The sequence below is a fragment of the Oenanthe melanoleuca genome, chromosome 19, assembly GCF_029582105.1.
Source record: "Oenanthe melanoleuca isolate GR-GAL-2019-014 chromosome 19, OMel1.0, whole genome shotgun sequence".
Classification (NCBI taxonomy): domain Eukaryota; kingdom Metazoa; phylum Chordata; class Aves; order Passeriformes; family Muscicapidae; genus Oenanthe; species Oenanthe melanoleuca.
In genome coordinates, this window is record NC_079352.1 from 5,551,511 (window position 1) to 5,612,458 (window position 60,948).

Below are 60,948 nucleotides of genomic sequence, written 5' to 3' on the forward strand. Positions count from 1 at the left end.
TGTGCACTTGGGGAGTGATTTTGGTTGTTGTCACTGGAGCTGCTCTGCTCTTCTTGCTGGGGATTACTGTGGCACTCATCAGCAAGGCCACAGCCTCTGCTTGTCCCGTTGTCACTGTCACCTCCCTGCTCTGATCCTGCAGCTCTGCCTGGAGTCAGTAACCCCAGAGGAACAGGAGAGCCAGACAGGCAGAACTGGCCTAAAGAGGAGAGCAGCTTCCTCTCAAAAATCCAGCTCAGGTATGACTAATGTGCCAGAAAGCTCATGGCTCTAGTAATCCCCTGCTAAAGACTTTATCAATAATGCACAATTGGATTGTGGAATACAAAACCCCTGGAACTTAATAAAAGCACTGGCTTAAGCACTGAGCTAACATCATTGGGATTGATGAGTGAGGACAGTTTCAAACAAATTACACCTTGCAGCCAGATAAGACCTATCTTCAGGAGACTGGATGAAAGGCAAGCAGCTCAGCATAGCAGCTCACCTGTCCAAAGTGAAGAGGTTCTGAGTGGAAAACAATGGCTTTAGGAATTAAACACATTTCCCAACCAGACTCTTCAGGGATGAATGCTCATAAATTGAAGGGGAGGTTTCTCTAATGCTGTTTTAAGCATTTCAGTACTTGGAAAAATTTTATTCAAACATGGGAGTTGGGGGCAACAAATGTGACTTATACCCAACCCAGTTTTCCCTGACATGTGAGGATGCCTGTGCTAAAGCCTTTGTGCCCAAATGCCTCAGAACTGTCCCAGCACAAGCATGTGCTCAGTGTTGTCCTGAAGCAGCAGTAGGGTCAGCCCCAGCCCCAGCCCAACACTCTGACCCCAAACAGATGTAGCTTGGCCCTGGAACAGGAGAAATCTCTACAGGAAAACAGACACAGAAGGGAAATCTCAGAGGCAGCAAACTCAGGGGCTGAGAGAACAGGGAACATACACTGGGAATGGGACAAAGTGGAGCCAGGGCTTTTGGAGAGAATGTATCAAACTGCAGATGGTGCAGAAAGAAGGGAAGAAAAGTTGGAGTCAAACTATGAGAAGGGGAGGTTCTTCAATGAACATCCACAATTAATTTGTGACCTGCAGAGGTAAAGCATGCACTCTCCACGACCTGCCAACCAAAATCCCAGCTTCTCAGGTTTCTAGGTGCAGCCTGATCCATCCATATCCCAGATCCTGATCTATCCATATCCCAGACCCTGATTGGATTAATGCTGTTCTGAATCCACTGTCATATCTGTGAGACATCTTCAGTGAACACCAGTGAACATCTGGCTGAAGACCAGGGCTGGGGTTTGGGTTGCATGTCCCTGTTAGGACCCACCTTTTCCACTCACAGAGGCTCTTTGGGGGTTGTACAAACTGTCTGTGGTGTCCTCAGAAGACAAGCAGGCTCAGCACTTCCCGTGACATCAGCCCCATCCCCCTGCACTCAGCACCCAGAGCCCAAAGCAGCACATCCAGCAGAGCCCCACAGGAGCCTGTCAGCAGGGATTAGTCCCACATGCCTCCCTCAGCATTAGCACAAACCAACAGGACAGCATGGAAAGCCCAGCAATTCCCAGGAATGCTTCATTTATTGCAATCCAGGGTAAGAACAGCTCATCTGGAGCCAGGCTCCAGCCCAACTTTGATTGCCAACAGTGGGGAGACAGCTGAAATTACAGTAATGCAATTTCAATATCCTCACAGAGGTAAATGCGCTCAGTTGCCTCAAGGCCTCTGTAAACATTAATTATTAACTTAATGTCTGCCTTCCCTGAGGTATCCATTATCCTGTGTATTAATGGCCCTTCCAATGAGGCAGGGAGCAAACAGCTTGCAGATTACCTGATAGTGTAAGTGAAAGTTTGCAAATTGATTTGGTTGGATTGAAAAGTGCTTGGCAGTTAACCGATCACAGAATTTGGAGAAAGAGCAGAGCACAGTAAAAGATGTTTTCTTTCCTCACAGCTTTATCTGCTCAGAAAAGGAGCCAACCATGGCAGTTCTTTTGGATGCTTCTTTCCTGTCTCCCATCCAAAGTGTAATGAAGGAAAGCCTCAGGCAGAGAAGTCAGTTGTAGCAAGAGGTAACATTAGTGCTGTTCTAAATGCCTCTCCACAAAAGTTAAGTCAATCTTATTCCTAACACTCAGCTCTTCCATATTTTGCTGTCAGGGGCTTTTCACATCCATATGGGATAGGCCTGAGGGGTCAGATTGACAAAAGGATTTCAGTGAAGAACCTCCAGGCCAGTCCAACCCTGGGATCCTCAGAGCTGCTTAATCCTTTAAATGCCCCCAGATCCACACACACGTGCAGACATGTGCCATTTGCACTTCCTTCTTGCATAAACCACTGCTCAGCTCATTTTCTCCTCCCAGAAAGCTGCTTTTACAACCCTCTGAAACACCTCATTTAACTGGAGAAGTATTTGTTCATTAGCACTCCTTGCAGCAGGAAGCACATGTCAGCGTGGGAGTTCAATCCCCCAGGATATGACAGAATTCATTCCCAGCACAGGGGCTCTGGAGACACTCCTGTTCTGAGGCTGCAGCTCAGCTCTCATCCCTGTTCCACCCTGCTCAAAGCATCCCAGGCAACCCACAGGCAGGGCAACCACATCTGCTCCAGATAAGACCAACCAATATTAAAAGCCAGCATCTTCCCCTTGGAAAGATAAGGCAAAGCTGGCAGATTCTCATCTCCATTCTTCATCCAGAATGCCTCATTCCTTGAACAGCCACACGCAAAACAAGCAGCAGTCACGTTTCCAATCTGCTGTGTGCTCTGCTGGGCCCCTGGTGCTTGGAGAGAAATCTGTATTCTCTGATTCTATCTGGATGTCAGGGAGTGATTTAAAGGGAGACCAAGTAATAGTTCTTGATAGATTTTTTTGCTGTGTAGTCAGGTAACTTCTGTTCTTCAAGCAGAGAAACACGATATTGCTCTTTCATGTAAATTTATGGAAGAAGTTATGATTTTATCCTATATCCTAATAAGGATTCAGACTTAGCTTTTAAAAGGAGAACCTTGTTTGTGCTAGAGTTTTGTGCCTGTTATTTATCATAATTTAAAATCAAACTATTCAGACACTAAATTATTTCCTGCTGAGAAATGTGCAAAAGCTCCCTTTATTCCTATATCCTCTTTACCGCTGGCATCTTGTATTTATAGAGTGTAGATGGAGAACTTAACATCCATGTTTTCTCCTTTTAAAGTCTCTCCTTTGATCTAGTTATCCATCCAGGAGATTGCTTTGATCCTTGAAGTTTTGCTAATTCCAAATACTCAATTATGCTTATCTAGTCCTGGAGGATCTGAGTGTTTCAAGCTGTCCCTCATCCACTGCTGGTTTACCAACACAGCCTAGCTTTAATCAAAAGGAACTTGTTCTTGCCCAGAGCACTGCAGGCTACACAACTCATCAAAAACTCAGGAGAGCCTGTTTTTCCTTCCTGGCCACATCCCAGAGAAGCAGGAGAGAGAACAGGCTGTGAGAGAAGGGAATCTCATGTGCTGAACAGTGAGGCTGGGGAGCAGTGGAAGAGTCCAGGAAGGAGTGGTCACCCAGAGGAACAGAGCTCAGGGCTCTCACACAGCTCCTTGGGCAGTTCACTCAGTCAGGCTGCTCCTCTCTCTCTTCCTCCTTATTTCTGTCACTCAGAAGCCAGGAACCAAGGGGATGGGAGAAACTGGACATCACAGGCCTTGAGGGAGCTGAACTGAGTAGGGAAAGCAGCAATGGGGAGTAGTTCTCCAAAACCAGAACAATTTCCCCACCCATCAACCACAAGGAGAGTGAGCTGAGCTGATCCCAGGCCTGCCTGCTGCTTGTTTTAAAAATCTTCTCCCTTACAATATCAATATGCCACGTGAATGAAGGTTATCTAAATCCTGCATGATCTCTCCCCCAGGGAGCAGGGAGGGAGGCAGAAGAGGAGAATGCCATTATTTCATGATGGGATCTGTACTAGGGGATTTCCTTTCAGCTTCCAGAGGATTGAAACAAATTGAGATGCATCATCCTAATGCTTCACTGCTCGGTATTTTGACACCACATTACTGGTGAGCACCTGAAACTTGTCTGTGACCACAGCCCTGCTTTCCCCTCTGCTACCAACTCCTTCTGTGCCATTCCTCATTCTCAGACTAAGAAAGAAATTAAAATCTTCTCTAACACGTTAAAGAGCGATAGGGAAGAATACAAAAGGAAGAAGATAAAATCTGAAGAGGCAGCAAGCAGCCACAACTGAAGTACAGCACTGAAATAATTATCTTGTTATAAGAGCACAGGCAAGCCTGCTGGAGGGGCAAATTTCTCTCATCAGAAGGTGAGTGCAGGTTCCCTTCCCTCCTCATAAAAGGTTTTTATATACCTTATATAAAAGTATTTCTATTCTTGCAAATTGAAGGCTCAAGTGGCAGTTTCTTGCAAAAGCTTCTCCTGCCACCAGCACAAGGAAGAAATAATGAGAATAATGGTTTAGCACCACTCTGGCACTTCCAGCAGCTTTCCAAGGGGCAGGTTACACATGGAAGGCAGGAGATGAGCTGCTACATTGCCCTTTTCTATCCTGCAGCCCTGTCAGTAGCAAGGCAAAGAACAATTTTTCACGTTTTGCTTCAAACAAGATTGACAAGATCAGAAGAGCACGATGCCTGTAAGTCAGCTGAGAGATGAGAGAGAACTTTATTTTGCCAGTGTGCCCTAAGGAGAACTTTGCAGGAGCTCTCAGTAGTTCAGACAGGTGGATGACTGAGGTTCAGTGTCTGCCCTGGCAGGGTGAGCCAGGATGCCAAAATGGGGTGCAAAAAAGAGCCCTGTTAGTGCTGCTGTGTGCACAACCCTGTTACACTGCTCCCCTGGAAACCCTGCCAGCAAGGTTGTAGCAGTGGAAAAGAAGAGTAGGTGGCAGGTGGAAGAGCTTTTCTGAAGTTGGCTTTCCTTGCCACACTGCAAAGCTCTCGTGCAGGCAGAGTTTGCCCCCTGCAGAACTTCAGTGGCCACCAGCAGCTGGAGTTTCAGGCAGGGTCACTGACACACAGACTCACTGCTTCAAAGCTGCAGCCTCTGAACCAGCTTTTCCAAGCTGAATTACTCACCTGACATTTGCTAAATCTCAGTGAACTCCTTTTTGTTGTAAAGGGGAACCTGTAAAATTCATTCTTCTCTATTTTACAGAAATTCCCACTGAGCCCTCCTCTGGAAAACCTGAGCACTGTGTTTGTGCTGCAAGAGGGCACAAACAGGGCACCTCCTGCCCTGACAGATTTTAGACCATCGGTTCTAAATCTGAGATCTACCTGTTGTTTCTCAACTTTGTCTGAAAGAGATTAATCAAAAAAAATGTTTGTAAACTGAGCTTAAGCTCCTGAAATCATTAAGCACTTAGAAAAAGGGTTTTTATAACATTTTAAGTAACAGGCCTGATAACCAAGTTACACTTTTTGTGACTGACTCGCAGTGAACAACTCCCACTATTGTCTCAGCATCTGTTTCCCAAAATCTCTGTGTTACTGTAACACCAGATACAGAGCCAGACACATTCCAGATTGTTCACTAAAAGTTCATCTTACTCTGAAGAAAGACGTCTCAGTAAGTGATTCTCCAGACATTGCACCGAATTCTATTTAAAATTGTGAATTACAGTACCTCACTTTTCTATCCTTGAAACATTTGTCTGCACAGGTGGTGCACCTTTGGTGGAATGGAGTGAAAATAGAGGAAAATGGAAATGTATAGAGGCATGCATTTTGGAAAAAAAAGACAGAGGAAAAGAAGGAATTGGGAGAAGGTACCATGGAAATACAAATGGCTCAAATCTCATTTTTTTGCATAGAATATAAGCATCAGGCAGGTAACACGTGGTCTGAACCAAATGCAAACACCCAACACGCTCCATCTGCACAAGCAAACAATCCAAGCACATTTGGGATGATAGATGCAGGACTGGCAGGTATTTATCACAGAACTGTCTGGAGATTTGACTAGCAGCTAAACAGGAACACTGCTAAAAAGCACCTGCCTCACAGCACTGAAATTGAGAAGCTCATACTCGGGAAGTTGCCCAGATTCAAAAGCTGCTGCATTCGATTTTCATGCCTGTTTTACCATTACTTAAAAGACAGCCAGTTCCAAGCCACTTGACATTTGCTCTGAGAAGCCTGAGCAAACAGCCAAGGCTGGATCAGGGCGTCTCTGTGCTGGGAGCTAACAAAGAAATGGACAAACATGTCAAGCCAAAAGCCAGAAGCTCTGGGAAATGTGCTGGCCGAGGCTGCAGCTCTTAATAGATCCAGGGAGAGAGGCTGTAAGAGTTTCACGTGGAGCAGAGGGCTCCTTATCCTGGCAAACAGCTCTGGCTGTTGTTTGAGGCACCTCCCCTGCAGTGCACCTCCCTTTTCTGCAGGAAAAGGACATGGCAACAGGGAAAATTGGAAATTTGGCTGTCCAAAGCATCCCCCACTCCTATGAAGATGTGATGTGCACATTACCCTGCTCCCAAAGCAGCAGCTTCCCAGCTGGGTTAGAGATGCAGAGCATGGGGTTTATATTACAGAGCAGAAACTCCTCACAGCTCTCTTAGAAATTCAGCCTGACCTCCGTTCTGAAGCACTTCAGGGAATCTTTGTCCCAGAGCTTGAGGAAAAGGTAAAGCTATAAATTAAAATTGCATTAGTAGTTTCTTTGGTGGTGTGCAAAGCAGGCAGGAGAGGAGCTGGGAAATTTTCTTTGCATTTATAAGGAGTTGTATCCCCAAATTATATGCAATGTTTTAGCATGGAAACACAAATCCACTAAAAAATTAAAAATAATGTTTAAACACTGTATTGCTCAACAGAGAGGAAATGGCATTACTGAAAGACCTGGTGCATTAATTGCTGTTTCTAGCACTCTTGAAATCCTCTGTGTCTTTGATATCTACATAAAAGCATAAACCCCCCCCATTCTTTCTGAAATAATTCTTTCAATGCAGTTTCAGACACACGAAATGTACAAAATTTGGGCACTTCTTGTAGCTGCACTATTTCCAGGTGATTTCTTGTTGGTGCTTAGAGAGCTTTGATCTACTTTTAGCTTAAAATCAAGTTATATTCCACACATTGGTTTTATACTGAGAGGGTAATCAGAAATTAATCCATAGACACACTATTTTACTGCTTGTGCACTGTATTTCCAGTTTTAATGCTAGATTGTTTTGATGGAAGGTAGCAATCATTTAAACATTAGGAACAGTCATACTGGGGACACAGTTGTCAGATTTAAGGATCAGAAATTATATAGGCAGCTGTAAAAGGATTGGAAGTGAATAGATCAATATTACAAGGTCTAGTAATTCTTTGAAGTATTAAAGTGAAATGGGGGAACAGTTTGCAAGAACAACTCGATGATTTAAGTTATGCAGCAGCTCCAGTAAGAAGCAGGTTGCAACCTCTGTAGGGTCCTGAAGGGGTTAAGGACACCTTGATCAAACAGGTTTTTGCCCTGAAGCAAGGACAGGCTGGGGAGGACTTGCAGGAGGATCCCATTTGGGCTGGGAAACAGAACAGCCCTGGCAGCCACCCCACCTGCAGCAGAGTCACTGGGGAAGGTTGTAGGGAAGGATCCACAGCAGCACCCTCCACGTCTCCATTTACATGCAGGGAGTGAGCAACCCATCAGTGAATTAATCCTCCATTTCCATGCTGCAGTTCAGCGTGTTTATGAACAAAGCCCTGAGCACACAGTGACATCCTGCTTGATACCAGTCCTGAGAGAACCTGGCAGTGTTTGGAAGCATTTGGTCAATGGCTTTTCGGGGCTGGTTCTGCATGCAGAGGAGGAAGGAGCATCCCAACACAGTAACTACAGCACAGGCTCCCCATAAAGATGTGGATATCTGCAAACAAGCCCAGGATGCCATAACCCCACCAGGCTGGAGATCTACTGGGAATTCAAATGAATTCAGAAGAAAGACAGCTCACAGAGAAATGCAGAGAGTCAGAGCAGACCAAAGCTCAGCTAAAAAAGTTTCCTTTTTTCCTTTTCCAAAGTTTTCTATTCCACTTTGAATTCCAAGCAGAGACATAAGTGTCATTTGTTGTGTGGGAAGAGTGATCCAATCATTTCATTATTCATCCCAGCCAACTCTAAGCTTGCAGTACAGGTGAGTTCAATTCTTAATCTAAGCTGACTTTATGCATTTCACTGAGATTTCAAAATCCAACCTGTAGACCTCAGCATTCCAAATGAGTCCAAAAAGAAGTTATTTGGTTTAGTGATTTTTCTAGGACACAGACATTTAAGTTTGCAGCATAAAAGTTTAGAACCTTTAATCATTTTTGGTTCTTTGAACACAACAAAGCAGCTCCCCCTCACTGTGCAAGTCCAAACCAACAATCCAGATTTCTCTCCCAGTACTATTGAGGATAAACTTGGCTAGACACACTTTTTATCTTCTTAGAGAAATCCTTTTCCTATCACAAAAAAGAAAAAAAAAAAAAAATCTAGTAAGATTATTTAATTAATTTATAGATTCAAACTGTGTTTGATTTTCTTGGTTCTATTATCTCCCAACCAAGTCTTTGTTGACAGCCCATAGCAGGGTCTGCTGAGACCCTGGATCCTGGTGTGAATCCAAATAAAGTTTCAGCTCAGAGCACTCCTAAAGGAGGTGGGAATGTCCCAGCCTGGTTCAATTATTCCAGGTAATGGAGTACACTGGGAGGTGGAGATCACTTTAGGAACACACTCCTAGGGAAACAGCCATGCTGGCAGGATCGCTCACCCCACGTGTTTAGGCGCTGCCTTCTGGTGCTCCAGAGCCTTGGGCACATCTAAAATTCAAATGGGAAGCCTCTGATCTGAAAGGTTTGTCAAAGCCTTAGTCTGGTTCTCAGCAGTGCCTTAGTCCCGACCAGATTTAAGGTAGCATTTGCAGTTCAAAGCATAGCAAGGAAACGACATAATCCTTACAGGGAGTGGAAACCTTCCTTTCCTACATCTCCTAGCAGAAAATGGTATCCTAAATTAGCAAAACCAAGACAAAGTGTGGCAGGTCCCCGTGGGAGAGAGGTCACCCCACTTGTTTCAGATTTCAGCTGAGAGGTTCCAACACCAGCTAACCTCAGCTCTTGTAGTTTCAGTGGAGTGAACACAGCAGCTCCACCTGAGCTGCTTCCAGCAATAACTCTCCTCACTTTGCATAATGAGGTCCCATCTATTGCCCCAGAAGTTGTTTAACCCCCAACAGTGACTTATTCCAGGCTACCAGCCAAGTGAATGCTTAAGTGGAATATATGTACAATGATCATCACAGGCTGGCATTCATCTTGTCTCAGAAATTGTTTAGGGCAGAGAGGTTAAGAAGAATAGAGCGCAGGCTTAAAAAAGATTTGTTTCTCAGAGACATTTCACTAGATTCATCCAATTTAGTGAAGAAACTAAGGTTAGGGGAGTGCCTTTTAGGCACCATTGTCTCACAGTAATTTAACACATAGGATTTTAAAAGAGGACAGCAGTTAAGCAAAGTTGCAGTTCAGTCAGATAAGAAACTCTCTCATTAGTGTGGAATAGATCTAAGCACCTCAGAGTAGCTGTCAGCCCCTTCCCAAGGCAGATCCCATCCCCCTTCCCTTTAGACTTGCCAAGCCAAGAGCTTTTCAGGGGTCCTGGCATAGCACTGACTTACCAACTAGTCTAAAAATACCCCTGGAAGTGAGGAGGGAAAGACCCTGATCTAGGTAAGGCAATTAGAGCTGGCTTAGAGAAAATTCACTGATGAGACAGGCGTGGCTCTACAACAGCACTACTCAGCATTCCTATCCCAAGGGGTAAACTTCGGGAACAGAACTCCCAGCTCTGACCCTGAGCACAGCCACCCCCTCTCTGCCCAGGCAAAGATCCAGCAGAGCTGCTTGCGGTGCTCAGAACAGCATGAAGCCCTTAATTGGGTTAATTGGGTTAATTCACCTGCAGCAGGTGGGTGTTTTGAGCACCTGCTCAGACAGGAAACGTGACTCTGTGTGTGATGGGGATGGTGCACACCCAGTGGCTTTCCCCAAAACACCACCAGCCGATGCCGACCAAGGCACAAAAGCTCTTTTACATGTATTTGTTTCAAAGTGCTGCTGCTTTCACTCATGTGCATTTCAATGAGATTCCAGATTTGGGGAAGGGAAGGGAAGGGAAGGGAAGGGAAGGGAAGGGAAGGGAAGGGAAGGGAAGGGAAGGGAAGGGAAGGGAAGGGAAGGGAAGGGAAGGGAAGGGAAGGGGAAAGGAAAAGGGAAAGGGAAAGCCTGGGATTTGCTGAGGAGCCTCAATTCTCTGGAGAAAGGGATCAGCAGGAACCTCCTGAGTTCAGCAAAGTCCCTTCACTTGTAACAGCTGCACCCATGGACAGGGACAGGCTGGGCCCTGACTTCTCCCCCTGCAGGGAAGGACCTGGTGGTCCTGACAGCAACAGAGTGAATGTGGAGTGATTTGGCTGGGGACTCACAGAAGCCGAGTGGCAGCTCCTCAGTTCATCCTCAAAACCCTTCAGAATGAAAAAGGAGCTCCATTTCACTGAAAGGACAGGGATAAGATATCCCAGGCAGCAATAAATCGGCCTCCCCACAACGTGCTCTGAGGAATTACAGAAACAAATAGCCCCAGAAGAAACATTTGCAGATAGGTCAGAGGTTCTGCATTGCTTTGGCTTGGTTTAGATCCCATTTCCCATGCCCCGGGGCGACACGAGTGAGACAGAGGCATTGTGACAACCCCTGCACCCTCCAGAGAGGGAAAGGCAGCACTTTGCCATCATTAGGACTCTCTCCTGCAGGAAGCCAAGCCCCTGGTTCCAGCACTGGTGTGGGGTTTTTGGGCAGAATAAACAGCAAATAGCCCATCCCAGGGGAGCTATTCCCTGCATAAATAGCTGCATAAACAGCTCTGCAGTGGCACTCTCAGTCTGGCTCTGGAGACTTTTATGTCCCCAGTTTCTAATGAGGACTGGTTTAATTTTTTTTTAACATCCCATCTCCCCAATAACAGTCATCTCCAATGTGGAATTGGCTCGGAGAATTGCAGTTCCTTGATCATAAGTGCTTTCAAGTGATGTGGCAGGGTGATGAACGTGAAGGTTGGATTAAGGTTTAGACTGCAGCTTTTGGGAGTCATACAAGTCACTAATTACACTTCCAGCCCTCAGCGCAGCAATGGGGAACATCACAGAACTACTTCAGGGAAGATTCAAAGAGAAATAACACAGTTTAGCACTAAAGTAAGAAAGGTCTTGTGACATTAAAAAGCAGAATTTCCCTCCAAGCAGAGGTTTGTCTGTGCCTCCTGAGCTCTGTTAAAACCCAGAGATGACAACTCCTCAATGTGCTGAAGAGCCCAGGCCAAGAGCTGGGGTCTGCAGAAGTCACCTTGGAACTGAATTTCCATTTGCCTTCCAAAACATGGCCTTGGGCTGTGGAAAGCCCACGAAGTGCTAATATTTCATTTAGCTAAAGAGATCCCTCAGCTTCCCTGGGCAGGACCAAATGGAGCAGTGTCATTATTGCTCCTCAGGTATCAGGGTGAGATTAGATCTGCAATCAGGCACAGCTCAGCCCCACACCGCAGGCAGCAGGGCACAACCGATATTGGATTTGTTCAGGAGTTTCTTTCATTTCACTTTGGATGTGTGACACCAGGCCAGAGCAGCTGTGGAGTGCAGATATGACAGATGTGGCTTGAAAGAACCCGGGGAAAGTGCACAGCAACCTGGGAGTGCTTTGTACCGAAGAACAGAGATTCTCTGGGACACAAAAAGAAGTTAAAGCTGCTCGGCCCTGTCTGCTCTGCAGCCATACCCAGCTGCCACTTAGAACAAGGAACAGAGAATTTGAAGCCTGCAGGATTCCTGGTTATTAAGAGAATAAACAGTGATTTGCACCCCACAAGCAAGCCCAGATCCGAGGGGACAATGCAAGGTAGGCACCGGTTAATTGCACCATTATCTTCCTGGTCACAAGTGTTCCTTTGCAGGACTGAAAGTGTTTTATTAAAATGCTGTTTGCATTCAAAAATAGCCTTTTAATCAGTAGCCTTGAAGACTTTCCAAAATAAAAAAACATTTTATAGTCTATCTTGAAAACATTGATGATTTTGTGAAATTACTCTGGATGTCTCAAAGAATGGTATCATAATGATCTCTGGTTTTAGCAATACTGATTGCCTGACAAGGTCAATTTAAAAAATCAACTGTGGTTTCAATTTCATTCTAAAGTATTCACAGCTAAATCTTTCAATTAAAATTTTGAAAAAATTTCTCCCAGCAAGCAGAAATGACAAATTAATTTGGGAAATGCCCTGAAACAAACTCCCCCCCCCAAAAAAAAAAAAATCTGCCAAGCTTTTATTTTAGATTTCCTCTGTTTTCCAAAATTAGGTGTCATCTTTCAATCAGCACCACCCCAGAGGATGAGATTTGTGTTCACTACCCTGGCATGTGTAATGATGCCAGGATAATTCGCAGCAGATGTACATTTGGGGAGAAATTATTTTCCTCAGAATCTATTTGTGTGGGAGGATGAAGTATGGTTATAATGAAGGTGCTGTGGGAGCTGAATGACTTTGCATCTCAAGTACAGGTGCACTTGGGTGTAACTTAAACATAGTTTGCAATCTCTCTAAATGGAGCATTTATAGCCAATTACACTTGTCATTCACCTTGCAAATACCTCTATCTAATTTAACAGCATATGCAGCAAGCAGGAAAATAAAGGATATTTTATTAGGTGCCAGCAGAATAGCAGTGGAGGTACCAGCTCTGTGTCTAACACACGTTTGGCAGATTTCTGAACTGAAATAGAATGTGTTCAGAGCATGGCCTCCAATGCCCTTCTTCTCCCTGCATCAGAAGCCTCCTGTCAAATGCAATTTCCTCCAGGAAGACACGTATCTAGCTGAGATTTTCCAAAACCTGTCCAAGTGATTTGGATACTCACTTCTCATTAGTATTAATAGCAAATGAGCATGAGCATCTCCTCAGTGCCTTTGGAAATCTCTGACACATTTTTATTTTGGTGGCTGTTAAATGACTCTTTGGGCAATCTGCACTAGAAATGACAAATTTCCCATTTGTTTTCCTGCACTCAGATATCTCGACTGTCCATGTACCAAATGTCAAAATTTTCCCTCAAAAAGACAGCTGAGATGTGAGAGGGAGGACAGAGACAGACTTTTGCTGTGTTTGGATTAAAGGACAAAGTTCACATTCCAAAACTGTCTCCTCCACAGAGTGCTGCTTAGACCAATTTTAGGATAATACCACATTCATTGTCATCTTTTTGTCACTGCCCTAGGCAGGGATGTCACTGCAATGGGAGCAGGGATGCAGAGGAGTTCCATGGCCCTGTGTCACAGGCACTGAATCACAGGCAGAGCCCTGGAGAAGGGAACAGGAGGGAAGGAAAAACCTCTTTGGGAACACCTGGTTCATGCCCTGCAGCAGGGAACAGCTGCTCCTCTGAGATTTCCTCCAATTTTCAGTGTCACACCTTAGATCACATCCAGTCCCTCTTGCAGTTCCAGGAAATGCTAAGAAGAAAATGGGAACTGAAGAACAGCAAATTATTTTTTAAATTGACAATAGATTATATTCTCCCCTCTCCCCACCAAACTGAGGGAGCAGAAAGAGGCTTGTAAGAGATTTCATTCCTGTTACAGCCAGCTTCCACTTTTCACCCCCACAGAAGGCAGAAGAAATCCCTACAAGCCCCTTCTCCCACCAAAACACTGCAAACCCCTTCAGACTGGACCATGCAGCTTTTCCTTTCCAAGCCCTCCCTAAAGTCAGACTTCCCAACGAATAAATGCAAATAAGTGACTAACACTGAGCTCCACAAATCCATTTTACATGACTTCTTGATCTGTTATTTAACTGACATGCCTCCCCTTTTTGCCAAATGTATTTCATGTATATATGTCTGTTTCCTATAATCTTTTCCATTTCTCTTATCGCTTGTATTTTAATAAACCACATGTACAGATTCAGTATCTTCTTTAGCAGCCACAGAGGGAGATATAGTTGTTCATTGGGGTTATTAAAATTCTAAATATCTCCCTCCTTTTATTTGATTTTAGTGAGATTCCAGACATTTTCTCAATATCAAGAAGATTGGATTCATTGGAATATAACTCTGACAGAAGTCTTGCAAGGAAACTTTAATTTTAGTTCAAACTCCATTAATTTAAGATATCCCTAGAAGATGTGGACAAGGTGAATCTTTTTATATTAACAAGTTTCAACCCTAGTTTAAGATGAAGGTAAAATAGGTTTTTTTGCTTCTAACACTGAGAAAAAAAACACTTAAAGCAAAACTTGAGACCATATTTTGCTTTTATATATATTTTAACTCCTGACAGAACTCCTGATGGCCACTTGGATGAAGCAAGGACAGACTTAAACATTCAAATCTGACTTTTTGAGCATTATCTTCCTGGTATTAGTGGAATAAACTACTTAAAACAGAGTTCTGCTTTTCTGGGGACCTCTCTACTGCTCTATCACTGCTGTCTTTTACATAGAGAGCATATTATGTTAAGAGGTTCTGCTCAGAAATTCCAGTATTTGCTACCAAGAGAGACTCCAGCAGTGATTTCTCCCTGATCCTATGCAAATCTCCTGGTTTTCCCTCAGTGAACTCAGTTCCTGTGGTTTTGTGGATATATTCACTGGATATATTGTTTGAAGGTACATGCAGCCAAAGGGAGAGTTGGAGGAGTTTATTCTAATAAGACTCTAAAACCCAAAGTAATTTGAATTCTTCCCCTTGCACACAAACCTTCCCAATCACAATACAAACAGTGGATGCACATTGCAATCTCAGAGGAAGAAAGTCCTTGCAGGGAGCATTTAGGAGCAGTGAGCAAAATCAGGGCCTGATGGGCCACTTGATATTTTCTTATCACTTCTTAATGCCATCTCAGAGCTGTTAGCCACAAAAAAAGACAAGATCAAACTGAAAGAGGGTAGATTTACATTTGATATTGGGAAGAAATTGTTCCCTGTGAGGTGGGGAGGCTCTGGCATAGGTTGTCCAGAAAAGCTGTGGCTGCCCCTGGATCCCTGGGGGCATTCCAGGCTGGGTTGGACAGGGCTTGGAGCAACCTGGGACAGTGGAAGATGTCCCTGCCCATGGCAGGGGGTGGAACTGGATGAGCTTTAAGGTCCTTTCCAACCAAAACCATTCTGTGATTCTATGAAGAAGCTCCTTTGGAGCCACAGTAGAAAATCAGCAAAATTAATGCTCCAGGCTGCAGAGTCTCCATCTACTGCTGAACAGGAGGAGAGCTGGCGTTAGGAGTGCACCAGCTTTGCTTTGTAGTTCCCAGGCCTCTCCAGAACAACCAAACAGCAGTTGTGTGTGTTTCTCAGAGAGGAAATTTATCTCAAACTCCCAGTTTCTCGTGGCAGCCTTCTGCCACCTGCCTGTGCTCGCTGCATCTCTCACTGCTGGGTCATCAATCTCCAGCCCCTGCAGCACTCTGCAGAGGGGCAGCTCCTACTCCCCTCACCTGTCCCTGCTGCCATCCAAACCCCCTCCAGGCTGAAAAGATCCAGGAGCAATTAATCTCACCCTCACTGAGGCCTCTGAAACATTTCTCTACCCTTCAGACAGAGTTAGGGAAGCAGACCCCAGCACTGCCAGCTTGCTCAGCTGCCTTATTTAAACCTGATAATGATGTGCAGCCCTTGCCTTTCCTCACAGGCTCATAGTGAATGAGAGCTCTCACCACGGGGCCATGAACTCTTGCTCCCAGCAAGCTCTCTCTGAACTCTGCACATCCTCACATCACATCTGAACACCTCATCCTTACCTGGGTTTCATTGTTTTCTTCCCCTCTAAAATCCCAGTGTTGCAGCCAGTCACTGCTGGTTCTGTAAACCATTTCTCAAAACAATCTGAACTACTAAAAATCAAATCACATTATACTCACATATTAAAAATTTAATCCAAGTCTGCCAATTGCATGGTCTTGGAGCTGAATGCACTCAGCCAAAACTCTGGAGCATGGTGGTGGTCTGGGTGCCTTCCACATAAAGTCCATAGCAAGAAGACCTCTCTGAATCCTTCTGCAATTCCTCTTCTGTGACTCAAAGCTCCCAATTGGATTTGGTTGGAGGAGCTGGTTTCTCTCTCTGGTTTTGGGGTTTCCTCCACTTCTGGGCCATGAGGGACAGGAAGGTGCATTTCCATCTTGAGATCATGGATTGAATGCATTGTCTGAGAGCAATGTAAAATATTGCAGATGAATGCAGACTGTCTAGTCACAGCCAGATCCCAGTGATCAGAAATGCCTGTAACAGACTTCAACCCACTTTTGTGACCAGGCATAGTTGTTACCTTCACTCCCAGCTCCAAACAGTGTGGTTTGTTTAAGAAGAGGAAGAATGTCTGTAGTTTGCTTTGCAACCAGCTGGAGGCCAGCAAAAAGATAGATATGTGGCTGGGGAAGCAAATTCTGTACCTTATGTCTCACACTCTGCCTTTGAGGTACAGCAAAGCAGGTCAAAGACTTGGCCATGTCAACCCACACAGCATCCTTTCCATGGAAGAAGGCAGGAATCCAGTGGAGCTGTGTGCTGTGTCTGTTCCAGCTCCTCAGCAGCCTCCTGGCACAGCACAACAGCACTTCCATCAGAGAACAGGGGTGGCTGCCACCAGCAGAGAGCCAACAGCTGGACTGCAGTGTGTGTTCACCTGTACTGGGATGAAGGAAGGGCTGTCCTCAGGAGCCTGGGGTGATACAGCAGCATCTCAGACCCACACAAACAGTGTGAGGGACAGCTTCAGGAGGTTACAGGGCAGCACTGCAGGACTGTGCAGGTACTGAGGGCCCAGGTGACACGGCAGCACCTCAAACCTGCACCAACACTGCATAGCACTCCTGAAGGGGCAACGTCATGAGGCTGGGGATAAGGCAGTGGCTCTGCACAAACACGGTGTGAGAACTCTTGGAGAGACCATTTCTGTGGCCAGCTGGTCCAACAGCACCTCAAAGCTGTGTCAGTGCAGCACTGCACTCTCAGCGAGCCAGTGTGGTGCAGCCAGGAATAGGGCATCCCCCCACACCTGCCCCAGCTTGCTGTAGTGCTCTGGAAAAGCCAACTTTGGGAGGTCAGGAATACACCATCACCTCAGGGAGGGACACACAGGGTGCCCTGTGTCACCCGTGTGGTGGGGACAGCCATCACCTCAGGGCACGGAGCTGGCACCGCTGAGGGCAGAGCCCCTCCATCGCCTCAGGATGCAGAGCCCCCATTGCCTGAGGATTCAGACCAGCTGCTACCGCAGGGTATAAACCCTCCACTGCCCCAGGCGCTGTCCCGGTGCCGCCCTAGGGCACAGACTCCGGGCCCGGTGCCACCTCAGCTCCCGGTCCCAGTGCCGCCCTAAGGCACTGATCCTCCACGGCCTCAGAGCAGGGACCCGGTGCAGCCTCAGGGCATGGACCCACCCTGGCAACTGCGTCACCCTAGGGCACCTAGTGCCGCCTCAGGGCTCGGACCCGCCCTGGCCCCGGGAGTCCCGGTGCCGCCTCAGGGCCCGGGCTCGCCCTCCCCTCAGGCGCCGTCCCGGGGCCGCCTCAGCCGCGCCCGAGGCGGGAAAACGCTCCCGGCGCGTGCTGGGGGCGGGGCGAGACGGGCCGAGGGGGCGCGGCCTGGGCATGCCCGAGCCCCTGGCGGGTGTTGGTGCCGGAAGGGGCGGGGCCTGGCGCGGCGCGCGCGTGCGGCCCTACGGAAGCCGCGCGGGCGCGCTCGTGTCCCGCTGGCGGCTGAGGCGGCGGCCCCGGCCTGAGGGGCTGGGGGGGTCCCGGGGGCCCGGACGGAGCGGGATGGCGGCACCGTGAGGAGCTCGGTGAGCGGCGGAGAGCGGCCGGTGGTTGGGCCGGGGCGGGTAGGGCGGGAAAGCGGCCTCGGGACGAGGCTGGGGCAGAAGGGACGGGAGAAGGCCTGGGAGCGAGGACAGGGCTGTGAGGGGCCGGGCTGTGGGGCGGCGGGGAGGGGGCTGTGAGGGGCCGCGCTGTGGGGCAGCGGGGAGGGGGCTGTGAGGGGCCGGGCTGTGGGGCAGCGGGGCGGGGGCCATGGAGGCCGCTGCGAAGCGGGTGCCGGGCCGGGGGCTGAGGGCTGGGCCCGCTGAGGGGGTCCCGGCGGGCAGAGGGTGCTCAGTGTCCGCTCTGTCTCTCGCAGCGCTCTCTGCACGAACTGGATGCCCACGGGCGGCAGGGCGCTGTCACACGCTGCCCGCGCTCTCGGCAGGGGCACTGCGCTGTCCTGCCCTCGCCCGCAGCTCCCCGTGCCCAGAGCGCTGTCCTGCTCTGCCGGACTCAGCCCCGCTTGCTGGTGCCAGCTGCTGCTCCAGCCTGTCTCCCTGCCGTCCCCAAAGCAGCGCCGTGCTGCCGGCCCTTTTCCTCTCTCCCTGCTTTTGGGCAGCTGGCTGCGCTCGGCCTGCACGGCTGCAGAGGACATGGCAGAGCAGCGCTACTGTGTGGACTATGCCAAGCGAGGCACCGCGGGCTGCAAGAAGTGCAAGGAGAAGATCGTGAAGGGGATGGTGCGCATTGGGAAGATCGTTCCCAATCCTTTCACCGAGTCCGGAGGGGACATGAAGGAGTGGTACCATGTCAAGTGCATCTTTGAGAAGCTGGACAAGGCCCGGGCCACCACCAAGAAAATCGAAGACATCACAGACTTGGAGGGGTGGGAAGAGCTGCAGGATGAGGACAAAGAAATAATCAACAAGCACATCTCAGGTGGGGTCACTTTTCTCCTTACTTCCAAGTTTTGCTGGAGGTTGTCACCCAGCTGTGCCTTTGCCCTGAAATCCTCATGTATTTATTTGTGTGGCTTAGGAAGGAAGTGTGTGGTGCTGTCTCAGCCCTATAGGAAAGGGAAGAAATGGTCATTTTTACAGTAATACTCCTTGATTTATTTGTCACAGCTGATTGTGGACAAGGCCTAGGTGGTTTAATTTGTGGGCATGAGTTATAACCATCAGTTATTTTCCATTTCCACCTTTTTCTGTAATCTTTAATAAATTACGTATTCTTCTAACTTCTGTTTTCTGAAAAACATTCAGGTTTTTTTCTCCTCCAATTCCCATTTCTTTTAAGACTTTTTGCTTTGTAAGCTACATAATATGGTGAGGGATGTATGAGATTATTCCTGACTGCCTCTTTGAACCTTTCTGCTTTCCAGAAGCCAATGCCAAGACTGGAGGTACCCCGAAGAAAAAGGTGATAGTGCAGGCAAAACTCACTGCCACAGGACAGCTGACCACAAAAGATCCACCAAAGAAATTCTCTGGATTCATTGGTAAGAATTAAGAAACTGGTTCTGGGAAAAGAGTTTCTTTTAATCTCAACATCAAGAGGTGTTTTAGCTTGGCTCAGATCAGTAGGTTTTTATCTGTAGTAGATTTAGGGGTTTTTGATTCTGGTTTGTCAAAGGCTGTCAGTTGAAAGAATATCTTGAAAGATTCTTGAATTTCCAGATTTCCCAAGGAAACAAAGGTTCTGCTGTGACCCACATTGTCAGGCTGACTCCATCTCCCTGCATCCATTGATTCATTCCTGTCAAATTGAGAGCATAGGGTGAAGTTATCCCATGTGGAGCTCAAAATATGGAAAAACACACTGAGGGATTCTCAGTTGTATTCATGGAAAGGAAAACTTGTCCTGAGGAGCTGCTGCCAACAGGACAGTCCATGTGTGAGCTCTGACTGACCTGACACCCACCTGGAGCTCCAGACTGCCCAGAGCCACAACACAGCCAGACGTCACCTCCTTGTCAGGGTCCACACCACATGCGGAGTCCTGATAGGTTCTTTTAGGGATCTCAAAGCGCAAAAGACACAACAGGGGACAAAACCAGTTTACTTTTGCAAAAGATGCACTTTTATTTAGTGCCAACAGAATGCGATAGAGGGACAGAGAGAGAGACAGAGACAGAGAGAGAGAGAGAGAGAAAGGGTGTTGGGATTATAGCTACCAAGACGGGCAGACGATCTTCGTGGAAGCAGCCGAGGTCCGTTGCCGTCCGGGGAGATCTCAGGGGTCTTTAGTTTGAAGGTATGTTTTATAGTCTTTTCCAAGGCGTCGGGCGACTGGCCAAAAGGGGGGAAGATTTATGGACTATTGTATGTGGAGATGGTTGCTCAAAGAAGCAGGTGGAAACAGGACGCTGTGCAAGTGGCCTGCGTAGGAGCAGTGCACCATGGCAAGCTCCAGGCACACCATCAGTCCTTGTGATCAGTCCTGCAGCAAGTAGCCTGCGTAGGAGCAACACACCGTGACCAGTCCATTGTTCTCACACCTGAGGGAGCAGACCCGCCCTGGTTGGGATGGGCACCACCTGGGAACAGTCACTTGGCATTCTTCTCTTCCCTGGCCAGCGCCTTTAAACTACAGTTCTTTAGGCCTCAGGCAAGGGTCGTTGGGCAGAACAAACGAGAGGCTCTTAGATGGACTCTTACACTCCTATAGGGGATTGTGTTAGGAGGCAAAAGGAATGGGGACATATTCCTCCATTTTAGAAATTACCTTAGGGAAACATCTTGCTGTGAAAGGCAAAAGCTTATAAAGTAGAAAAAATAAATAGAACAGCAGCACCTGGAAGGAGAAATTAATTTTCACTATGGTTTAGTCATATTTTTCTGGTAGAATTAAGATCTAGGAAATTCTGGTGTAATGTGAAGGGTAAAAATAGTTGGAAGTTTTTTATATAAGTCATAAATTTTAGCTCTGAAGCTTTGCCAGCACACTGGGATTGTTCCCAGCTTGCCAGGCAGAGGTAATCTCAACATTAACTCCATGTTGTTATAAAAACAACTTGTGATGTGTTTGATGCAGCCAAGCCAAAGAATTCAGAAGATGCCCCTGCAAACTCAGTCCAGCAGCCCAGCCTGTCTGCAGCCAGGTGTGACCCCAAACACAAGGACTGCCTGCTGCGCGAATTCCGCAAGCTCTGTGCCATGGTGGCTGAGAAACCCAGCTACAATGTGAAAACTCAGATCATCCAGGACTTCCTCAGGAAGGGATCTGCAGGAGGTATGGCTCCAGCCTGCAATTCTCAGCCCTCTCAGCTTCAAAGTCTGATCTCAGAAGGAAAGGTAACATTAAAATCTGATTGTTCTGTGGTCCCAGCCTGGTGCTGTGGTGATTTCTGAGCTTGAAAAGTGAACTCTTTAAATAGCAAATTCAGACAAAAATGTCTCACTCAGGTGTTGTAGGTGCCAAATTTAGTGCTGAGATCAGATTTAGATACAAATTGTGGCTGTTTCCCCTAGCCCCAACTGTGGGTTTTATCCCCAGGGTTATGCAAATAGACACAACCAACCAGAGCCTGGACATGAAAATAAATCCTCACAGATGTAATGTGCTTTTTTTATTTTTTTCTGTTTCCCCAGATGGTTTTCATGGTGATGTATACCTGACCATTAAGATGCTGTTACCAGGTGTCATTAAAATAGTTTACAACTTGAATGATAAGCAGATTGTAAAGCTGTTCAGCAGAATTTTTAACTGCAACCAGGAAGAAATGGTCCGGGACCTGGAGCAGGTGAGTGCACACGGCAGCTCTCTCTTAATTTCTGCTGCTCAGCCCTTTGCTTATGGAAATTCTGTAATGGTTTAGGTTTTTTACTCCTTAGCTCAACTGTTAGAATAGGAGCTGATGATTTATTTTGGTTTTCCTTGGCTTTAGCAGTTTTCTTAACATTTTCTGCCATCTGGAACCTGTAGAAAATCATGTTTGAACAGAAAGCAGAATAAGAATTCACCTGGCAAAGCTTTAGAAAGCAAGACTAAAATTATCTAGGCAAGATGGGCTGCATCTGTTTGTCTAAACTCCTTTGTCTGGCACATTCCTACAGAACTGGTTTATATTATTCTTTTTGTACCATCACATATCAAAACCTGGGATTCAATTAACAGAGCTGTCACTGGCAGCTGCAGTTGGTTGATACAATTAAGCTGCTACAATTGCAAGTGCTCAGTTGTGCATTGAGTCCCTGTGCACAGGAGCTGGTGATTGACTGTGTGCCCTCTGATTCACTGCAAGGTGCAGAAAAGGGGTGAATTAGAAAATAAAGGTAATTCTTTCACTTCTGTTCATTGTCTTGCTGTGTACTGCCTTCTAGTGACATCACCAGCCTGTCCCACATCCTTGCATTTACAAGTGGATTCATCCTGACGAAATAAAGGGTTTGTGCTGCAGCTGTGAAAAGTAGAGCCATGAGATGATGCTGGTACTCTTAATTACCTTTCTTGGCAAATTAAACAGCTGAGCACCTTTATGTGTCATGGCAGCTTCCTTAAGTGTTTGATTCCAATTTCTTCATGCAACAATCGCAGCATCACTGCTGTCCTTTATCCTCACTGGAGCCACACAGAATCCCCAGTGGCACCCCCATTCTCTGGCCATGCCTCTCATCCACACCCTGGTTTTGTTTTTGGAGACAGGGAGATGTTTCCGAGACCGTACGGATCTTCTTCGAGCACAGCAAGACGTGTCCTCCAGCAGCCAAGAGCGTGCTGACCCTCCAGGAGGTGGATGAATTCCTCATCCAGCTCTCCAAGCTCACCAAGGAGGATGACCAGCAGAGTGTCCTGCAGCAGATCAGTCGCAGGTAAGGGAAGGAATCAGCCTCTGAAGGTTTGCCCAAACACTGCAGTGGTTCTCTACAAGCTGGAATAGGTGAAAAATTAATCATGAGCCACTGAGACTGAGCTTAATTAGCATCTGTAAGCTGCTGTTGTGGTGTGATTGAGACACCTTGACAGCATTTTTGGCTCTTGTTCATGCCATAAATGAGAGAACTTTGTCCCTGCCTGTCAGGACATGTCAATCAAACAAGTGATTTGCAATAAAACCCTAAAATTGTTTAGCTGTTAATTAAATTTCTATCCTTAAGTATGTTGGGGAAAGCCTTCAAATAATTTAGGCTAAGATTCTTGGTCTGGCTCAGTTTGTGCTGATCTGAGGCTGAGGATTTTCCAATCAATTTCTCTTGATGCATTAATTAAGTAAATTTTGGAAGGTTCATCAACACTGAAGCAGAGTTAATGTTAGCATAAAGATGCTGGAAAGCCTTTTGGATATTCCCTTGTGTCTCTGAGGTGTCACTATTAACATGTGTCCTCAGTTTTGTTTAAACCCTCTGCAAAGGGAGAAGTTTTTGCCTTTTTTTAAAGAGACCTGGATGAGTTTCTTTTCAGCTGGCAAGTTGAGTTCACACCTTTGCTGAATTTTCTCTTTTCCAGGTGTACAGGCAATGACCTGAAGTGTATCATCAGGCTAATTAAGCATGACTTGAAAATGAATGCTGGAGCAAAGCACGTGTAAGTGACAGGAGCCCAGAAATGCCCATTTCCTGAGGCAGCAGCAGCAGACCTGAGGCTGATCAGTGTTCCCTCTCTCTCAATGCAGGCTGGATGCTCTGGATCCCAATGCCTACGAGGCCTTCAAGGCCTCCAGGAACCTGCAGGACGTGGTGGAGCGAGTGCTGCAGAACCAGCAGGAGTCTGAGAAGGTGCCAGGGCTGAAGAAGACCCTGAGTGTGCAGGCCTCACTCATGACCCCAGTGCAGCCCATGCTGGTAGGTTGGGTCCCCTGCTGGCAGCCAGGATCAGAGCAGAGACCCCCAGGTGGGAGGGGCAGGAGCCAGAGCAGTGCCTGTGCAGCGTGCAAGTCCCAGTGTTGTTTAATGCCAGTTTAGAAAGCATCTCCTACCACCAGGCCAGGTATTAAATATACTCAGTACCTGCACCTTCAGTGCCACTGCTAAGCTAAAACCTTGCTCTCAGTTCTTTTGTTTGCTGTCATTGCAGAAGTTGATCCTTTCTCTGGAAATAGTGTAAGCTTTCCAGTGGATTAGAGATTTAAATAAGTCTGGCTTTTTGTGTGAACAAAGCAGAGTTAAATATTTACTTCTGGGCTGAGCACACTCCTACAGAAGGCACAGTGCACATTTTAAAGCATTTGGAGGGGATAAGCACTGAAAAGCTGTAATTATCTGGGCATATGCAGATGGTTCTAAGTAAGTGAATAATTAAGGAAAACTTGGACTCGCTAACAGAGATTTGGACAAAAAAGCTCTACAAGGGGATTCATTTTAGCTCATTCATGCCCTTGGGTAAGAGAAGCTTTATTTTCCATGTGCCACCTGAGTGTTTGTCCCTGTCCCCCAGGCTGAGGCCTGCAAGTCCATCGAGTACGCCATGAAGAAGTGTCCCAACGGGATGTACGCCGAGATCAAGTACGACGGCGAGCGCGTGCAGGTGCACAAGAACGGGGATCACTTCAGCTACTTCAGCAGGAGCCTCAAACCTGTGCTCCCCCACAAAGTAAGCACCTGGCCACTGCCCCCCCTTGTGCCAGCTCCTCTGCATTCCCAATAGACTCCTTCTACAGGCAAGGCGGATTCCTGCTCTTGTAGACTTACTCCTAATTTATATAGATGTGTAGAATGTGGAAAAGCAGCACTTAAAACTGTCATCATTTCATTCTGGTGCACATTAAGAGCTTGAAATTAAATTTCATCTGCGTGCTATAGAATCCTCTCTGTGCAGTGCATTTTGGGAGCCTTGGTGCCACTTGGGTGATTCTGTTCTGTTTATTAAAGCCTCATTTATCTATTTGTAGACTGCTGTGGGTACCATAGAAGTGCAGATGTGCCACATGTGCCTCAGATACTTGTGGAAAAAACACCTGCATTGGAGTGAATCCCTCTCTTCAGCCAGTTATTCTTCTTTTTTTTCTTTTCCCAAGGTAGCCCATTTTAAGGATTTCATCCCCCAGGCTTTCCCTGGTGGGCAGAGTATGATCCTGGATTCAGAAGTTCTCCTGATTGATAATAAAACTGGCAAGCCACTTCCTTTTGGGACTCTTGGTGTGCACAAGGTAAAAAAAAAAAAAGAAATAATTTTTTTGTGTGTGTTTGGAGGCTGTTACTCTGCTGATTTAAACACAATCTGTTATCACAGGATAATTTCAGAGCTCTGGTACTTGTTAGAGCACCTGGGAAAAAAAGTAATATTGAGAAGGCTGATATTGAAATACTACTGCTCTAGTACAGTAGATTTGATATTAACCTATTGATCACTGGCAGGACATTAACAGAACTTAAGATATTAATATTAAAATAATAATTCTGAATTAATATTACAATAATACTAAAAAAATATTTGGAAAATCTTGCAATTCTGTCATTGTTTCTCATGGCTTGAGCAGTGTGTGGCAGCCTGGGAGGGCACAGGGATGCAGTGATTATTCCATATAAGTGTTATGTAGTGCTTGTGTCTAGACTGAATAGGGGTGAAGGAGAGGACAGGAAAATGAAAATTAAACTATAAGTGCTTAAGTTAAAAGTAGCCATTAATCTGCTGTCTGTGGAAATGTGGTGGATTTTTTGCAACAGTAGTGACAGATGTTGCATTGCCCAAAGCCATTAATATTTTTAGCATTATTTCCCATTCCTAGGAAATGAACATTTTTTATCTTCTAAGCTTGTGCTTGGACACATTAATTGTAAATCTTAATTCTCAGAATGCTTCTTTTAGAAGCAGCATGAGCTTATCATACCTAAAATATTAAATAGATAAAAAATAGATAAAAATCCATCCTTTTATTACTATGCTAAAACTGTGTGCTGTGACTGCAGAATTCTGTTAATTGTATTTCAGAAAGCTGCTTTCCAGGATGCCAATGTTTGCCTGTTTGTGTTTGACTGCATCTACTTCAACAATGTCAGCCTGATGGACAGGTGTGTGTGCAGGGGAGAGTCCTGGGCTGCTTTCCCAGCATGAGCTGCCTGGAAAAGCCACTAATGCAGACAGACCAGTTCAGCTGGGCTGTCACACTGGGGAGATCAGGGCAGTGTGGGAGGGACCTGCTGTGCCAAGGAGTTTCCCTGTGGAGCTCCTCTTGCTCTCCAATACTGGGATTAGCTGCATCCCAGCTGCTCATTTTACATCCTCTAAACACACTGCTAGCACTGGAATTTCCATTTTATCACTTCTGGAGGAAAGCAACAACTAGTTGTCCTCTCTGGAACTGCCTAGGATGAATCATTAATGGCTTTAAGAGCTTTTTTCAGTGTTGCTGTTGGGATTGCTGCCTGTCCCTCACTGTCCCTGCCCTGCTCTAGGCCCCTGTGTGAACGGCGCAAGTTCCTCCACGACAACATGGTGGAGATCCCCAACAGGATCCTGTTCTCAGAGATGAAACATGTCACAGTGAGTCCAGTGTGCCCTTCCACCCCTAACCCTGCTCCTCCACTTGGCTTTTTTTATGATTAACTCTGCAAATGCACCTGGCAAAATGGTTCTCCTTCTGCTCTGTGTGCAAGACTTCTTGAGTCAACACTGGATTCCCATCTTTTCCTGGCCCTCAGCTCCCTTCAGTATAATCTTAACTTGCACACCTCAGGTTTTCTGGCTTGTTAATGGTTTTCTAGTGATTGTCATTTTGACCCTGTTAGGAGGAGTTAAATTCTGTTGTCAGTCTGTGCTGTGCAGTGCAGAGCTGTGATTGAAGGGAGCTAGACTGTGCTATATCCCAAACTTCAAGTGTCACACAGCCCTGAGACATTCTGGCTGCTAAAATCTGCATTTAGGCAGCAGCATGCTTGGATTTTTATTATGCAGAAGCCTGATGTCCCCTTATTTTTCCCCATTGCTGCTGATTTCTGTGGCACCTTGGCTTTGGTGGGAGGAGAAGGTTCATAGGTCCCAAGGCAGCTGGATGGAGAAGGAAGCTGGGAATGCTGGCTGAGCAGATTTGACATGGGACATACTGGGACACAGCCAGGGGGGCAGCCACACCTGAGGGGTATTTTTAACCAGACAAACCTTCTGTTCTGGACACATGTTCCCAGCTTAGTCACTGGGTGTGCAGCAAAGAGAACATGTACAGGGTTCTCCTTGGGAAAGTATTATGAAATTGCCTGTTCCTCCCTCTGCAGGTGCTTTGGGTTTAGTGCACCACTGCTCCAAATGAAAAGCCTGAAGACCCCTGTGCTTTTTACAGTCCTGATCTAACCATGATCCCTCTCCTTGGCAGAAAGCTTCAGATCTGGCAGACATGATCACCCGAGTCATCCGGGAGGGGCTGGAAGGGCTGGTGCTGAAAGATTTAAAGGCAAGTTCCCATTCACTCTGTACTGCTGTGAGCTGGGAATTTGGGAGTGACAATGGACAGAGCCAGCTCTGAGACAGAGTCACACTCTGAGCATTCTGGAAACATCTCTGGGTTCCTCTCATGCTGCTCCTCCTGCTGAGCAGGGTGGAGGCCAGGCTGTCTGAGGAGGGGGTGTCTGAGGGGGCTCTGCCTTCCTTTGCACAGGGGAATTACGAACCAGGGAAGCGCCACTGGCTGAAGGTGAAGAAGGATTATCTCAACGAGGGGGCAATGGCTGACACAGCTGACCTGGTGGTTCTGGGGGCTTTCTATGGACAGGGCAGTAAAGGTAGGTCTGCAGCTGGCTTCAGGCAGAGATCTGTCTGTTCAAGGAACTGCCGAGGTTTCCCTGTTCCAGGCCTGCAGAGTGAGGGAGGCTGGAGCAGGGATTACCTGCTGCAGCCCATCTTGTCCTTGCTGTGGCTTTGCTGTGGGTTGGGTGGCACAGCAGAGCTGGAGGAGTTGGGCTGGGTTGTTGCACAGTGCAGAGGCTCTGGTTCAGCTTTGTGAGCGGCCCTGCAACCATCACAAGCCCAGACTCCTTGGACAGCCAAAGATACAGAAGGGTTTGGGCTCTGAAAAGCTGTGGCTTGTCCTGTGGAGGGTGTGACCCCTGGTGTCCCTGTGCAGGTGGGATGATGTCCATCTTCCTCATGGGCTGCTACGACCCCAAGAGTGAGAAGTGGTGCACGGTGACCAAGTGCTCTGGTGGCCACGACGACGCCACCCTGGCACGTCTGCAGACAGAGCTGGACATGGTGAAGATCAGCAAGGTGAGAGAGGGGAGCCAAGGGATGCCCAGCAAAGAGCTCAGCTGCCCTTGAGGTGCTGCTTCACTGCGGGGTGGAAGTGCCCTGCCAGGAGTGACTCAGAGTTAAAGCACATCAAGCACTTGACACAAGTGAGGTGTCAGAGCAGCCAGCTCCTGGAGGAGGCACTGCCTGGGCTCTGTACCCAGACTCTGAGTGGGAAGCCAGGCACCATCTGTTTCCTGCTAGGACATAGTTCTGTTGGGAAGATACCAATTTTTTATCTGGATTTTTGGGCACGTTGTGATTGGCAAAGGCAGTCACTAGATGGGGCTGTGGGAGGGAAGTGCTGGGTCAGACTCTGGTCTGGTGGCTCCATAACTTGGGCTTGGAGTTAAGATTTCTGTGAGTGACATCTTGCTTTTCAAGACTGGACAAATAAACAATTGAATTTTAATATTACCTTGACATCCTGAAGGCTATTTGCATCAAGGCTGTAGAATCTTAAAAAATATGGGTAGTTTTACATGAATCACAATTGGAGCAGCTGTTCTAGTTACATACACAGAATGACAGGAATGGAGGGCTGTGCTTCAGGCAATATTTGTGATTTTCTAGATAAGAGAAATGCCTGCAGATCAGTGCAAGTTCCAGCCATGCAAAGGCAATGTAAAACCTCGATGCTGATCTACTTCTAGGTTGTTTCAGCAGTTTCTATTCTAGAATTAGGTTTATATGTGATAAGTGTCAGTGATTTTAATTTTGTGCTTTTAATTAATAGGATCCTAGTAAAATTCCAAGGTGGCTAAAAATTAACAAAATCTACTACCCAGACTTCATTGTCCCAGATCCAAAGGTAAGTGCTCTCATAATCATTTAACATTTCCCAACCCTTATTCTGCAATCTTCTATAAATCCTTTAGGAGGACAGCTTAGAAGTTGTCTCTGTTACAAAATGAATCTTCATACTTGGAACGGGAAATTAAGCACAAGTTTTTATCTCTCAATCTTGCAGGTGCATTTGAGGCTAAGAGCTTCATGAAGAAATCACACCTGCAGCAGTTTTGGGAAATATTCTTGTGCATTAAATCCCTTCCAGAAGTGAGCTTACTTTAAATTTGAGATATGAGAAATCTGACTTAAAAGGGTTGAAACACAACTGCAACCCAAAAGTTGCTGTTGTTGTAGGGAATGTGTCAGTATGCTCTGTATGCCTGAAGGAGAAGGTAGAAATTGGCATTTTGTTAGTAAAAAGGTTTTGGCTTAGTGAAAAAGGCTTTTCTAAGGAAGGTGGCCAGTTTGTGTCCGTGGCACTGTGCTGGGTGGGGAATGGGTGTGCTGGGAGGCTTTGGGCTGGCTGCTGAGGCAGCACAGCAGCCTGACGTGGTTTCCTGGCTGTGTTCAGAAAGCCCCAGTGTGGGAGATCACCGGGGCCGAGTTCTCGCGGGCCGAGGCGCACACGGCCGACGGCATCTCCATCCGCTTCCCGCGCTGCACCCGCATCCGCCACGACAAGGACTGGCAGAGTGCCACCAACCTGCAGCAGCTCAAGGTGGGTCACCTGCCACCAGCTGGGCTCCAGGGACAGCAGAGTGTGCACTGAGAGCCCCTGTGCCCGTGCTGGCCCCTTCCGTTTCTTCTCTGTCCTGGTTGGGAGGACAGGTGTCTGCCAGTAAAGGCAGAAGCTTCTCTTTGAAATGGAGAATGTAAACCCCCTCCCTCCAAATTATTATAATTTGGAAATTAAGGGGCTCTCGGGACCCCCAGGCTGCAGCCACCCCTCATCCTCCTGTGCTGAGGGGAAGGAGCCTGGTGCCAGCCCTGGCAGTGGGGAGCTCTGTGCTCAGGGAGGTGCTGCAGTGTGGGGCTGCCAGGGCTGCTTGTGCCAGGGAGAGCAGGAGTGATGCCTGCCAGGATCCCTGTGGGGAGGAGGAGGAACAAACCCCTCTGCAGATGGGCCCTTCCCACACTGGGCACTGCTCATCCTTCAGGCCCTGCTGAATCAGGCTCTTGCTCTGTAGCAGATGATGTGGATGTGGCTTTTGCTCCTCCCTGTGTGGCTTCAGGAGAGAGGTGGGATGCAGGGAGCTGGGACAGAGTTGACAGGAAAATGATTGCAGAGAGGTGCAGGAAGAAAAAGCTTTTGAGCAAACACTTCAGGGGGGAGAAAACAAGAGCAGTCTCTGCATCACAGCTCGTGTGCAGTGCCAGGCATGATCAGTGCTGTTTCTGCTGGGCAGGAGCTGTACCAGCTCTCCAAGGAGAAGGCTGATTTCAGTGTTACAGCTGGGGAGGAAGATGAGTCCACAGCTGGCAGCAGTGGAGAGAATGATGGGAATTCCAGGTCTTCCACACCTCACAGCAGTATTACGAGTCCCCCAAGCAAGTCACCTGCAAAAACTCAGAAGGCAGAAGGTAAGATGATGGTGCTTTCAGGAAGGAGCCTGGGGCTGTGTCCTCTGTGCCTGGGGCAGGCTGGCTCTGGGTCCTTGCCTTGTGTCAGAGTTTGATGATCCCACCTTTCACATGGATCTCAGGGATAATGGGCACAGCTGTTCACATCCTTGGTTTGGCTCAGTATGAACTGAGTAGCAGAGCTCTGAGATGTCCTGGGATTGGGAAAAGATGGATGGGAACAGCTCTGATGATGCTGTTCAGATTGGTGCTCACTGCTCCCATTTCTGCAGGTCACAGCCCTTTGGTTAGAGACTGTTGGACATGAGCCAGTGTTTGATTTGATTTGGATGGAATTCCTGAGTATAAAGGGACACGTGGCTGTAGGTGATTTCCAGGTGAACTGAGCTGGAACATGAAGCAGATTGCTGAGCAGTTGCACAGAGTGCTGACAGTGTGGAGGGCAGATGGCAGCAAGAGCCTGGGAATGGGGCAGGAGGGTGCCCCACACCATTTCCTGTAGAAAAATGTATCTCACTAGTAACAGTAATTGATGGATTGCCCAGAAAGAGGAGAGGAAACTTTTCACTTCTGCTTCTTACTGTTTCCCCCAACATGAATACACAACCACTACTGGGACAGAGCACATGCAAAAGCCAAATTTTTGTTTTTAGAGAGCAAAGGAGTCATTGGATCCCCTGAGAAATCCGAGGAGAAACGAGGGGAGAAGAGAAAAGCATCCGAGCTGGAGGACAATGGCAAGAAGGTAGAGCCAGGGGCCAGGCAGCCCCAGGGCGGGGTGGGGGAGCCTGAGGCCGCTGTTGTCTGTTCATTTCCATTCCGAGGAAGGTTTTGCCCGAGCTCTGCCTCTCCTTCCCCTCAGCAGCCGCTGCTGGACATTTTCACGGGGGTGAAGCTGTACCTGGCGCCCTCCGTGAAGGACTTTGCCCGAATCCGCCGCTACTTCATCGCCTTCGACGGGGACCTGGTGGAAGAGTTCGACACGGCCTCGGCCACGCACGTCATCGGGGACAGCGGGGACAGCCCCGGCGCCGTGCGCGTCACGCCCCGCTGGATCTGGGAGTGCATCCGCAAGCGCCGGCTGGTGGCGCCGTGCTAGCGCCGGGCAGGGCTGCCTCGGGGCGGGAACGGGAGGGGAGGCGGGAGACGCCCCCAGGAGTAGCTACAGAGATCCAGAGCCACCCTAGGGAGTGAATTTCAGGAGTTCTCTGCAGAAATGTCACTGCTGAATCCCACACTGTAGACCACTGCCCCCAACCGGGTACTGGTTTAGTCTCCTTGGGTTTTTAAAGTTTGGGTATTTTTATAGATAAATAAAACTGAAGCAGCTTCTCCTTTGCTGTCAGGACTTATTTTCCAGTTTTCTGGAGAACAGACCAGCAGCTCCATAGGATTCTTGGCTGTGGTGCCATTTGTGTTGTCAGGTAATTTTTTCCTCCCTCCACCTCTTGTGTACAGGTAAGCACCTGGGATCCCAATTTTTGGCTGAGGTTCAGCAGTAGCTGTAGGATCTCTGCTTGTAACAGAGTCAGAAACAAAGTTAACTAAATCACATTTCAACTTTATTATAAAATTATAAACCAAACTTCTGTACCAAAACTAGTAAGTTTAACTGTCATAGTACCAGAGGATTTAAGAGTGAATAACATGCCCTTTCAAGTAGAATATTAACTTTTAAAATCTTTAAACAATGTACAGTGTACATAAACCACATAAATATTTCCATTTACTTTATTAGTTCAGAACATTATATTCCTTTGGATCATTAATCAGTTTCCTCCAGGTTTTGATTTTCCTTTAAAAGCAACTCACTCATATCCATAAGTAGAGAATCCATTTTTACAAGGGAAACAAGAAGAATCCTCCCTTCACAAAGCACATTTTGGAGTCACAGGGTGGGTGGATCTTCTCATCCCTAAAATGTCAGGCATTGATCTGCAGCTTTGTTAAACTGCTGTAGGAAATAAGCCTACCCTCTACAAGGAAAAGTACATCTATCCATAGGGGAATCATCTTCTTCCTGCTAAATTCCCCCAGCCCTGAGTTACTGAAAAATATGACAACATGAATTTTCACAGTGAATTTCCTACATGAGGCTGTTCTGCACTTTGTGGATCCTGCAGCTCTTGGAGGTCCCTGTGCCCTCTCCAGAGCAGAGTCACTTCTTACCTGCCCTTTTTTCTGTCCTGATGCACTGACTTGTTCAGTTTGTTCTCATCTGGATCTGTTCAACCTTAAAATCAAAGATTAAAGAGCAGCCTGACCTGGGGCAGAGGTAGAACTGAGACTGCTGAGTTAGTGAAGTTTTCTGGAGTTCTGAGACCACCACAATGAGAAATCCATGGCTCTCCTGCTCCTCCTGAGCCATGGATTTCTCACCTCAGGAGCTGTTTTGGCTGCAGCTCCCAGAGCAAAGCCCCTGGAGCTGTCCCTGTTCAGAACTCGCAGGGTCCATGTGCTGTTGACATTTCCCACTGCACAGGAGCTGGGAGGGGCCTCACTGCAGAGTCCCTCTGGGTTTGTTATTCTCTGCTGGCAGCCAGGCTGGAGCACAGAGCCACCCCCTCCCCAGAGCAGCCAGGAAAGCTGCACAGGGGCTCAGCTGCCCTGGAGTGAGGCCACAAGCCCACAGTGATGGACGTTTAGGGCAGCAAGGAAAATGCACCAGTTCCAATCATCTCTAGCAAGAACTGCCAGAGCTCTCCAGCAAATCTCTTCCAGCTGAACACAGTGCCCAGGAGAGCTGCCAGGATCAGCCACAGCCTCTCCCCACCCTTGCCAGCAGAAAGGACAAAATTGCTTTTGATAAGCAATGGAAGGTAACAGAACTGTAAAACTGAGCCCTGGGGAGGTGGGAATGCTGATCTGCACTGGAGAATCCTCTTGGCTGCAAGGGAGACAAAGGCTGTCTTCCATGATTCCCTTCTAAAAAAAGAGAAAGTCAGCTGTACTTAAATATGATTGTGTAGCAGTGGAGTCCTCACTACTCTGCAGCTCTGTGCTTTCCTCACTAAACCCTGGGGAAGGCTCAAGCCTTGGACTGGTAACTCCCTCAGCAAGGGAGGGCAGTTCAGTTTGAGCCCCACCTCTGGCACGAGCTCTTAAGTCAAAGTCAACAAAATCAAACCAGAAACCTCCCTGTGGCACAGAAACAAAAGCCCAGCACTCAGGGCAAGGCTGAGCCTTCCCCGCCTCCCTCCCTGACAGTTTTCAATAATACAAAGACAACCTTGATATAAAATTACACATTTTTCCACAATTGCACTAAGCTGGAATTAGGGAAAGCAGGGGTGGTCTGCCTGTCCTGCAAGCATAACAATTTTACATTAAATTAAAAGTAAAATTAACAAGCACAGTGACATTTGAATCTTCAAAAAATCAAGCTGTTGCTGGGTATAGCCTGAGCAGCAAAACAAAGGACACTTTTTGAGACCCCAGTTCACTTTTATTATTCAGAGGAAAATACAAAGCCTCTGGAGCTGATCGTCCTGGCAGGAAGTTGGGCATCCATCTGTCCTCACATTCTGGGATGGAGGTGGCTGATGATTGCTGGCAATGAGCTCCAAGGAGTCCAGGCACTGTGGTGTAAAGCACGACGTGGGACGAGCAGAGTCGGGCATGGCTTGAGCAGAGCAGCTTTCCCCAGGCTTCTTCCCTCCCTCGCAGCGGGGTCCATGCTAATCTCCAAGGTAACTACTGGCAGGGATGGTGGCCCTTTCCCTAAGAGCACTGAGGCTTTAAGGCACAGCACCCTGAGGCCAGAGCCCCCCTAGGTCCTGAAGACGTGCACGGCCCTGATGACGTACTGGCGGCAGATGGGGCACTCGCTCATGCGCTTCCCGCACTTGGTGCACGTCACCATGTGCCCGCACTCCAGCAGCACGCAGTCGGTGGGAGCGTCCATGCAGATCCTGCACAGGTTGTCCTCGCTGCTGGGGGGCCCTGCACCACCTGGGGGACAGGAGAGCACGGAGGGGTCACACACAGGGAGCTGGGAGGGTTGGTGTCATCCCAGTTGGCTCTGCTGAAAGGATTCCCTGAGGGACAAGGTCTGCTAAGGAATTCCCCTCGTGGCTGCTGCATCAGCTGGCAAGGAACAGAACTTTTAGCTTTTCCACAGTAATTTCTGTGAGATGGATCAGATACCACTGAGATTCTCAGTGATGAGGCAAATGAAGCAACATGGGTCTCTTCCCAAGTAACAGCACAAGAGGAAATGACCTCAAGTTGTGCCAGGGACGTTTAGACAGAAATTTTTCCTGATACCCATTTCCAAAAGGGTTGTCAAGCTCTGGAAGAGGCTTCTCAGGGTAATGGTGGCATAAACAACCCTGGGGAGGTGTTTAAAAGCCATGTAGATGTGGCATTTGGGGGACATGGCTTAGGGGTGGCCTTGGCAGTGCTGGTGGGACTGGATCTTGGGGGATTTTTCCCAATAAACAACTTAATTAAGGATCTCACTTACCAGTTTGATCGTCAGTGTCCAAAACTGCAAGAGAAGAGAGATTTGGTGAGACTCTGGAAAGCTGGGAGAGAAGTTTTACCAGGCAGGGGCTAAAAGCCTTGAGGGAGCTGCTAAACCAAAGCTGCTTTTTGCTGATCACCATGGGAGGCTCTGGCTGGGCTCTGACCAGGACAGCTTCAACAACTGACAAGAAACTTTCTCCTATACAGAGCTTGCAGAACAGTTAAAGCTTCCCAGAGATAAAGGATCCAAGGGAATGTCTCCATTTTTAAGACAGAATTTGGCTTCCCAGTACTGCACCTGCAGCAACCCCTTGTGCCAGTTCCTCTGCTGTTACACAACCACCAAGGGACTGAACACAGACACGGGTGAAAGAAAAGGATACATTCCATCAAAAGCACAAGATAATGAAAGAATATAGCCCCAAAGCTGCTGTCTTAAATCTTGGATCATCCACAGAAGGCAAAACCTAGAGAGAAGTATTTAAGAAAACAACTCTGCTTTGGACAGCACTGAGAAACTATGAAATCCAAGTGTTAAAGTTTCTCCGTAAGTAATTTACAAATGTGTGTCTTTTTTAAGAAAAACCCTTGAAGTGCAAACTGGCACCTGGAAAATCAAGCCAGATATATTCTCTGTGCACCTGTGTCCCCTCACAGCCCCTGTGCAGCCCAGCATGTGCAGCAGGAACACTGGTGCTAAGAGAGTGAAATCCCAGCTACCCACAGCTGGGCAGCCCTGGGAGCCACTGCCCTGAGCACATGCCCTGAATGTCCCAGCTGCTCTTTGGTGGCAGTTTCCTGCCTGGGCAGGGCATTTCCCTGCTGGCTTTGCCAGGTACCAGCTGAGAGAAAAGAGCTCAGCATAGCCAGCTGTGTACAGCCAGCCACCAGCTGCTGTGAGGTGGGACCAGTGGGACCTGTCAGGGGCGTGCACAGCACCAAGGGTGAAGGATGCACAGCCCTTGTGCCGTGCAGGGCTCCCAGAACTCTCTCCTCAAACTACAGCAAGGAGTGGTGAGCAGAGTCCAGCTCCTTTCACTCTGTACAAACACTCCCTGCTTCCTCCTCACTTTGCTGCACCAGAGATGCAAGGTAAGTTCTATTTGCACAGCAGTCTGTAAAAAGGCTAAACCTGGACAACAGGCACATGTTTGCTGAGTTTCTTACCTAGATGTTGAAGGTCCTTCTCCCTGTAGAGGCGAGTGACCCTCTCCAGCAGCTCCCACTTCTCACAGCAGCCTTTGTAGTTGACGAAGTTGCGGGCGAGGATCTCCTTGAGCTGGCGCACCGAGAGCGCGTTGATGTCCCCGATGCTGGTCAGGTCAGACAGGGAGGCCTTCCTGCCCAGCACCAGGTTATCCTCAGAGTCACTAGACTGGGAGGAGAAAACAGGGAACCATTCAATCATTCTTGCCCTCAACACCTTGAACTATGATTTCAATCAACTTTCAGCATGTGTCTTAGCAGGAGTTCGGGTTTGGACGTACAGAGAAGTGGCTGCTCTGAATTCATCTATGAGAAACACGAATCTCGAGACAGAACTAAATAACTTCTGCTATGGTGTCCAAGTGACACCAGTTCTTTCTGTATGTGACAACAAGATGATGCCACAGAAGGGGTTGATTGGGTTTGGTCAGTCTCAGTTACCATTCACAGGAACCCTGGGATTCCCAGCCATCCAATTCCAGGACACACAAACCTGTGTCTCATCCTCTGCTGCTGCTTCTTCTGCTGCATTCTCAGCTGCTGTTCCATAGGCTGGGCTTGGAGGCACATGACCATTGGCCTGGAAGAGGAAATAAAGCTTTCACCTGCTGTGGGTTTCTGCAGGGAAACCAATGTAATGTCACTGCAGTCCCTGACCTCTGGAAAGACAAGGCACAAGCCAGGCACACTCCCAGAGGCTTTTCCCTGTGCAGCCTTTGTGTCACACCAAGTAATACTTGCTGAAGCTGAACCTTTAAAGCCCCAGAACAGAACAGGCTGGATCAGGAGGAGACACACCAAATTTGTATGTGTAAATGAGCAGTCCTTCCCTGAGGGTCACACTGTGCTGTGGTGTGATGTCAGGTCTCAGTGCAAGGCTCTGCAGAACCCTCCTGTAACCCAGCTCAGATCTCCACAGTAACCAGGCAAACACCTCAGGTGGGGTCTGCAGTGGGCAAACAGGAGACACCTGTGAGGGAGCAGCAGTGACAGAGCTGCAGAAGAAAAACTGGGCAGATGCTTTGAACACTTGATCAAATGTGCAGTGTAATTTCAGCTGACTCACCCCCAGCAGCCACTGCTGCTTCTGCTTTCCCACTGACAAAGAGACTGTAATGTTACCAACCCACTTATCCAAGTGGGGACTTGTTAATATTTACAAAGCCCAAGAATAACAATCAAGATCAAAGAGCCTGAACTGCAGCAGGATGTCATGCAAGTTGAGACAAGAAGCTGAAATCATGGGGTAGTGAGGGAAGACAGCAGAGCTGGTAAAAACTGGAATGGCAATATCCAGAAAAGCAGGGAATGAAAATGACTTTTAATGATTTATAAAAAACATTATCCCAGGAGAACTCTTCTTTTTAACTAGATATATCTGCTGAGGAAGCAGAAGGTACACACATTTTCACAGCTCTGGCCCACAGGGAACTGAATACACCCATTAACTTTGTAAGAGGACAAGGAGCAGCTGTCAAACACTGAGTAAACTTCCCTTAGCAGAGAGCAGAATGACAAACAAAGCAAGGTCAATAAAAAATAATTAAGCTCAAATGCCCCTGCCAAGGTTCATCAGAACTGCAGGTTCATCATAAACCAAGACCTGGCAACAGACTCAGGGTTTGTCTTCTATTGATCTGAGTGCAGGAGACACCAAAAACCTCTGATCAGTTCCAGCTCCAAAACTGCTTTAGACTGTGCCTGTTATCTGGCATTAAAGAATTAAGGAATTAAAGAACAGTATCAACTGTTTAATTACACCTACAAACACGTGCCAGAAGCCATCAGCAAGTACCAAAGGAAGCAGTGACAGGAGCATCTTGTGGCCATGGAAGTGTCAGAGCAGCAGAGAAAACACATCCCAGAGCAGTGATGATGTTCTGAGAGTGAATGCTTGATTTATCCAGCACTGCCCACCAAATTCAATTCCATAATGAACATAATGATCAAACTCAGTGACAGCAAGTCACAGGCAAGAGCCTAGTAGTCAATCCAAAAATAGAGATAAATGAGTTTGCAAAAGATGGTTCTGGCCAGAGACTGTACCTGTTGGTGTTCCTGAGCTTCTGAACTTGAGATGGGATCTGCAGACACTGAGGACTCATCGTGTGAGGTAGGAGAGGCCAGGGTGGTTGGGGGGTGACTCACAGAGTCTTGCTGTCCACGGGCACTGGTGTTAAATGTGTTCGTTCTTATCTGATCTTCCCGGGTAATTGCAGGCTGCTGGCCAAGGATCAGGAATACCAGGTCCTCCTTTTCCCGACAGAACTCTGTGGAAACCTCATGCAGTGCCAGGTAATCTCTGAGATCCTTCACCTTCATCTTGATCAGCTCCTCGCGCTGAAAAGCCGTGGCTCGGAAGCGCTGGCAGAGGTGGCAGAGCAGGGGCCCCCCCTCGGGCTGGTTCGAGCAGGACGTGCAAAAGTTCTTCTTACAGTCCAAGCAGATGTGCTGGGGGAGACACGGGAAGGAATGAGAGCCAGAATGAGAGCCAGCCCGTGCCCTGTGGCAGCCCTCTGTCCTGGCCGAGCCCAAGGAAGCAGCAGCTGCTCTTCAGGCACACTCAAAACCTTCCAACCCCTGAAAAAGTGCCAAGTGCTCACCCATGTTCCTAAAGGAGAAAAAGGACTGATCCCTGAGCAACCAGCAGGTTTCTCAGCTCTTAGAGAAGCCTCATTCCCACTCCATTTACCCAGAATGAAATGTGATATCCTGACAAGATTCCCTCACAGGACAGGAATTTTCTGCACCTGCTCATGCAGTTTAAGTCAGAGGAAATCAGAAGATTGAGGCAGCAGACTTGTAAGTGAATTCCAGCTAGTTGTGCACATTGTTCTGTGCATTAAGGAGCTCCAAAACTGGAGGGAATTACTTAAAAACATTCTCTTTCATAAATACCTGCTATGAATGACATTTCTCCCTCCTTATTTCCCCTCTAATTTGCTGCAATCATAGAATGAATCTTTGTTTCACCATAAGAGGGACAGGGAACAGCAAAGTCTCACAGATGTCAAAGAATCTGACATTTACTTATACAAAAATAGATTATTTGAAAACAATACACACACTTTATACCAGTTAGTGCTAGATAGAAAGTGTTGGAAGTTTTGGAAATATCTCCCAGACAATTAAAAACTTTACAGATTGAATTCTGTTGTTAATGTTTATATTTGATACTGCTCTGATCTTGTCACTCAAGGCCTGATTTTCAGAAGTTCCAAGCACTCACAGGCCATGTTGACTTCTGCAGAAACTTCACTGCTCAACCCTTTGGAAAGGCAAATTCTACATTTTCCAATAGGAATGGCAGCAGAACAGCCACATTATGTGCCTGTTAAAAAGTCCTGAGGGAAGAAAGAAGTGACTCTGTAATGTTGCTAATTCACAGTCTCAGAGAAGCCAAGCACCTCTGTGAAATCCTGACATCCTGATCCTTCAGAGCTGTGCAATGAAAAACACACAAGTGGAGTTGAAGAAGTATTAAATACAAACTCAAAAACAAAAAACTGGTTTATGAACTGCTCTAGTGATTGAAGAACATCTCTCATTTCCCAGCTGAAAGCAAGCAGATGTTTTATAGGGTGTAAATACACTACTTGCTTACAAAAGCTCTTTCTGCTCCTCTTTTGAGCCTGGAAACCCCCCCTGCCCCCCAGGGAACCTCCAGGCTTCTCATTTGGAGACTGTACTACACTCACAGTGACACTAACTGGAAACAATCCCAATTTCCTGCTCAAGCATTTTAAGACATGAAAATTTCTACCACAGAGAGAAACTCTTGAAACCTCATGTCAAAACTGCAGTTTGGGGGCCTGCCAAGGAAAAGTGGTTTTCACCAATCACAAAAGAAGGCAGGAAAAGCAATTTCCACAGAACTTCCAGTTTGGAGGAGTTTTCCTTAACTTTATCACCATAAAAATAATTAATATGTAATTGACTTTTCGTGACCCTGTGATTGCAGGAGCAATCCTGTTCCTCAGGAAATTTTTAGGGTAGAGACAGGAATTGTTGGCTGTGTGTGCCTAAAGCAGGGGAACAAAACAAATCCACAAAGGCAGAGAAGTGGAAAACAACCCTGTGGGTAACACTTGCCCTCTGAATCCCCCTTCTCTGACATGGGAGCAATTAGAAGAATTAAGATAAAAAAAACCCCAACAACACAAAAACTGCACAAAACAACCCAAAACCAGATTGCCAAACTGGCTCAGAGGAAGCCCCTGTATTGCCAAGGACTTTTCACCAGGCAGAAAACCCCTACTTGAGCATTCCCATCTTTAGGTATCAGAAAGCCAACACAGCACAAGGGCTGTTCTATCAAACATGTCCCTGCCATTAACAGTAATCCTGCCTCAGTTACCCAAGGATACCTTTGGGAAGTGAAAATAAACCCAGGCACATCTCTGACTTAGCAGCTCAGCACCAGGATTTACCTTCAGAGAAAAAAAAAAAACAAACCTCCCCAGCCTAAACATGGACATTTTGGCAACATCTCAGCATCAAGCAGCTTTTACAACTTCACTGACTCTGTCTGAAAGGGCAGTGGTTCCAGGCACTGGTCTCTTCAGAAGGATTAGCTTCAAATGTTGGTGTACATTCCCACTTGTTCCTAAAAGGTCAGGCCACATCTCACTGACAGCACAGTCAGCAGGCTCAGACTGCCCTGGAATGCTTATGTGGGGTTTTGTTTTTTTTGGTTTGGGGTTTTTAAAGCAATCTAGGCTATCCTTATGGTCAAGTGCTGAAGGAATTAATTTTCATCCCCTGTATTTCAGAATAAACATTAACTGGACAGTGGAGTTGAAAGGTGCTGCCTCTCCCTCCCAGGAAAGAATGCAGTTTTCCATGCTGTCCTTGCAGCACAGGGAGATTTCACCCACTTCTCCCACCACAGTAACAGCACTGAGGAATTAGCAGGGCTCACAAACACACCAGTGTGTTCTGAGTGAGGTTTTCACTCCCTCAGAGACCTGGCAGGTGAGCTCTGGCAGCCCCTCCTGCAGTGTTCCAGCATTGCCACCTGCAGTCACCAGGCTGGGGCAGCAGGAAGGTAGGAGGAGATTTGGGAGTCCCCTCTGGAATACAGAATATAAATGAATATAAACCTCAGCCCCAATTTCCCTGACAGCCTGGAGCAGGAGCATCTGGACATGAGCACAGGTACAGCCATCAGATCCCACAGGAAAATGGGGAAGCTGCTGAGGACAGCAATGTTTTCAACACCTTTTGCAGATCCTCTACAATTTGTGCAGCAGAGCTTTCCCTCTCTCCAGTCAGAGCTCACCTGGAGCCACTGATGGCTCTGTACAAGACACTGCTCATGTAGAACAGGTATTAGGAGATACTGGGGAAAACAGGGCTGTGGTTCTGCTGCTGAGCTCACAACTGCCTGAAATGGTTTCATTTCAGAATTATCTCCATCCACTATTTGCAGCCACGCCCAAGAGCAAGTGCTGGGTCCAGGGTAGCTCTCCCCTCAAGTATTTGTGAGGACATGTGGCTTAATGAGGACAATGTCAAAGAGAACATTACAGAGTCACGAGCAGGGACAGCCCCACTGCAGCTGACCCAGCACCAGGAGAGGTCTCAGTGTACTCACACACCCCAAAATACCTCACCACAGTTTGATTCCTGAAACAACTGCACTTCTCAGTGCAAAAATGCATCAACATCCCTGTTGCCCTGGGAGTAGAAAGCAGCAGCTCTGCCAAGACTCACCATTCTCAGATGTGTGTCCTCATGCATAAATAAAGTGCAAGCAAAACCAATTTATGAACTTTCCCATAAAATTTAAAAGGACTGCGGCCAGAATTCACCATTATTTTTGAATTCTCACATATTTAAGTTCAGTAACTATAGATCAGACACTTATTAAGCCACAGAGTGTGGACTCAGAACAATTTTCCTCACTGGAACATTTTCAAGCAGCATTAAAGGACCCACCACGTCCAAATAATGCCCCAGGCAGGGTCTGCTGTTGAATTAAGTCTTGTGGTACCAATTATTTTGGCATTTATATACTCACAAATCAAGTTTACAGAAAGATAAAATAGATTTGGGTTTGGCCTGGGGCTATTTTTGCTCAGCAGTTCCATACACATCCTCAAAAAACTTCACTGGCTTTTAGTTTGAGCAACAATAGTTTGGAAAACAGGCAGGCAGCTCTTCCTTTGCTGAAAGCACAAACATTATCAAACTTCTTGCCACAATATTTTTAAAGGACATTAGTGTTTTTCAATAAGAAATTCAATAACTCACGTTCAAATCAATGTGATGATGAGCACTTTGGGGAAGTCTGCTGAAGGATTTCCAGTCTCATGAATGACGCCAGGTGAGCAGGAGCGCCCTCAGCTCCGAGGATGTGTGTACAAAACGTGTCTAATGAAGCAAAGGCAGTGCCCTGGCAGGGCAGCTCTGGACTCACCTTGCTGGAGGAGCTGTCGAAGTGCTTGCCACAGGCTTTGCAGCTCTGCTCAGAGGCGGTGGGAGAGGGGAAGGAGCTGAAGCCAGGGTTGGAGTAGGCCTGGGCTGGCGCTGCCGCCGGCGGCTGCATCTCCTCGGGGGAGCCATCCACACAGAACCAGTTACAGCAGCTCGCCCACATGGTGCCTGCAGGGAAAACTGTCAGAGCTGCCAGCTGAGGGACAGCCAGCAGGGAATGCAGCTCAGCTGCCCACCATGCTGCACACTTCCTGAAAGGTGTTCTACCAAGAAAGCATGGAGACCAAGAGGAGGAGGAGATAAGCAGGAAAGAAAACCTGCAGCTGGGAAGAGTATTTTTAGAAAAGTTTTGTGAAAAACAGAGGTGGAGATGGTTTTACACCAATGATTTATTGTAACCAATGAATTAAGTGTAAACTTTGTAGAGGGTATAAAAGACAGCATGCAGTTGTAATAAACAGATATCAGCCTTCTGAAATGCAGTGACACCCACCCACGGCTCATTTCTAACAGCACTTTGCCAGTTCTGATCCTTCTCTCACAAATGCACACAAACCCCACACCCCCAGTCCAGCATCATGCAGCTTTGGTGAGAAGGGACAAATAAAGATCAAGAAATCTTTATTACTAAAACTTCATAGAGTTAAGAGACAACAGTGAAGATAAGATAAAATTTATGTTCCACTTGGCTATATCAGATTCTGAGTTTGCTGTAACAGGCTGTTTCTATTTCACATAAGCTGTAATACTTATCAGGATGTAATAATGCATTAGGATAAGAACACAAAAGCTCAAATTATGGCACAGAACACTTAAATAAAATCAGCAGCAGGATCATAAATGGCTACTCCTCAGTGTTGTCCTAAATCCTTCTACAGATTTACAGCTACAAATCCAAAAAGATAAAATAAAAACAAGGACAGTCGAGCCACTGATTTCACACACTGCAGTTCTCAGTGAATTTACAGCATTACAAGGCTGAATCATCACACAGCAGGTCAATGTCAGCAATGTAAGAAAATAAAATACTGCTTTTGGTACCTTGTTTGGGAAAACACCTGCAGCTGAGGCACAAAATCACTTATTTATTTTTTCAAGTCAAACTTTGTATGTATAGACACATATACACACACTTACCAAAAATCCTAACACAATCCAGTGCAAAATGTTCAGCTCCAAAGTCTTCTCAGCCCACATCTGCTGCAATATTCCAGAAATTCACTGCTATGAACTTGCTTTTGGGAGTTTACAAAGAAATCTGAATTCATCTGGGCATTCAGTTTCTGGAGCACACACCATGTGCCATCACTTACAGGTAAACCGAACACAAACTGTCTCCTCTGCATTTCTGCTCTCACATGGGAGTTTCTGAACTGTTTCTTTTATGTCTTAAAAATCAGCTCCCTCACTGATAGTGTTCAGCAACTGCTTGATTTTATAAACTTCTGGAAATGAAACATCTCTCAGCTGCACAGCTAATTCATTGCCACTGTGAAACTCCAGATTCCCAAGGGAACAGGGCTGGTATGAATCCTAAAAGTTACTGGGTATAACATGTTCTTTTTTTAAGCTGAATCTTTGGGGCTGATGTACTTGAATTGGGAAGCATTTGCACTCTGCTGCTGTTCCAGTATCTGCTGCTTTAGTGGCATCTTTAATCCTTTCAAAACCTGGCTGGATTTGGCAGGGCAGAGGCCTTTCAAACCCCTCAGTGTGAGCCCAGCCAGGAGCCCTCCCTGCAGGCTCAGCACATTGCAGTGCTGAAGGGCAAATCTCCACATTCACACCGTGGAATCCTGTGTGCCTGATGTGCTCAGGGCTGCAGTGCAAACAACACTTGGGCTGGCAAGCAGACCTCAATAAACATTGTGGATTGCACTCAGGCTGCAATGAGATCCCAATAAATACATGGAGGAAACACTGCATGGACAGGAATACTCTATCATCCGTCTGTATTAGCTCTGCCCTGCAATCAAACACACTTTAGATGGCACAGATAAAAGAAACAATTACCCTTTTTCTCTCTGCATGGTAATTTCCAAACCCTCTATCCCACTCAGAAGTTATCAGAGCCCTTCTTTTGCAAAAATACAGAATTTCTACTTGAAATCACGCTCTTTGGAAGTGTAATTTGTTCCTAGGAATCACAAATCTAAACAACATGAAAGCTGCACAGTCCAACAAGCATTCACAGCCTCCACAGCAGTGGAAAACTGTGTCCAGAGTTCAGTTCCCTTCCTGTTTCAAGGACCTGTGCAAGCTGAAGGCCACCCACGATAACAGAACACACAAATGCTACTGCCTGCCCCCAAAAAACTTTGTTTTCCTAAAAAAAAGACAGCCTATTAATTCACTCTGGAACATTGCAACATGTCAAACATTGGGAAGAAAAACACAAGGCAGTGGACAAGCTGGGATAAAACAAGACAGAGCTCAGCATTCAGCTGGGGTTGTAGCTCTGTGATTGCCAGGAATTAAAAGGCCAACAAAAAGCTCAGATGTTGCTTTAGAAGAACCTTAATCTTGCTCAACTACAAAAGCATAGAAAGGAAATGCCATGAACAAACAACAACCAGGACTGTCTCCTGTTCTGTAACATTTTTCCAAAGGTATTTCTGTTCTTGAATAGAAAGGAGCACACATGTAAAACACCTCTATCTGCCTACAGCTGCACGAAACAGCAGCAAGAAATACAGATAAGATTCAGCAGCTGCTTCAAGAGGGATTTTCCATTGTTCTGGACAGGATCAGCTTTAGAGCCAAGGAAATGAGCAATGCCACTAATGGAGGACTCGAAGTTACAAGCAGAATGCCTCAGTGGAATTTCACGATGACAATTTCCTTGATAACTCTACAATATTTGCTACAGCAAAATTATTCCCTTATTTATTCTGTCACCAATCCAGAGGTACGTGGTGAGCACAGTCCAGGAAGCGCTCATTTCTCCAAAGGATGGATGGATGGATGTGGCAGTTAAGAGTCAGAACCAGAGTCCTGCCCTGTACAAATCCTGTCAATCCTCTGCAAAGGAGCTGCTGTGGTGCACCCAAGGAACTCCACAGCTACAAAATGACAAATTAATGCCCAGACAAAAAAATCACCCAGTGGAAAGAGCTAATTCTGTGCTGTGCTCCAGGGCTGGGAAAATACTTACAGTAACTTGGCTAATAACAGTGTGACAGCTTGGAAAACTTAATGACAGCATGGATTTCAGGAATTCTCGAGGAACCTCTTGAATAAAAGATGTGGACTTGCTGACATTACAGGCACTACTGACAGCAGCATTATCCTTGGACAAGGTGCCTGTGCTGCCACAGAAACAACTGGAGCCACACAGCTCAGCTGGGTTTGGCAGAGTGGAAGCTCCGTGGCAGGCACCCAACAGCGACTGCTGGCAGCCAAAAACCACCTGCCCTAAATCCTCGTGCTTGGAGCATCTGCCAGGGCAAAGGGAGAGGGAGTTTCATCAAGGGTGGAGACACCAGATCAAACAGTGCATCCTGGACCTGCAAACACATCCACCCACACAGCAATCAGCACCTTGGGAAGAGGGGCTTTCATCTCCTTCCTGCAGCTGCTCTAAGGAAAGCCAGAAGAAATCCAATAAATGGCAGGGAGGTGCTTGCCATGGACAAAGTGGTGCCAGCTCCACCATGCTCGGCTGGATTGCTTTTTTGATTATTTATTTTTCCAGTATGAAGCTGTGCATGCCATGACTCTCTTCACTGGATTTAAACAGGAGAGTGAAGTTCATTTCATCATCATTTCATTAACACCTTCCACACAACATAATGAGTTCTGTATTAATTTAATTCTGAAAAAATACCAGGGATGTCAAAGCTTTCCTCCCATACATAGTTGAAGACAGGATTCATAATGCAGGCCTGGATTCTTACACTTTTCATCTTCATTTAAAAAGTGTTTGAACTCAGGTACTCACTCTCTATGCAGTATCACTGCTATAACCTTGCTAGCTGGAGTATCAGGGATCACAGCCTCCACAAGGATTTATTACACATGCTGTTTGGATTTCATCAAAGGGTAGGCTGTGGCTGCAGAGGGAAACTGTGGTTTATGTTTGAATATAAAACCTGCCTTTATTTTCCTAAGGGTACAAACAACAAGGGACTAGAAAAAGCAAAGGAACATCTCAGAATCAGTGAGCTTCCAGCTCTGTATAATAAAGCTCTCAGGGAGTCTGGCTCCTTTTCGTGACTGCTCAGGAATTCAGCAGCTGGAATGCAGCAGCACCAAGGAGACACTTGAATCAAGGGATCAAAAGGAACTGAGCTCCCAGAAGCAGCTGATTTTACTCCCACACGAGGAGAAACCACAGCAGCAAGTAGTTGTGCTCCTGAGAGGCCTTTAACCACTGGAACAGCAGGGCTGCTGACCCTCGAGGCTACTGCAGATGGAGCTGGGTGCCAAAAAGGGAGGGAGGTGCAAGAGAGCAGCTCTGCCAGGGCTGGCTTCCCTGCAGTGCTCTTGGCTCATCAGCCCCACCAGCTGCCCCCACACCTCTGCTCACCACAAGGAGCCACCCAGCTCCTCTCTGCCCCTCATCCTCCTTCCCACCTCAGAACCTCCTCACTGCCTTCAGGACCTGCAGTGAGCAGCCACAGACACTCTACAACAACACAGGTCTGACCTGGACACACACACTGGGTGTCCTCCACAACTCTGCTAAGAAACTTAACACAACTCACCAGCCCTGGGGTAATGCTGATCACAAAGCCATTAGTTCCTGCCACACCAAGGAGCTTGAAGATCAAGGCAATTGTTCAGGAGGCCAGAAAAAGGCTTTAAAATACTCATGTATTGATAGCTCACTATTTATGTTATTAATCCACACTGTAGCCCCTGTAAAATTAATCAGATCTCACTTTGATGAATGCTGTTTGAAATTGTTGAAGTATTTAATGAGTTAACCACCTTGTGCCACACCATTAATAGTGTTGCACAATTGGTCATTGTTACAATTTGCTCCTTTTTTTCTTTATTTTATTTCAACAAACCTGCACTGATAAGAAATGCCTTGCTAAAATTAGTTTCACTAATGACCTACCACTTACAATCTGAATTCAGAGTAAGGTCAAAAAAAAGCATTTGCTTGATAACAGAGCTATAGAATAATCTGCTCAAATGCCACTTATGCACAATGTATTATTTTTATCAGCCTTTGTCCCAGGCACAGACCTGAATTATGATAAATGGGAACAGCCATATGTTGGGACAGCTGGAAAAGTCAGCAAATGAGCCACTTGTAAAAGGGACAAGGGAAGGAAGCAGGTTGCCAGTCTGAGCATGACATTTGCAGACTGTCTCAACCAGTACAAAGCAGGAGAAAAGGAAGAGATGGGACACAAATCTGTCACAAGGAACACACATCTGATCTGTGTAATAATGTACATCTAAATCCATAAAATAACTGGACTAAGACTGTCAGATTTTTAGGTAGGGATGGGAAAAAATATGTTTATGAGTAAAGGTACTAATTCACCTGTGCTCAAGGTGACAGCATGCACACCTTGAGTAAATAAATACCAGGACTAGATCACAGCTAGGAACAGGAGTGTTCAGGTGGGGATACACAAGAAATTGTGATATGGAAGAAGGAAACACTTTTCCATTTTGTTCTATGCCTTCCAAAAGCCTGGAGACATCTACCATCTCTAATCACCTAAACATGCAACAGCGATAATCCTTACAAAGACAAATATTTAATTGCTCACCACTCTGATGTCAGTTTAAGGCTCTCCAGGTGAGCCCCTGGTCAGTCACAAAGGCAGAGTGCTCAGGTCAGTCCGCAGCGAGCTCAGAACAGGGTGTCCAGGATTTCTGTGTCCCCCTGGTTGTGATCCTGTGCATCCAGGAGTGCCTGTGCTGCTGGGCACATCAGGGGATGCCCTTGAACAGCACCCACACCCTCATGTCCACGGGCACCCCATTCCCAAGGCTGGCTACACTTCCTCCATGGGATGCACACGGTCCCAGGCTGGAAGCGCAGCTTGCGCCCACCAGCAATAACCCATCCTCAGCCCCTCTTCAACACAGCTGCACCTGTGCTTCTCCACCCCTCCCAAAGGCTGTGTGTGGGCTCAGCAGCTCAGCAGATCCCCACGGTCCAGGCAGGAGCAGCTCTGGAGCGTGGCACACAGCTGGATTCGGCAGCGCCGCGGCTCCGAGCGTGCGAGCCCAAAGGAAGGGAACCTGGCCAGGCACCAGCGTTTTAATGAAGGAAGTGACATCCATTTAGCACAGAGCACAGAGTAAACAGGGCAGCCCGCTGGGGCAGGGTGCAAGGCAGAGCAGGAACAAGCTGGAATGGGGCCACGGGCTCAGCACAGCCACACACAGCTCTGCTGAAACGCCAGCGCCTTCCATCGCTGCTGAGCCCAGAGCAGCACCAGTCACTTCCCACTCCGTGCTGCAGAGGAAACCATCCTGCAGACAAAGCTCCTTTCATGCTGCTGGAGCCTGCTTTACATTGAGCAAACCATTTGCCAGGTAAGACCCTGGAAAACTGGCTTAGCTGAGAGGAAAATTACGAGTTCTTATATACATGACAAAAATCCAGCAGGTATTCCAAGAGCATTTTGCAGCTGTAGCAGTGCTTATCAGGACTCCCAGCAACACCTGATGCTGTTCAGGAGGTTTACAGACAGATCTCCACCTGAAATCCCACCAACACTGTTACAAGCACAAAGGATCTCAGCTTCAAGCACCTCTTGGAAAACAGAGAGCTGCAATTCCCATTTGAAATGGATAAAATGGTTTTAGAAAGCTGTGGGATTTATAAAGCATTGCCCAGAAAGCCAATTCCAAGAGAGACACCTTCTCACTTGTCTCCCAGCTTTGCACCTGGAACTGCAAACTCAACTCTTGCCCACTTTCCTGTTTCCAAATTTCCCCCATTTTAATATGAGAAGCTTGGAAATCCTGCTTTGTAAGGAAGTGGATACCTGTGGTATTATTGTAATATAAACTGTTTATTTTGACCCAAAGATGCATTTTATGTATTGAAAAATATTTAGATAAAAAGTTCTTTTTGCTGTTAACTATAAGTAGGTCTCAAGACATCTGCCAAGATGGAAAATCAGCTGCTTTTTTCCTTTGCAATTCAGTGACATTCTTCCAACAAGTTAACAGAAAACAAAATGAAGTGATTAATGGAATTATGTGATTTTAGAAAATTATTTTTCTTATCCAGTCTATCTCAATTCCTTAGTCCCAAACCTGTTCCCAAGGGACACACTGTGACCTTGTCTCACTTCCACTCTCCTGTTATGCTGAAAAACAATTCAAAAAGCTGCTGTGCTCTCTCCCACTGGTTTAATATTCCATCAGCAAGGCTGAATTAAGTCAGTTGTAATTATAGCATGAACCAAACCAGGAGGAGAAGAAAGACTCTGGAGAAGCAAAATTCCAGAATACCATTTTCTTATCCTTCCCAGCATCCTGCATGAGTGGCTGTGTCTCTATCCTTAGTCTCACACCCAAAAGTATCACTAAAAGTGGAAGCTCTCCACCAAAATGTCAGCAAGGAGTAATCCAGGAATCCCAGACTATCCCCTCCCAACTCAGCCAGTTCTTTTCGTTATGGAGAAAAAGGTCCATGCTGGATTTTTCTCTCCATTCATTCCTATCCTCACAGCTTTTCTTGGATTCAGTTGCATGGGTCACTGCTAAAACTGTAATTGCAATAGATAGCAATACATTCTCAATGAAAACCTGAACATTTAAATAACTGCAGCTTCCCTAACCAGCCCTACTCCAGAAAGGGTCCATCCTATCCAGATTCCATCCCAAAACCCACCTTGACCACTCCTCCATGACAGCTGGGAGAGGTTTCCTGGATCTGTGCCCACTTGGGAGCCAGAGTGGCTCCAAAGGCACAGCAGGAGCTTTTCAGGGAGTCCCTCCTCTTCATACTACAAATACCTCCCTCTCTCAGCAAATTTTACAATGCCCAGAATAGAACCTTGCTGAAAATAAGTTTCTGCTGTGCTGCAAAATCCTGCTGTGGACTCGGTGACTTCAGTGTTTGGGTATTACAAACAAACAGCAGCAGATCCACAGTTTAACCAGGGAACAACTTGGAATCCCCTCTGCTCTGATTTCACAGATGGCTTAATTACACCCTTCTCCCAAATGGGGGAATTTAGGGAGCTGGAGAAAAAAAGGGAAGGAGAAAGGATATAAATTTGTATTTTCTTCACATCTCAAATTCTCTACTCCAGATAAAAAATGATCAAGCTATTTCCACTGGAATCCCTGGCCCCAAAGGCCAATGGTTACAATCACACACCTTGTTTCATTTTGACAACTGGATAAATTATACAGTTCAGCTTTAGAATGAAGCACAAACATATGGGGGCAGTTGAAAGGAGAAGAGAGAGGTGCATTATCCCACACAGAGCCCCTCAAACTCAGGATTGGACAAGACTAACCAGAATTACATTAAGTTTCCCTGAAACTGGGATTGCAGTTGGTCCTAAAGCTCCACAGACTCTGAGCTATCTCTGAGTCTCAGACACCCAGAACTGAGAGTGTTTGCTGATGAATTACAACACCAGTTGGAAATCCTGGAAATTATTTGTCATGCCAAGCTATGGGTTTATTTTTAACCAGCAAACTTCTAAATTTCACATCTCCAAAATCAAAATATAGTCTCAAAATTCCTCACATGCCAAACTTACTCTTCTCCCCACTTTATTGCAGGAGCTGCTGGCAGAAAGTGAACCTAAACCCCATGGAATTTATACAAGTGGAAAAGTGTACGTGCAGTAGGACTGGATGCACCAGCTCTGTGCAGACTGGCAGGCAACCTCTAACCTATTTAACTGGAGCCTGAAAAAAGATAATTTTTATTTGGCTGGACTGGAACAGATCTGGATGTATATAACTGAGGCACATTGTAACAAGCACAAACACTGCAGGCTCATTTCATAGCTATGCCTATTCCAAATCAATCTGAATTCAAATCCAAACTAGGTGCTGAAATGGAGTAAGATGCAGCTGCAGATCTTCTCCTTCAGCACAGACGTCACATCCGACACAGTGTGGGAGCTCTGCCCTCCCAGGCTGCAGAAATACTGAGAAATTAGTCAGCAGTTAAAAAAAGGTCCAGGATGTTGATTACAAACCTGAGGACTGGTTATGTTCCTGAGATAACAAAAGATAGCCCAATAAAAAAGTGAGTTTATGTATGGTTTAGTCACCTTATCTGTGGACAAGGGAAAATACCCTGCTCACATCTGAAGGAAGTTAATACAGGTGGAACTTTGAGAGGCACTTTGAAGTTGTACTCAAAACATTTCCATAAATATTATTCTTGTGCCAATCTCCATTTAGCAGGGAAGCATTTGAAATTCAGAATTGCTTCCATGCAGCCCTGGAAAGAGCCTGAAAACTGAGGGAGAGTTCAAGGCTTAGCACCCGGTGTGTGCCAGCAGGATGAGCATGAGCTCTCTGCAGCATTGATGGGACAGATGCTGTGGAAAAGTCCATTTCCAACCATCTGCAGTGTTTGTTTCTAGGGCTGAAGATTCTACATGGGCTCCTTCACCACCCTCCCTGTTCAACTGCTGTGCCTCTCCCTCCAGCCTCAACCTCTGCAGAACATTAAGGACTGAGAAATCCAAAACAAAGCAGCCTGAAATCTGGGCTTTATTCAAACAGACATGAACAAACCAAACATCCATCTGGTCCATGATTTTGCTGAGCTGAGGGGCACATCCTGAGGAGATTCTGCAAGGGCCCACAAACCACTCAAGTAAACATTTGCCTCTGGGAACTAAAGCCATGATCCAAAAAAGATAATTCTCCGTAGTTCCACATCTCTGTACATCAGTTATGGCAGAACATTGCAGTTCTTTGTCAAGCCTTTTAACCCCCTGTGTGCAGCACCAAGAGAAGCAGGACAGGCTCCCCTGGATGGCAGAGCTCACCTAAACCCACCCAGCTCATGGGATCAAACAGCACGTGCTGAACGTGCAATCCTAGCAGGATCCAACCCAGAGAATGGTTTTTACAGGAGACAGAGGACAGGAGGAAAGGAAAGCTCCAGCCAGGGACCTGCATCTCCTGGGTCCCCCACCTTTGTCACAGAGGGAAATTTCCCATATATGGCCCAAGGCAGCAGGGTCACATGCCAGTGCAGGCTTCTGGCAAGCCCAGACATTCACACACCATGAGTCAGTGTCCAGAAATCACTGGGCTTTAGCAACCAATACATCCAATTCATTTTGGTTGGATTTTTATATTCACCTTCTGAGGGGGTTTTCTCCTCAACCTGCAGCACACAGGCACTGTGACATTTTCATTTTGCTTCTCTGTAACTGGCAGGAACATTTCTTCCCATTCTGGGATTTTTTGCTTTGTAAAATGACAGAAAAGATTTGCATATTAGACTAAATCCTGGTGTTGGGGCATGAAGAACAAAACCAGACCAACTATGGTGGAGGTTGGGAACATTCTAAGCTGTCTTGTACTTTCACACAGCCCTCTACCAACAAAGAATACTTATTTTTTAAAATAAAACCTCAAAATATCGTCACTTCTGTCCTCAGATCCCAAACAAACAATTTATCTGGCATTTTAGCACAAGCACAAGTGCTGCCAGTAAGAAGCACTATGACACAATCTTTTCCACCACTGACCTGATAACATCAGCATGACCTTTCCTCTCTTCTGAGCTCTACTCATCTCAGTTCAATAGTTCAACAGAAACTGACCCATTTTTAATTACACAAACTAAATCAGATACCAGACATTCCTATTAAAAATAAACTTAAATCCAGTCTTAAAAGAAAAAAAATCATTGGGTAATTATTTTCAGATTAGTAATGAAATAAATAACGTGGGAAAATTCGGGGTAAGAATTTTTAGTTTCAGTTTCCAGCTCTGTGAGTCTGGGCCACTTCAGTTCTCTGTGCTTGTGTTTTCCATAAGTAAAATACAGAAAATGCCCCATCAGGGACTGGAATCAATATTTCATTTCTTTAAAGCAGTACTGTATTCACAACAGAATTAAATACTTTCAGAGAACTGCAGAGCTCATAGAATTGAGGCACTTAAGGGAAGAAGTGCAAGTGAACAACCTCCTTGAAATTCTGCAGAGCATCCTAACAATTTTACAACACAGAATATTAAAAAAATCAGGACAAAACAAGATGACTTTGAGGAAAAATTCATACTAGATGCAAGTGCAAAAGACAATGCAAGTCCTCTTCATTTTTGTGGCTTTTGTTTGTTTTTTTGAACTCTTTCCCAGTTCATAATGAAAATTATGGTCAACGTGCAGAATAAAATATTCTCAAAAATGTTTTCACTTAAAGAGGCTTTTCAACTTAAAAATAAAAGTGTTACTGACAAGTGTGGCATTAAAAAAATACAAAAAAATATTAGAAAACCCAAAAAAGACAAACATTCTTTGGACTTAAGGTGTGAAGGAGGCAGCACACTGTCAAACTGCTGGCTAGGAAAACATCAAGGATTTTAGACTTCAAATCTTTTGTACCTGTTGTAAAAAAAAAAATCCTTTTCCTTAGAAGTTTAGAAGGTTTAGCCAATGCACTTAGACTGTTTCCTCCATAGCTGATCAGTCAGTGGACAGCAACAGTTTATACCCTTTTCTTTACATTTGCTTTCACTAGGGGAATTTTTAGGAAAAAAATCTGTATATAAGGTTTAATGTCAAGCCTGCATCTCTTATTCCTGGCAGAGCAATGAAAGCTTTAGCTCATGTTATTAAGAAGTTAAAAAAAAAGCAAGCTCAGGCCTCCAGAACAACGTTTTACCAAGTGAATTTGGCTCTGAGAGAGCAGCACTGAGGGAGACAGGCCTCATTCCAAGAATGATCATCTTACTTCCCTCAGACAAAGTACAGCCTTTCATGACCCAGCCTGGGCTCTGGCCTACATTCTGCTGGATGAAAAGCCTTCATTATATGCAGTTGAACACATTGTTTGAAAACCTGATATAAACGGCCTTTACCACAGGAAAGCTGAACAAACTGAAATCATGCAATGCTAAGAGTTCCAAGGGACCAAAATGGCAAATCTGTATTAAATGTGTTGTGTGCTCTCTCTAAAACACACACAGTTTAAGCCCTGAAATGGGTTTTCACCCATGGCAGAGGTCAGAGGTGGTATCAGGGTGATCACATAAGGCAAATTGCAGATTTCAGGTGTCTCTGAAGGCAGATAAAAAGCAATGCTGCAAGTGCTTTGTCTCTAAATGTGCTGTTTTGCCAAATACAGACAGTCATTTCCAGGTGCTTTGAATCCCAGCTGCACTCTCCCTGCACACCTTGTAGCCACTCCAAGTCGCCCCTGAAGCCTTGCAGCAAGTAAACAATATATTTCAATTCTTTCCAGGAATTCCTTCACTCAGAATGACCTTCCTGACTTAGGTACTTCATTGCAAAAAAATCTGTCTGTGGTTTGTATTCAGTGCACAGGAGCAAGTAACAAAATGTATAAATAACAGGATACTGATGGCTTGGACTTTATTTTTATTAAATTCATTTTTCAACTCCCTCTTGTTTCTCTTCTGCATAAGAGACCAAATCTTGCTCCTCCTAGCCCAGAGCCCTCTTTCTGGGCACAGAAGATGCACAGTGACAGATCAGGTTTGACTGAGCTGACAGGGAACTCCATGATCCCCTGCACAATCAGCCTTTCCATCTGAGAGACAGAAGGATGGATTATGCAATACCAGCCTCTGTCTGACTGGCAGGAACCTGGCCCTGAGCTCCAAGAGCATGAAACAGCCCCCACATAAAAAACAGCTTCAATTTCTACTTTTTGGATTATACAGTCACAGGGGACTTGGAAATCTACACTTTACTTGGAATCTGAAAAATAAACTGTTTCCAAACTCTCCTGCAATGCTTGTGCAACGGCCTCAGGACAGGCAGGGCTCTGGCCAGCTGTGCCACCAGCCACAGAAGCTGCATTTTAGAACTCTCCCTTCTCTGGAACAATTGGAACTTTCTCCAGGCTGAAGCCTGCACACAGAGCTCAGTGTTTCCCTGCAAGCACACAACAGCTCCATTATCGTTTAACTACCAAAAACCAGCTCCAACAATCTATCAAGCTTGACATTCTATCCACCAGCCCAGACTGCTGGGCACATATATAGGAAGAGGTTCATGGATTTAGTAAGAAAAAAGTTATTTTGTTAATATAAGCAGAGATTTCCCTTCTTTTAACCATTAATTTGCCGTTTTAAAAACTATTCAGGAACCCAGAGGCCTGTTTGTCCTCAGATTATCAAATTTTTGTGTCTATAAAGAAATCTATTCCAGCAGATAAATAAAAGCTCCTTTTTAAGATACATATAAAATAAATTCAAAGGCAATCCCTCAGAGAAGGAATTGCTCACTGCCTCAGAGCTGCAGCACCAGTTGTGTTTCCAGCCTGGCCACAATTATTTTAACACCAAACTACAGCAGAACATGCAGCTGCTGCTTATCACCCTTCCATGGCCAGGGACAGCACTGCTGGGCAGATTTCCAAGCAATCATGGCCCAGGCAAAGTCCTGGGAAGCACCAACACCTCCATGGAAGCAAACTAATTAATGCATGACAAGCTCACCTCGTGGAGATGACCTCAACCAAGGAACTGCTGATGTGAGTGTCTGGCTGAAGGACACCTGGCAGCCATCCCCTGGTGCCAGCAGTCATTTTGCTCTGAGCAAGGTATTTTGACATCAACAAAAAGTAGCATCCCATCAGTTTCAGTCTGGAATTCTGTGGGATGCAGCTCCTGACTCATTTGGGAAAAGCCAAACCAATAAAAGCTCAAGTGGTGTGGATTCAGTGATGCCACTTGTGACACTGCAATTTGAAATCATCCATGTGTATATATAGAATATATAATGCCCAAAGGAACCATCCTTCTCAAAGCAGAGGTTACCACGCAACAAGATACTCCCAAAAGAAACTATTTTAAATTTAAATTACATTTAATGAGTTTCAAATCTCACTTAACATCAGCCTAAACTAAAAGATTCAAAGCATATGCTCCTTAAGTATATTCTTACAAGCACATCCCACAGCCTTCTGAATATAAACAAAAAGGTGGCAGCATTAAAAAAAGCTGATGTTTAATGAATATTTTAGTCTCCATCGAAATAAAATGTGGAAATTCCTATTCCAAGACTATTTGGCAGAGGAGCCAGAGGGCATTAGAGAAAGAAGCCTGATGAATATTTTTGAGTAAACTAAAAACCTCAAGTGCAATTAATGTGAAGAAGTTGTAGATTTTACAGATGCTGAGAAGAATTAACAGCATCTCAGAACAACAATTCTTTCTAAAGAAAGTCCCTTATGGGACTTTAAGCATAAATTTAACAAGCCAAAAAAGCCTTTCAGAGGTTGGAATAAACCATCTCAGTTCTGAGGAAACCAGCTGAGAAAGAAGGAAAAGCCTAACAAAATCTGAATTCTTGATCTGACAGTCACAGTCTCGTTTTCTTAAAGAAGATGGTAATTTTTCAACCTTGCAATGTTTAAAGACTAAATAATCAACTTTAGAGGCACCTACCAGCAGGGGGTTAGAAACCTTTGCATGCAGGTGAGTCCTGGTCCTGACATCAGCTCAGCAGCGACGGGATTGTCCCCACCTGTGAAACAGAGATTCCACTTACTCACCCTGCAAAGCATTCCCTGCTCAGGGAACTTCACACTCCCTTCACTGGGGAGGGGAGGAAAACAGGGGTGGGAAACCACAGAGAGGGACTGTCAAGGAAAAGGACTGGAATTACTCTGGGGAGCAGGAGCCAGGCTGGGGTTTCACCATGGGAAGTCAGGGGAGGGCTGGGGGAACTTTTGCAGCAGGTGAGGAGATGGAAGAGCAGAGCACAAGGCACAGGCAATGAACTGCAGCATCACAGACCTCACCAGGGCACTGCCAGAGCTCAATCCAGACTGCCAGCAATACCCAGCTAAAGCTGGCTTTTGTCTGTAGTCAGAGCTGAGACTAGAGAAGAACCAATTTCCCTCCTGCTCAGCAGCAGGACACACACAGCTGTGTCCAAAAAAGGGCCACATGCACACACCTTTCTGCAGCTCACATTATCCTGCTGCCCACTGTGTGTTTCATTAAGCACAAGAACTTGGTTCAATGTATTTTGATTTCTTATCTTCAGATCAGGCTCTGTATCCCTCAGGACTGGTCAGGAGGTTTAGAGATGGAGCCAGGGGATTTTTAATTACGTGATCTTTAAGGTCCTTCCAACCCAATCCACTCTGTGATTCCATATCCCATGAAAAACCACTGTAAGGGACAGGAAAATGGCCTAGCCCTAATTAAACACCATTTTTCCTCCAGTGAAACCAGCACACCCTAGGTGAGGAGAGCATTTTACCCAGCCAGACCTGAGACACAAACTGCAGTGCTGGGTCAGACACTGCCCAGCTCCACTGCCCCCTCTGAGCTGGCCCAGGAGAGCAGAGCACACAGCACACCAGGGAAATCTGCTTCCACCTCTCCAGGCAAAAACTGGTTCAAAGTCCAAGCTCCAGGTTTAATAACAGCACTGGCAGTTCAGCTCAGATCATGCTCTAATTGTAGAGTTTACAATCTCAGTTGTTATTAACAACAAAACGTGGTGCAAAGTTGCACAAGAAATGAAAACGACACTAAAACAAAACAACACAAACTCACACTGAAGTCAACAACAATAAAAACTGAAGATTTCAGTCATAAACTCCCAAAAACTCCTCTATATGATTCCTTTGTATTCTCAGTGCAGAGCAGTGCATTCAGCTCTCATTTGGGGAGCCAAATCACATGGTACCTGACAATGAGAGACTGAACCTCACTGAAAGCCATCCTACTTTTTCTACCCTACAATTAAACAAAATACTTAAATGATGACTCCAAAACTATTCCAATTCAGCAAAAACTTGAGCAATTAAGCATTAACTCAAGAGCACCACTGCCATGGCAATCAACCTTTAATCAAGTTTAATTTAAGTTCAGTTCAGTTGCTAGAGCTGAGTGGATGTGCAGTCACAGAGTGCTGCAGCTGGGTAACCCTGCTCCAGGATTCCCAGCCCCCAACAGCCAAAGGTGATTGCTTTGGTTCATTAGACTCAACTGTGCCACCAAAAACAATTGTGATTACAGAGAACCACTACAAGATCTCCCTCACCGTCACTGTGGGGAATTCAGTTCAGGAATTCAGTATTTGATAGATGGAGGTAGGTAAACTCAAGGATCTGGAATTTGTAAGAAAGATGTAAAGGTCATCAGAGCTTTCTGCTTCACTCTTCAGCTCTGGAAAAACAAGGTAACAGTGGGAAAACAAAGGATTAAAACTCTTTCTGTTTATGCAATCATGTATATGCCTTAATGATCATCTATCTTAAAATCTGAGCTTCAGAGTGTTGAAATACAACCCACCACAGTACAAACACATTAAAACACCAACTTAAAATGCACCTGTCTTCTCCCATCCTAATGATATGGAGAGCCAAAAAAGCTTCTTGTAGATCCACTGAGTTCTTTACCAACTCCACAGTGAGGCCAGAAAGAACAGAAAACTGCCACAGGTGCCTGCCCTGCTGTGGAGCAGCTCCCCCAAACCAACATCCTTGGTTACATCCTGTGCTCCCCACAGAAGACACACTGTGTGTCACACAGGAGGAAGTGAGCTGAAATGAAACCCACAAATAAATCCCTTCTGTCTCAGCCAATTAAACATTACCCTGAGCACAGCTTAATCCAAGAGGTGTAAAATTAAACTGTTCCTATCCACTTTTAATGCTACACTTGACTAAGCACACCTGGCTGTGCTTGCAGTGTTGGAAAACACCTGAGTTTTTTCTGGAGTCAGAGTCAAACACTGAGCCTGTCCATCCTCAGCCTTTTAACCTGAGAAGACTCAGGCAGGACCTGTTCTCACTGCAGAGTTGATATTTATTAACCTGCAGACACTAAAATACTGCTAAGAAACACAGGATGAGTCAATACTTTCCCCACAGGAAACACCTTGACCTGCTTAGAGGAACAAACTGCTCAGAAGGATACTCGAGGACTTTTATATTCTGAACAACTTTTGCTTTCTGCAGCAAAGGAAGGACCTTCTCAGCTTTCCCTTTGCAGCACACCCCCAGTTTTGAGCAGAGAAGGAAATTATTTAACACCAAATTATACTTTGGACATGGTAAAATGCAGAGACAATAATTTAAGCAGAGAGGTCTACAGAAGGCTGGTGCTTATCCAGAATTACTCAGCTCTCAAAGCAATTTGAGCAGAATAACCTACTGAACCCCTTGGGAGCAGAACTCAGAGAGGGAAGAGCTGCTCATCACGGCTTTTAAACAGGAAAAAAGAGGCAGCACCAGAGTCCCACTACCCCTCATGAGGGAAACCCTGTGAGGAAAACCTTTGACCCCATCTCCCCAAAACGAAACCCAGGTGCTGCACCTGTCCCAGCCAAGCAGCTCCATTCCCCCCAAATCCTGGCAGCCCCTCCTGCCCTCTGTGCCCCCAGTCCAGAGCCATTCCCTCACCCCACGGATAACCCTCAGTGACAACTCCACGGCCTCATTGCCCCCCATTTACCTGTTCTCCTACCCCATCCGTCCTCATTGCCCCACACCCCCAAACCCGGGCAGCTTCTGCAAAAGCTTCAAACAGTCCTCCAAGCCTCACACAAATCCCCAAACCTGCCAGTTCCCTCTGTACCCCAATGCTCCACACTCCCCAAACCTGCCAGTTCTCTCTGTACCCCAATGCTCCACACTCCCCAAACCTGCCAGTTCTCTCCGTACCCCAAAGCTCCACACTCCCCAAACCTGCCAGCTCCCCTCAGTGCTCCACTCCCCGAACCCCTGCCAGCTTCCCTAAACCCTCTCAGCCCCGCCGAGGCCTCACAGCCGCGCACACACCGCTCACACCCGGCAGCCCCACAGCCCCCAGGGCCTCACCTTCCCCCTGCGGAGCCGCGTCCCGGGTGGCGGCGGGGCCGGCGGGCCTGCAGCGGGCGGTCCCGTCCCGGGGCTGCGCTCGGCGGCGGCGGCGCTATGGCAACTGCCCGCGGGGCCCGGCGGCCAGAGCGGCCCCAGCGCCGCCCGGCGGGGAGCACCGCCCCCTAGCGGCCGGGAGGACTGCGCGGCGCCCCGAGGAGCAGCGCCGAGAGCCGCAGGTTCGAGACCCGCCCCGGGCAGGTGGCAGGAGGAGGGAACACTGGGGGTCCCCTGTGAGCTGGGGGAGTTCCTGGGGTGCGCACGAGGTTTATTGGCATTGCACGGGAAGTGAACAAACACAGGGAGATCACAGAATGGGTCGGGATGGAAAACAACTCACACCAGACCAGAGCACTGAGTGCCGTGTCCAGTCTCTCCTTGAACACCCCATGGTGACTCCACCACCGCCCTGGGCAGCTCATTCCAATATTTAATCACCTTTTCTTCCTCCTTATGTCCAGTCTGAACCTCCCTTGGCACAGCTTGAGATTCCTGTCCTCTCATCC

General features: G+C 46.5%; 2 protein-coding genes across 8 annotated transcripts; one reads left to right on the forward strand and one right to left on the reverse strand.

Moving 5' to 3' along the window:
* The first annotated feature begins 17,721 nt into the window (after positions 1-17,721).
* Positions 17,722-31,681, forward strand: LIG3 (DNA ligase 3). 2 transcript variants are annotated; one of them, XM_056506317.1, is made up of 20 exons: positions 17,722-17,863; positions 18,196-18,758; positions 19,204-19,320; positions 20,856-21,053; positions 21,413-21,564; positions 22,467-22,633; positions 23,268-23,345; positions 23,434-23,602; positions 24,195-24,350; positions 24,775-24,906; positions 25,689-25,768; positions 26,153-26,240; positions 27,067-27,144; positions 27,349-27,472; positions 27,814-27,956; positions 28,714-28,788; positions 29,338-29,484; positions 30,173-30,347; positions 31,001-31,092; positions 31,210-31,681. In XM_056506317.1, exons 2-20 carry the CDS (start codon positions 18,215-18,217, stop codon positions 31,444-31,446), a joined length of 2,952 nt encoding a protein of 983 aa, XP_056362292.1. In that variant the 5' UTR covers positions 17,722-17,863; positions 18,196-18,214; the 3' UTR covers positions 31,447-31,681. The 2 variants fall into 2 exon arrangements, with proteins under 2 accessions (XP_056362292.1, XP_056362293.1); XM_056506318.1 differs by having other exon boundaries at positions 17,728-17,863; positions 31,213-31,681.
* Positions 31,682-31,887: 206 nt separating this feature from the next.
* Positions 31,888-60,519, reverse strand: RFFL (ring finger and FYVE like domain containing E3 ubiquitin protein ligase). 6 transcript variants are annotated; one of them, XM_056506321.1, is made up of 9 exons: positions 60,404-60,516; positions 58,624-58,748; positions 57,012-57,090; positions 42,442-42,626; positions 38,067-38,471; positions 36,514-36,600; positions 35,982-36,189; positions 34,813-34,836; positions 31,888-34,298 (listed from the first exon to the last, which is right to left on the reverse strand). In XM_056506321.1, the coding sequence occupies exons 4-9, from the start codon at positions 42,619-42,621 to the stop codon at positions 34,117-34,119; spliced, it is 1,086 nt and encodes a 361-aa protein (XP_056362296.1). In that variant the 5' UTR covers positions 42,622-42,626; positions 57,012-57,090; positions 58,624-58,748; positions 60,404-60,516; the 3' UTR covers positions 31,888-34,116. The 6 variants fall into 6 exon arrangements, with proteins under 6 accessions (XP_056362296.1, XP_056362298.1, XP_056362295.1 ...); XM_056506323.1 differs by having other exon boundaries at positions 42,442-42,638; positions 60,404-60,507; XM_056506320.1 differs by lacking the exon at positions 58,624-58,748 and having other exon boundaries at positions 60,404-60,519.
* Positions 60,520-60,948: the final 429 nt, after the last annotated feature.

What these genes read in the sequence shown, in the direction of transcription:
- LIG3 (XM_056506317.1), top strand. Translation starts at nt 18,215, where the DNA reads ATGCCCACGGGCGGCAGGGCGCTGTCACACGCTGCCCGCGCTCTCGGC. An exon ending in AATGCTGGAGCAAAGCACGT is followed by an intron (nt 23,346 to 23,433) that starts GTAAGTGACAGG and finishes CTCTCAATGCAG; the next exon opens with GCTGGATGCTCTGGATCCCA. An exon ending in TGGAGGACAATGGCAAGAAG is followed by an intron (nt 31,093 to 31,209) that starts GTAGAGCCAGGG and finishes CCTTCCCCTCAG; the next exon opens with CAGCCGCTGCTGGACATTTT.
- RFFL (XM_056506320.1), bottom strand. Translation starts at nt 42,621, where the DNA reads ATGTGGGCGAGCTGCTGTAACTGGTTCTGTGTGGATGGCTCCCCCGAG. An exon ending in CAGCAGAGGATGAGACACAG is followed by an intron (nt 36,190 to 36,513) that starts GTTTGTGTGTCC and finishes TTCTCCTCCCAG; the next exon opens with TCTAGTGACTCTGAGGATAA. An exon ending in GAAGGACCTTCAACATCTAG is followed by an intron (nt 34,837 to 35,981) that starts GTAAGAAACTCA and finishes CTTCTCTTGCAG; the next exon opens with TTTTGGACACTGACGATCAA.